Source organism: Chlorocebus sabaeus, chromosome 10 (genome assembly GCF_047675955.1).
Source record: "Chlorocebus sabaeus isolate Y175 chromosome 10, mChlSab1.0.hap1, whole genome shotgun sequence".
NCBI classification, from domain to species: Eukaryota; Metazoa; Chordata; class Mammalia; order Primates; family Cercopithecidae; genus Chlorocebus; species Chlorocebus sabaeus.
In genome coordinates, this window is record NC_132913.1 from 97,733,409 (window position 1) to 97,805,497 (window position 72,089).

A 72,089-nucleotide genomic window follows, 5' to 3' on the forward strand; every position below is an offset into this window, starting at 1 on the left:
GACTGGAGCTGTTCCTATTTGGCCATCTTGCTCCGCCCCCCTTTTTTGTCTTTTCAAGGATAGAAAGAAAAATCTAACCTTCATGCTACTAAAATTCCTCTTGCTAACTACATGATTACTGACTAGGGAATTTGCTATCATTTTTTAAAAGTTGAAAGAGACTGAGTATTTCTGGGCAATTTCAATATCTGTCCTTGAAATGTCTGAACTTTATTCCTTCCCAGAAGGTCCACCTCTACATTTATTAAGCCTTTGTCAAAAGTACAAACAGAGATACACACCATAAATTTAAATATTTGTTATCAAACTGTTAAATAATACTCTTATGTCTTCCCTTGACAAATATAGCTTTATAATAACTTAGATAATCAGGTTAGAACTTCTGACCTCCTTAGTCATCTTCCCCAGAGTACAGTGGCCTGACCTCTTTCAATTCCCATCTTTAGCTCCATCCTGCATTGCAGGGATCTTGTAGGCAACTCATCCTTACTTTAAACAAAACAAAACCAAAACAGCTGGCTTTGGCACATCTTGATCTTAGGATTGAAAACACTAGTGGCAATCTTCCCTTAGGGGGATGGACCTAAGAAGAATCCCACCCATGTCCTGGAAGAAAGCTTAAAGCCAGCCATTCAAGCAAGGTAGTCTGGAATCCTGGAAATTCAAATTGTGGTCTAGAAATGGGGCCACCAGCTCTGGAGCGGCATGCTCTATTTCTGCATAGATTCCTTGGCTTTGTGGGTATGTGGCTGGAGGAGGGCTGGAGTGGCTCCCTCTAAAATATAAGATCCCAGGGTATCAGCCACATTTGCCCTTATCTGAGAATGGTACTGCCTTTTGGTTTTGCATGACCATGGTGGAGGCAGAGTAGCTCTGGGTAATCATATTGCTGGCAGATGAAGGCTAGCGCAAGGTATAGCTAGTATTCTTTCTTACCAATTATTAATAATCAACTAAAAAAAAAATCTATCTTGGTGTGAAATTTCTGAAAAGATTCCCAGCAGGTCTTTGGAACCTCATCACCCTTCCCTTTTGCACTGACTTCTCTTAGCTTGGGGCTCACTCATAGAACTGTAAAGTTAAGATCATTTCTGAATTTATTTCTTCATTTTGTTCTTCATTAGCTTCACTTATCTTGATAATTCAAACGAGCATAATTCTTTGGACTCCAAATAATTGTTGTTTAATCTCCTCTTTCCTTTTGGAATATAGTGGTGGTTTACAGAATATATCTATAGATTCAGGACTTCCTCTAGACTTAGAACTTAAATGAAGATATTTTTTCTCTGTTCTCTTAAATTTCAAGTTATATTTGCCACCACGGGAAAAGAAGTGTAGATAGAATTCAAGAAAGACACATTATGAATTCTTTCCTATATAATGTTTGTCAGGTCTCTGAGCCCAACTGAAGTCATCATATCCCCAGTAACCTGCACATATACATCCAGATGGCCTGAAGCAACTGAAGATCCACAAAAGAAGTGAAAATAGCTTTGACTGATGACATTCCACCATTGTGATTTATTTCTGCCCCAACCTAACTGATCAATGTACTTTGTAATCTCCCCCACCCTTAAGAATGTTCTTTGTAATTCTCCCCACCCTTGAGAATGTACTTTGTGAGATCCACCCCCTGCCTGCAAAACATTGCTCGAAACTCCACCGCCTATCCCAACATGTATAAGAACTAATGATAATCCACCACCCTTTGCTGACTCCTTTTTCGGACTTGGCCTGCCTGCACCCAGGTGAAATAAACAGCCATATTTCTCACAAAAAGCCTGTTTGGGGGTCTCTTCACATGGACACGTGAGACAATGTTTCTTGAATTTTTCCTGTGAAATCTAAAAATTAAATTTTATTTCCCCAATATAATAGTTTATTTTGTCCATAGAGAATAAATTAAGTTCCTGTGCACTCTTTAAGTTTCAAATTTTCAGCAAAAATTTGTGTATAGTATTACATTTTGTCAGAAAGGTAACTTGAAGATAACTAAAAAATAAGCTTGAAAATATTTGCTTATGCTGCATAGGCTTCTCAAAAGTTATTTTTAAAGACTGAGGAATTAGGCACCTGTCATTTTTGCCAGCTGGTGTAGATGTTAAAAATTACTGTCACTCTTCCGCCTGCTACTTTATTTTGCACCTGCTGTTACTTGAGTTACAGGCATTTCACACATGGTAATTTAATAAGGTTAGTTCCCATGACAATGTACTAGATATTATCCCATTGAGGGTTAAAGTGGTTTTATAAGGTCTTGAGGGAGAATCACTAAATATAAAACTTGAGATTAAAAATGTAATACCTTGCAGACATCACATTTTTCTAATTAAAAATTTTTAAAGGAGTATAGAAGAAATGACATTTAGCCACATATCCCAAAAGAAAAATGAGCCTTTTATGATTGAATTATTTGTATCCGTCAACTTCTCTACATAGTGTCATTTGTAATTAAAACAAACAATTTTAATTGCCTGGTATAACACCTGCAGATAAATATATATTGAGAGCTGTGAACAGTGGTTCAATATAGTAGTCAAGAGCCACATGTTACTATTTAAATTCAAATTTAAATTAATTAAAAGAAAGCAATTAAAAATTCAATACCTCCATCACATGGGCCACGTTTCAAATTTTAATTGCTGCATGTGGCTAGTGGTTACCATATAAGACAGAGCAGATATAGATCTTCATTTTCACAGAAAGTTCTACTGGATGATGCTGTGTGATATTTCCAGTTTCTGGTCTTAGGGAAACTTGACCTTTAAAGATCATGAGACTATAGTGCACTTTCTTTAGGAGTGATTGCAGTGTCGCAACATCATCATATTAACTACAAAAGCAGAGGCTGAAATCAAAGTTCTGCCACTGAAATCTGAGTGACTTTTGCTAGACAGAAGGAACACGTTGATCTGAAGCTCCCAATATCAGGAGAAAGTTGTTTCAGCTTCCAAAGATCTATAGGCAAGCAGGTACTTTTCAAATATTTTATAATCCTGTATATTACAATTATCTTTTGAGGGTAGTATGGAGAACTATTGACCACTCATCTCTTCTAAATAGTCAATTTTTTACCCTCAGATTGTGTCCTAAAGAAAAAATGATAGGTGATAACATTCTTAAATAAAGTTTATACTATGAACTTTTCTGCTAATTTGTCTTACCACTTTTGACATCTATTAAAAGATTGAACTGATATTTTGGGACATGGGCATGCAAAGGGGAGGGAATTATAGTCAGAGAGAGAATATTAATAAACAGGATCTTGAGTTCTTAAGCAACAGTCCCATCCCAGAGGGTTTTTTTAAAAGTTACAGCTGAAAGGTCACTCTAAATCTTATCCTTGAAGACATTAAGTGAGAAGGATCAAGGTCTTGCTAGACTTTTCTAATAGGCCAGATTGTCACTAGAAGTGAAATAGATCAAGCCATGAACAAAATAATTTACACAAATCCGAAGAAAACTGTTTTCGCTTTAAATTACCTGCATAGTTTTTAGAAAAATGTCTCTTATCCAGTTTGAATTTCCTCAGATTTCTATTTCACTTTTTCAATAACATCTGATTATCTTTATTATTCAATTTGTTATTGCTATGTAGACTGCAGTGATTTCTTCTTTTAAAAGTTTATAAATTGTCAATATTCTCTACATTTAACAAAATAATTGAAGTTTTTTTTTTTTAATTTTTTTTATTTTTTAATTTTTATTTTTTTTATTTATTATTAAACTTCAAGTTGTAGGGTACATGTGCACAACGTGCAGGTTTGCTACATATGTATACTTGTGCCATGTTGGTGTGCTGCACCCATCAACTCGTCATTTACATCAGGTATAACTCCCAATGCAATCCCTCCCCCCTCCCCCCTCCCCATGATAGGCCCCGGTGTGTGATGTTCCCCTTCCCGAGTCCAAGTGATCTCATTGTTCAGTTCCCACCTACGAGTGAGAACATGCGGTGTTTGGTTTTCTGTTCTTGTGATAGTTTGCTAAGAATGATGGTTTCCAGCTGCATCCATGTCCCTACAAAGGACACAAACTCATCCTTTTTTATGGCTGCATAGTATTCCATGGTGTATATGTGCCACATTTTCTTAAATAATTGAAGTTTTAAAAATTATTTTCATTAAGAAAATTAAAAATGCAATGTGACTTGAACATTCCAGACTGACCAAAATTGTTTATTGATTTATTGTTTTAAGAATGTTTGTTGATTCATAGTAGATAATAAAGAATGGTGCTTGGATTTGAGATTGTCAATATTTTATTCTTCTCGTCTAGAGCAGCAGATACTTTGTGTGGTATGAATACAATTCAGAGAAAAACTGAAGATGTATAAAAATTCAGGGAGTTGCTCAGTCTTGAACAGTCCAGATTGCTTTATTTTTCTGAATGATGGTAAACAGATCTGGAGTTTGTCATGGGTGTGATTAAAATAAGTTTCCAGCCAGTCTTCCTAAACATGCTTGTTCTGTAAAGAAAACTGGAAAACGAATTAGATATTGATTGCATCTTTTCAGGAATAAAACCCCCGAGGAAATAATGTGAAGTGTAAGAGAATAAAAAGCACAAAGCGAACCAGCACTTAAAAGATGAGCCATTTCCTAGTTGTAAGAACTTGGTTGCAAGTGCTTGAATTTGGACTGTTATAACATGGTTTTCTAGAGCAGAAACTGTTAAAAACTACTTTACTTATCCAAAAAACATTTGCCTGTGCTTTTATTAGTGTTCTGTTCCAATTAAATTAATCAACTAGTCTCTGGTAGTCCACTGCAAAATTGTATTACAGTCACAAAGATAGAATTTATGAATGGAAACAAAAACCTCATAAGTTTTGCTTATACACTCATGCAAAAATGCTTTATTTCTAAATAACCCATCTCAAGGTGTTAGTATTTTCTAATTAATATAAACATCTCTTAATTAACTAATATTAATCTACAGCATATAAACTGAAGCTGTCAAGTTTTAAAAAACACAGTATCAAGAAAGCCTTAAATATTAAAGAGGGAACAGGTATATACCTTGAGAGCTCCATTCAGATAGACATGATGTGCTTGACAAAAGCTGTAGGGGCAAAATAGACAAAATAGACAACTTGGAGTTAGGAAACAGTCAAATTTAATAAAAGAAAGGTTTAATGAGTTAGCTCAATCCTATTTTTAGCTGTAACAGTAGTTTATTTTCTTTTGTATTTAAGGTGTATAGCTCATAATTCTTAGTAGGGGATTTATGACCTTTGCCCAGATTTTGCAAATTAATTTTTTGAATAAGTGGTACATTCACATAGATTTTTATTTTTTAACATGGGGTCTTGTGTTGTCAAGGCTTGACTCACACTCCTGGGCTCAAGCGATCCTGCTTTACCTCCCAAGCAGCTGGAACTATAGGCACATGTCACTGTGCCCAGCTAGGGTTAAAATATTTTTTTTAACATATGAAAGGATATATAACAACAAAGTGTTTCCCATCACTGTCTGCCAGGTAACTAGTTCCCCTTTTTATAGCTAAATTGACAGAGCTGTTTATGCACATACAAGAACACGTAAATATGTTTCTAAAAATCTTTTAACACAAAATGTCATACTCTATATACTGTTTTGTATTCCTTTTTTCAATTAATAATTTATCTTATAGATATTATAACCGTACACAACAGTGTCCCTGTTTTTTAGGGCTGCAGAGAATTTCACGTTGATACATGGATGGACATTCGATTGTTTTCACATTGATATGTTGATGAAATTACACATTGATGGACATTAAATTGTTAAAAAAAATTGGCCACTATGAACAGCACAGTAATGAATAACTATCTATATAGGGTCATCTCACTTGAGTGAAAGAATATCTAGAGACTAAGTCTCTCCAGAAGTAGATTTGCTGCTATTAGTAGTAACACATCATCACCTAGGGGTTTTAACAATATGCATTTCCATCAGTAATACATGAAATTGCCTGTTTCCATACCCTCTACTCAGCCCAAAGTGTGCCCAAACATTTAATCTTTGGCAATCAGCTTATTGAAAAATGATGTTGCAGTGTAGTTTTATATTATTATTATTATTATTATTTGAGACTGAGTCTTGCTCTGTTGCCCAGGCTGGAGTGCAGTAATGTGATCTCTGCCTCCCAGTTTCAAGCTATTCTCGTGCCTCAACCTCCTGAGTAGCTGGGACTACAAGCGTGCGCCATCACGCCCAGCTAATTTTTGTATTTTTAGTAGTGTCAGGGTTTCACCACGCTGGCCAGGCTGGTCTGGAACTCCTGACTTCAAGTGATCTGCCTGCCTGGGCCTCCCAAAGTGCTGGGATTACAGGCGTGAGCCACCGCGACCAGCCGTCAGTGTAGTTTTAATGTGCATTTTTAAAAATTATTAATGTAGTTTTTCATTTTTTTCATTTTGTTTCCTATGAATTGTCTGTTCATATACTTGCTAATTTTCTATTGGATATGATATTTGTAGTAGTTCTTTTTTATTAGGAAAATAAGCTCTTTCTGATATTAATTGCAATTTTTATTTTTATTTTTTTTTTGAGACGGAGTCTTGCTCTGTCGCCCAGGCTGGAGTGCAGTGGCCGGATCTCAGCTCACTGCAAGCTCCACCTCCCGGGTTCACGCCATTCTCCTGCCTCAGCCTCCCGAGTAGCTGGGACTACAGGCGCCTGTCACCTCGCCCGGCTAGTTTTTTGTATCTTTTAGTAGAGATGGGGTTTCACCGTGTTAGCCAGGATGGTCTTGATCTCCTGACCTCGTGATCCGCCCGTCTCGGCCTCCCAAAGTGCTGGGATTACAGGCTTGAGCCACCGCGCCCGGCTGCAATTTTTTTTTTTCTTTTTTTCTGGTTTGCTATCCGTCTTTTGACTGCTTTAGTGGCTTTTGCCACAGAGACTTTTAAAAGTATGTGTTTAAATTTGTCAACATTTTCAATGCCTTCTGGTTTTTGTGTCACTGTTAGAAAGAAAAAACTTAATCATTCCAAAGTTATAAAATGAATTCTTCCGCGATTTTTGTGCTCTTTGTTTTTAGCTTTTACATTTCACATGTAAATTATTTGATATTTGTCCTGGCATAAAATTCAGATTTGACTTTATTTTCTAGATGACTGTCCACTTGTTCAAACAATATTTATTGAATGATTCTCTATGGAGTGTATTTATGGTAATAGCCAAATGTGAAGAATTGTCACATTAAGAATTAAGAATTAAGAGTGAAGTTTAATCAAGATTGTCAGTGAAGATAAGCTTGGCTAAACCCTTTCTTTTTGTCCTCTTCTCCCTCCTTTCCTTTCTTCTCCTTTCTTCCCCTCACTCTTGTTCTCTTCTCTTCTATGTTTTTCTCTTTTTGTCTTTATTTATATGTAACTGGGTTCATTCTCTTTGGGGACAGAAACATTTTTACATTTTCTTGTAAGAAAATTTTAAATTTTAAATTTTCTTACAAATTAAAAAAATTAAATTTGTAAATTATATTATGCATCTTTGTTTTGTGTAGTGCATTGCTTTCACACCCTCTGGGTGAAGCTGCTATAGATTGGTGGTAGGAATTAAACAATTGGCAACTGTGGGATGACTTTCATTAAAGCAAGAACACTAGACAAGGAGAAGAAGTAAATTTTAGCACCAGCCTGACCATCAGTTGTTTGACCTTCACCAAGTAACTAAACCTCTTTGGCCCGAAGTTTCATTTTCATAATTGCTTTATACTAGTAAAAGATATTGAGATTTCTTCAAGTTTAATATTCTATTAAATTTGATTCTGACATCAGCCCTGTCTACCTCATAGGGATGTTCTGAAGATCTAACAAAAAATATATGTGAAAACACATTTTAAGCTTAAAAACAATGCACAGTATTGCAAAAACACACTGGAATAAATGTTATTTATATGTTCAGATCCTCACTTATCTTTTTAGAGTTATGCAATTGGTTGTCATATGTATGTCAATTAGGAAGAAAGAGGAAAAGAAGTTCAAAAGGAGTCCATTATCAATCTGATCAGTTAAGAGTTGCTGTAACCACCAGTGAGCATTGATTCTACCTTCATAGTTAATGCAGCCATTGGAGTCTTCTTGACCTGCCATCAGAGCTTCCACTTCTTCCTCTTTCATCTTTTCACCTGATGAAACAAAACTCTCCTTTCAGAAAGAAGTCCTCGTGGTATTTTCAAAATCCACCATAGGTCATCAGCCAAGGGCTTCTGGAGACTAAACCCTTGGCATGTAGGAATTGTGACTTTCCCATTCTTTTGGTACTTAATATATTGTCAACTAATTGGTTTTTGAATGAGTTAATTAAATACACATTATCCCTTGTCATACAAACTGTATCCTATAAGAACTACCATGCTTTCCTTTATTTATTCATTACCAATATTTTAAGTTAACATTTTCACCAAACTCACTGCCACTGAGGCCAATTGAAATGGTCATTAACTTTTGACTATTTTTTCCCCCCATTTTCCCTTTGTAGTATTTCCTCCTATTTTGGTGATGACATGATTCTCCTGTCATGTTCTTTTCTATATATTCTGTCTCACTAAGTCCACTGAAATAAATTCCCTTACCCAGGGTGGCTAGAACATGGCGGAGTTCAGCACCCATGACTGTGCCATTGCCTTCCTTGTCAAAGACACGCAGACCCTCAACAAAGTCTTCGTAGGTGCCCTGGTCCTTGTTGTTGGAAATGGCTTGCATCATAGGCAGAAATTGTTCAAACTCAATTTTCTTGGCATTCAGCTCTGTAAGAAATTGCAATTTTGAGGGTTATTAGCTACCATAATACTAACTCTGAGTCACAATTTAAACTTCAAAAGTTATTCTAGGTTATCTGAAAAACCTTGACACAGCTTAAATTTCAGCTGGTAAATTGCTAAAATATCAAGAATATGGTATTAGTTAATAGCATGTGAGGGTTGGAATTCCAGTACCTGAACTTTTATTCCTAGTCTATCATTTGCAACTCTGACAGTGCACAAGTTAACCTTTTTGTGCCTCAAGTTATCTGTAAAATAGAGATAACTAATAGGGTTATTGTGAGAACTAAATGAGCTAATGAATGCAAAGTTTAATATAATATCTAGGATAAACTGAGTGCTTAATAAGTGGTAGCTTATTTTTAGTATTGTCCATTTAATATTTCCCATAAATACTTGCAAATCATAGAAAAATGCACTGAGATACAACAAATTCACTAGTGGATTAAGACAGTAAAACTTAACTTTAGTACATATTCTACCTTTGTCCCCAGCTTTTGGAGGGCCTTCCCTTTCTTTAAATTTTAAGTAATTTAAGAAGTTTACAAGGAGAGAGTGTGTGTCAAATATTCTGTGATCTCTTGACTTCTTTGTACCTTAGAAGCCTGGAGATGATAGGACTTTATTGTCTTCTGACAAGGTAAATCTTATTCATGGAAAATCTAGACAGTCCATTTTATACTATCCGGATGTATGCAAATGGGTAAAGTTATGTATTCACCAAATCAAATCTTTTTACTACTCTTCTATATTTCTATTACATGTTATTTATATTTTTACATTGAAATTATATTGAGTAATATTTAAAAAATTAAATTTGAATGCTGAATAAATGAGTATTTTACCAAATAATTTTATGAAAGATGGATGTTTGCTAAGTTGGAAAGTGACATTTAAGGGTTTCAGCCAGGTTGCAGTGGCTCACACCTGTAACATCACCACTTTGGGAAGCCGAGACAGATGGACTCCTTGAACTCAGGAGTTTGAGACCAGCCTAGGCAACATGGCAAGACCCCATATCTACAAAAAAAAAAAAGAAAAGAAAAAAAAGAAAAAGAAAGTTAAAAAAAGGCCAGGCATGCTGATACATGCCTGTAGTCTCTAGCTACTTGGGAGGCTGAGGTGGGAGGAATCCTTGAGCCTGGGAGGTGGAGGTTGCTGTGAGCCAAGATCACGCCACTGCACTCTAGCCTGGATGACAGTGTGAGACCCCATCTCAAATAAATAAATAAAAATTAAAATTAGGTTTGGCTGGGTGTGGTGGCTCACACCTGTAATCCCGGCACTTTGGGAGGCTGAGGCAGGATTGCTTGAGCCCGGGAGGTTGAGGCTGCAATGAACTATGATCATGCCACTTATTCCCACCTGGGTGACAGAGTGAGCCCCTGCCTCAGGAAAAGAAAGAAGGAAAGAAAGAAAAATTAAAAATAGGGTTTGCCCTATTGCTTGCTCACTTGATCTCATGCTCTCGGCTTTTCTGCATGGTATAATTGGATATTTCCTTCCAAAGAAAATGAAGTCAGCAGGCTGATTTTGAGTTTTGTTGAAATCAAGTTTTCTTTTTCTAACAAAGGAAGGTCTCCAAAGAATTTTCAGTTGTCAAGGGAAAGAAAAAGATTATTTGTTATTTCACACCCCTCTATCTGTTTCCTAATGGCAAAGATAAACAGCCTGAATATCTATTTGAAAAACTTCAGTTTTGTATCTCTTTCAAAAATTATTTTTTATTGACACATACTTATTGTACGTGTTTATGGGGTAAAGTGTGATATTTGGATACATATGTAAAATGTGTAATGATCAAATCAGGATAATTAGCATACCGATCACCTTAAACACTTATCATTTCTTTGTATTGGGAACATTCAAGATCAACTCTTTTAGCTATCTGAAAATGAATTGCTGCTAGCATAGTCATCCTATAGTGCTTTAGAACACTAGAGCTATTCCTCCAATCTAGTTATAATTTTGTATTCACTAACCGACCTCTGGCTATCTCTTATTCCCTCCTCTCTTCATTAAAGATAGATGTTTGGTAAGTTGGGAAGTGGCATTTTAAAATAAGGTTTCTGTTGGGTGCAGTGACTCACCCTTATAAACCCAGCACTTTGGGAGGCCAAGGAGGGCAGATACCTGAGCTCAGGAGCTTGAGACCAGCCTGGGCAACATGGCGAGACCCTGTCTCTACAAAACAAACTAAGACAAAACAAAAAGTAGCTGGGTGTGGTGGTGCATGTCTGTAGTCTTAGCTACTCGGGAGGGACTAGAGCACTAGAATTTATTCAGAACATTAGAATTTATTCCTCCAATCTAGCTATACTTTGGTATTTATTAACCAACCTCTGGCTGTCTCTTATTCCTTCCACCCTTCCCTGTCTCTAGAAAGCACTACTTTCCACTTCTCTAAAATAAAATTTTTTAGATTCTACACATGAGTGAGAACATGTAGACTTATCTTTCTGTCCCTGGCTCATTTTACTTAACATGATGTCTTCCAAGCTCATCCATATTGCAGCAAATGATAAAATTTCATTTTTTTGTGGTTAAATAGTATTCCATTGTATATATATGTCATATTTTCTTTATCCATTCATCTGTTGATGGACATTTAAGTTGATTCCATATCTTGGGCATCGTGAATAGTGTTGCAATAAGCATGGGAATACAGATTTTTTTTTTGGCATATTGATTTCCTTTTCTTTAGAAATATACCCAGTAGTGGGATTGCTGGATCATATAACAGTTCTATTTTTAGTTTTGTGATAAACCGTACTATTTTCCACAATGGTTGCACTGACATTCTCAGCAACAGTGTATAAAAGCTCCCCTTTCTCTACATCTTCCCCAGCATTTGTTTTTTGTCTTTTTAGCAATGACCATTCTAAGCGGGTGAGGTGGTGTTTCATTGTGGTTTTTAATTCACGTTTCCCTGGTGATTAGTGATGTTGAGCATTTTAAAATATACCTGTTGGCCATTTGTATATCTTCTTTTGAAGGATGTCTATTCAGTTCATTTGCCTATTTTTTGATTGGATTATTTGTGGGTTTTTTTTTTTTTTTTTTTTTTTTTTGGCTGTTGAGTTTCTTATACATTTTGGATATTAATCCCTTGTCAAACAATTTGCAAATGTGTCTTGTCTGTTTTGTTTGTTTTGAGTATCATTTTCTGTTAGACTATTATACTTTTCAATAAAACCATTGGGATTAAAAGTAATTTCCTTGTTCTAGAATAATAACTGGATTTCTGGATTGAGTAAATGACTTCTGCAATTTTGCCACTTAGATTTCTCACTGATTTTTTTCCTAGGATTATCCCTGTGCTCTGTCTTTTGACACCCTGCTTCTGTCCGCTCATAGAAGCAGTGTGTCAAAGGACAGAGCACATGGCAGTCAGCATGTATTTTTCAGTTGCTTGACAAAGTTGCAATTTCATTTCCACAGCTTTTATCAGAGAAGTTCTCTAGAACTGTGCCACTGGAATTTACTCAGAATTGTTTATAAAGTGTTTTAAGTCATATTTAACATCTTTGCCAAAATGTGTTTTTGCCTTTGAAGATATGAAGTCTGAAAAAATGTGCAGATTTGGATATTATTTCATTTCATTAGCCTTTAATTATGAACATTTGAAATGATGATAGCATTAGGTATTATTTCTAATATCTAAAGTTAAACATTGACATTTGACATTAGATATTATTTCTAATACCTAATGTTAAACATTGACATTTTATCATGCTTGCAAATTCTCAAATGAAGTTTAACTTATTTTGTAAAGAAAAAGGCTGAGACTATATGGCTAAGAGGCGCACTTACCACAATCAGGAATAAACTGAGCCCTATTACGTGAAACATTTTAAAATCAATCTCTCTCTCTCTCTCTCTCACACACACACACACACCACACATACCACACACACACACACAGCGCTACACACTTCCCTATACTTCAACACTTCTTGGAAAAATTGATGGGTTACCTTCATTGCTGGGGTTTCCCAGAACTTTCCTGACCTCTGCATTGGTGGGATTTGTGCCCAGAGCTCGAAGGACATCACCAACCTGGCTTAAGGTGATCTTGGAATCACCTGTTCTGTCAAACAGGAGAAATGCCTCCTTGAATTCTGCAAAAAGCAAGAGGCATTACAATGCTGTTTTTCTTCCTCTAACCTATTACTTAAATCTAACTCAATCAAAAATTCAGTTCAAACTCTTCTGTTTTACAACTTTTGCCAACTGTGCAAGTTGTTATCCTGGATTCTCTTTTTGTATCTCCAACTATCATTGGCAAAAACTTAGCATTTCTTTTTGGGATTATTTTAAAGCAGCATTTTCAACTTTAAGTTGCCTGTTGTTGTTAATCAGATATGGAAATTGGGGCTCCTAGTCATATTCATATTTTCTTTACCTGCCTGGAAAGCAGGATTGGGTTAAAAAACATTCTAAGGCCCTGAGAAATTTTAATAATCTCTCATATAATTAACAAGATTAACAAAATTTCAGAAAGAACAAATTTTCAATCAGGCTCATGGTATGTGAGGTTAACTCAAACTTTTCAAATTATATAGAAAAACCTCCTCTTGAGGTACAAATTTCCTAGGTTATCCCTTTAACCAGTTTTCTCCAGGAATACCTTTATTTTTGAGGAAAAATTTAGAAAGGTGAGACAAATCTCTACATTCTATAGTTTATTAACTAATGTGTGACTCTGTTAGTCTCCAGGTGTAATCAATTCAGAAGGAGAAATATTTGTTTTGGTATGATAATACCATTGTTGCTGTGATAATCTCTTTATACTTTACTGTTTTTTCAAATAATACATATGACATATGTTGCTATATCTACTTCAGAATTTCGGTATGCCTTGTAATTACAATTTTATGGAGAAAATTGTAGATTCACATGCAGTTGTAAGAAATGATACAGAAAGATCTCCTGTATGCTCTGCCCAGTATCTTCCAGTAGTAACATTTTGCAAAATTATATTATCACAACCAAGATATTCACATTGGTAGACTCCATCGATTTTAGTCACATTTTCCCAGTTTGCTTGATTCATTTTGTGTGTATGTGTGTATATTAAGTATACACAGCCATTCCCATTCTTTTCTGAATACATATTTTAAAGTGTTCTCTATTCTAATTATAATAATTGCATTGCTTACTTTCTCTAAATTTCATCATTCTCTTTTGATAGAACTGGTTTGACTTTCAAAATTATAGTGACAAAGAGTTTAGAAATGTATATCAAAGACAGAAAGGGGTGCTACTATGAATTTGGGGGCCAGGAAAACCGTTTTAATTAGAACTTATAAACTAGATTACATTTTCTGGGAAACCCAAAAGTACGGACGGTGACTTGGAGTTAATATCAACAATACTCAAAAAATCGTTTTTGAATAAATTGGTAGAAGTGAAAGCATTTTTTAGGCTATCAGTGGTTTCAGATCAAAAGGTGCTGTCTAGATAGATTACTCAGCAAAATATTCCATCTTACTATTCCTCCATATCCTAATCTAACATCGCACTGACATTATATTCACAATTCACTGCAGATCATGTTACCATTATTTGTTAAAACTTCCCCCTCAAATTCTATGCAGTTTGGCTACAGATCAATTCCCTATGCTAAAAAAACTTGCTGCAGGCACTAAGAAGTCATTAGTCAAATATTATTTTTCATCTTTCTAAGGGACATGTGAAACTGAACTATTCTTGTTACTGGCTTCAGGCTTTCATGAACAGACTGCTCAGCAGGTTCACTATTACCCTGGTCAGATGCCGAAGTGGAAATAGGATTTTATGGGCTGTAATAGAATCACTCTGACATTAACACTTTTGGTGATTTAAAGGCAGAGACCAGAAAGACACTATTTTTCTTACTCCAGATTTTTAACCCAAACTTTAGTTATTCTCTTGAAAAATTAATACCAGGGATGGTTATACTATTTTCCAGGGGCTAGTTGCCTGTTTCTTTTTAATAAAATTTGATTTGGATACAGCCATTCCCATTTTATGAATAGTCTATGGCTTTCTTCACACCTCAGTGACAGAGTGGAGTTGCTTTTACAGAGACTATACTGGCAGCAAAGCCTAACTTATTTACTATTTGGCCCTTTTAAGAAAAAGTTTGCTAACTTCTGGTGTATAACAGTATTGTTCTAGAACTTTTTGGTAATAATGGAATTGTTGTCATTCTGGGCTGCCCAAAAAGGTGACTATTAACTGTTGCTCTTGAACACTAAAATGTGACTAGTGCAAGTGAGGAAAATGGATTTAAAATTTTATTTTTAATTAATTAAAGTTTAAATAGCCACATGTGCCTAGTGTCTACTGGACAGCACAAGACTTAGACCTTTAGAATGCTGTAATTTTCCAGTTTTTGCCCCTTTTCCTTCAATTCTGTGATAGATTCCAATAGAGCAGCCATGAACACAATTCTTTAACTGCTAAACAAGGAAACAAACTAAAGAATACTTTCATTTAAGAAACCATAGGTTTTCCACATCATTTAAAATGCTGACATTTGTTTTCCTGCCACAAAGAAAACAGTACGCTACACCCATGTTTACTGAACTTCTGTGTCTGAAATCTATTTCACAGACGGAGTAAAAGGTTTAATGTTCAACATTAAATCCTCGCGTCCTTGCAAGGGTTTTTAAGTCTTCCCTTGCTTGATCCTACAATAGTTTGGTCACAACAACTGTAAATGAGCTATTTGAGAGGACTGGGATGCAGCGGGTGACAATGTAGCAGCATCACTAGTAAAATGCATTAAAAATCAAACAAATTATAGTAGAATCACCAACTGTTTTCAATGAGAAAAAAGTCCTTCATGCTATAATTTCAAATAATCTTGAGTTATGAGTCACTAAATCATTTAATCTGTCTACATGAGGCCATCAACCATGATGCAGATGCATGTGAGTCTGAACTACAGTAAATATCCCTTTTTTCTCAGTTTGTGTTCAAATATGAACTATTTCAGACACAGAAACAGACTTTAAGAATGGGAATCCTTTAGGTAGAGAACTGAGTATTTGAATAGATTCTTATTAATCACCTATAATTATAATTATTTATATTTTGCATATCATAATATATGTAATATAGACATACTACTTATGACTGATATTCTAATTTATACAATATTTTGAAGCTAATTTTTTCTCCTCCTTCCATCTATAAGTTTATGTATGTCTCAGTTCATTGAGATATGTGACTCTTTCACTCTGTAAAACATTCCTCACTGTACTTCCTAGAGAACATCAAGCTCCTGTGGACTAATGGGATCTGTTGGATCCAAAGACCCAAAGGTGAAAAAGTTGACTTGTTAGGGAAACTATTCAGATTCTCTTGAATCTTAAGAGTTTCAAGTCTCTTAGCTAGTAATTATTCTTATAAAATAAATTTTTAATCAACTTAAACTAATGTCAGATTTTGATCCTAGCACTAATTCTTTGAGTCATTGACACAGTCTTGTCACATCTCTGGACTCTGTCTTGCATGTCTCAGGGAGGGGTTAAACCAGGAGACATTTAATGTTCCTTCTATAGTTCTATGATAAATTAATCCTTCTTTGTTTCTGAATTCATTTTTATTCTACAACTCACTATGTTATCCATTGAAATGATAGTTTTAGTAATTGGGCAGTTTTATAATCAATTTTATTTTTCAAATTGACAATTCAGACTTGTCAAATCTCTCTTTAGGGATTATATTAGCAATTTAGCCATCTAAAATCTACTATATATATATATATATATATATATATATATATAATCTCTCTATAGATGGTATTATCTATTGTATCAAATTGGTTTTATTTAGGTATCAGTAAATATAAGGGCCTATTCTGTGGTGCTTATCTTGTTAAACCTTTGATTACTGAGTATCAGCGAGGGTTTCAGGTTGAGCTAATTTATATTTAGAGTGATCGAGAGCAATTTATATTTAGAATGGCAACACCAGTGGGGATAATTAGGAAGAGCTAATCTCATCCCAAGGGAGTTGGTTTTCACACATGCCATCTTTATGAGTGTGCACATTTAACAACCATAGCTTTTAAACTTACCATCCTGCTGTTCCTTAGAGAACTCGATCTGTTAGAAAGAAATTGACCACAAAGAATGTTTTAACCAAACAAAAATGTTCTGATTTTTAGTTGTATCCAGCTCATTCCCTGAGTAATCTTCAAAGTAAGCTCCAAAAGTCAGCCTACTTTTCAGAGTTCAGGCATAGCTTGGACACTAATGGTTGAGCTGCAATGAAACATGCCTTGAAGATAAGTAATATTGCAGAAACTAGGCAGTGCTGTGCCTACATCTGTAGCAGAGAAACTCAATTCACTTACCAGCAATCTGGTCAGCACTGAAGGACTGCAGTGGCGAGGAAGAGAAAGAAAAAACAAGTACTCTTTCAAATGCATTGACAGAAGAATGAGTGCTGGTTGCTCTGAGATTTTTAGGAAGCTATGTAGGTGTCTTGGCATAAGAAGGTTGCCTTAGGACACTTTTGAATCTAGGAACATGAAAAGCTATTGCAAAAGATAATTAGGGAATATCTTTCTGTATCTTAATGATTTAACAAATGCTACATTTAATACTTCTAGGAAAACTGTAGTATATTTAAGATATGTCTAATAAGATACAGTGTTTGAGTACAGATATACCCATTAAAAAGACTACCTTAAGTCTGTCTTCTATTTAGCCAGTGCTTAAAGAAAAGTATACAAAACCCAATGCATCAAAAGCTGTTTACTTAGTTTTAGCTATCAGCATCACTGGATTGTATTTTAAGTATAATATTTTGCTGTAGCTACAGGTTTTTTTCTTCTAAATTTAGGTATAATGAATCTTACGTGATACAGCAAGAGTTGGTGAAGCATAAAGCACAGCTCTTGGAAGTAACCTGTATTTTTCCAGTTGATAAACAGCTCTAATTATTTTCTTCTATCTTTAATGGATCTCAACAAAACCCAAAAGTAGATACTAAAGACTCATATTGAATATGTTCTCTCCTCAGTTCCATTCTTTGCCTATCTTTCTTCTCAGTAAGATCATATCCTCTATCTATTTTCTCCTATAAATGACAAATCATTGTCTCATAGGACCCACCATGATGGAGTGGCTGGGCTGCAACACAGCAGGAAAGCCGAAGAGTAAGTTGAGGGTTGCTCCGGTCCCTGAGTGGGGTCCTCCCTGGCTGAGGCTTCCTTTTATTTCTGGGCAAGCTTTGACCTCACAGCTAGCATCAGGTTTCAGAGATAAGTTGCCACACCCCTTGGAGAGTTCTTTAGCTTTCTTAGGGCAAAGGGAAAGATGGATCTGTACCCTGAGAGCTATTTTTAGGTGACTAGAACCTGGGAGTGGACAGCCATAGTGAGATGGAAGCCTGTCAGTACTTTTATGGTCTTTATTTCCAAGAAGTTCTCTTGGAGCATCTTCTTTTAAGAAGCTTCCTATTTGTTCGATGGCAGAAGAGCTTAGAAGTTCTTTAAGGTCTTGGGCCAGACCCTTCTCTTGATGACCGTGGATTTTGAAAACTTCTAGTCAGCAAGTTTTGGTATTAATGCAAGTTTTTGAATGGGACTGGTTTGGGGTTTCAAATGGCAACTGCTATAATAGAAGGAACATCCTCTGAAGTGCTATCCTTTATGGTAAAGTTCAGAGGACTTGAAAAGGCCATGCACATTCTGCATGTTTCTTAGGGTGCACCCAAGTGACAATCTGGTCAGGTCTTGCAATCTCCAATTAAAGATCACTCTTTTGCAAGCATAATCTAAACCAGGAATAGTTTTGATCTCTGCTTTTCACCATTCTCCTTTAGTCTCCTGACGTTAGGTCTGGTTATTTTCCTCCCTCCTTGTTATCTTTATAATGGCTGAGTAGTCATATTTTTTTTATTTTCAGAAGTTTTTCTGAGCAGAAAAGCTGATAGATCATTTTTACATTCTTTTTCTCTCATCCTATACATTTTTTTTTTTTAAACTACGCATAAGTTCTTACTAGAACATGCTTCTGTTTCTGCTTCTGCCTTGGCAAATACTCTATGGCTCAGCCCCTAGACCAAGAAGGCAAAAGAATGCAAGGCAGAGCTTGTGGAATGCAAAATTGTACTTTATTTTATTATTTTTGAGACAGAGTCTTGCTCTGTCACTCTGGCTGGAGTGCAATGGCACAATCACAGCTCACTGCGGCCTTGAACTCCCAGGCTCAAGTGATCTTTCCACCCCAGACTCCTTAGTAGCTAGGACTACAGGCATGTGCCACTGCACCCGATTAATTTTTATTTTGATTTTTTGTAGAGACAGGGTCTCGTTATGTTGCCCAGACTAGTTTGAACTCCTAGCCTCCAGCCATCATCCTGCCCAAAGTGTGGAGATTACAGGCATGAGTCACCTTGCCTAGCTAAAACTGTATTTTAGAATTTTAAAGGTATCTAGGGGATTGGCCAGCAATGGGTTTTCATGGTAGCTTACCTGAAAATAGCAGGCAACTCCCTTCTGGAAATGGTACTGGGAAAAGTGGTACAGGGAAAGATCCTCCTACGATGTCTGCTAAAGTTCAGACAAAATATTTACCAGTTTTCTACATGTTTAAAGCAGCTCACAGGCATAATGTATATTGGAGATTAATTGTAACTTGAGTACTGCTTCAGCAACTGTTTTTTAAGGGGATGGTCACAAAAAGCATGAAGTCTTCCCTTCTAGAAAGACATATACTTTGTAGCTTCTCCTCAAACTATTTCAGAAAAAATCAGCATTTAATATACACATCTCTTCTGGCTCTAAGTTTATAAGTAGTGAAAAAAATCTCATAGAATCTTGAGTCCCAAAATGAAGATTGAAAATATAATTTTAAAATTATTAGTACCCAGGTAAACATTTTCATAAATAGCTTGACCTTTTGAAAGGTTATTGGGAACTGAAATTTAATAGAAAAATTAAAAATGCTTTGAATCATTAGGGGCAAATGGAAGGGAAAGACAAAGGTGGAAATGTGTAAGCTTTGAATATTACAAGATTTGGAATCTTACAATTTTTGACATAAATGAAAGCATCAGGGCCTACTATGTTATCTTTGTGTTCTTTTTTAGTTTTCTAATTATATTTATGTAATTACATTATTAAATTTGAATTGTGTTATTGAGAACTAGCATATATCATTAGTTGAGCTAATAACTATACATAATACAAAATTAACCATCAAAATTGCCCTACTAAGCATAATTATTTTCATATTTAATAATTTTTTTCAGGTAAAAAAGTGTCCTTGCCTAGATATAAAATATGGTTAATCTGTGTAAAATCTATTGAGTAAACTGGAAAGTAAGTTTAAAATTTGTATTTAGGGCAGGGTGTGGTGGCTCACACCTGTAATCCTAGTACTTTTGGAGACCGAGGCAAGCGGATCATCTGAGGTTGGGAGTTCAAGACCAGCCTGACTAACATGGAGTAAACCCTGTCTCTACTAAAAATACAAAAGTAACCGGGAGTGGTGGCGCATGACTGTAATCTCAGCTACTCGGGAGGCTGAGGAAGGAGAATTGCTTGAACTCCGGAGGCAGAGGTTGCAGTGAGCCGAGATCGTGCCATTGCACTCCAGCCTGGGCAGCAAGAGTGAAACTCCGTCTCAAAATAAATAAATAAAATAAAATAAAATAAAATAAAATAAAATAAAACGTTTTATTTATGCCAGGTGTGGTGGCTCATGCATGTAATCTCAGCATTTTGGGAGGCCTAGGTGGGCAGATTACTTGAGACCAGTAGTTTGAGACCAGCCTGGCCAACATGGTGAAACCCCGCCTCTACTAACAATACGAGAATTATCCGAGCCTGGTGGCATACGCCCGTAGTCACAGCTACTCAGGAGGCTGAGGCAGGAGAAACACTTGAATCCGGGAGGAGGAGGTTGCAGTGAGCTGAGATCGCGACATTGTACCCCAGCCTGGGCTACAGAGTGAGACTTCATCTCAAAAAAAAAAAAAAAAAAAAAAAAAAGTTGTATTTATGTTACGAATAAGCTATTCCTAATGACTTGGATACTATAAAGTTTGTTATTAAAATAGAAGCAGTTAAGTGATATGCAGTTGTTAACTGTTTCACCCTAGTCTTTCTTCATACCTTTGTCACATAGAGAATGCATTTAGATTTTTTGGGTACTTACTGAGAATCAACAAAAATATTTGAGCATTTTATTTGACAACAGTAGGGAAGGCTAGAGTATGGTCTACAGAAAAAAAAAACTGTAGTTTAAAAACTAGAAGACTAGATTCTGTGCTCATAGAATAAACGGGAAATCCAATTTTTTTCTCTGGCACACTTTTTTTTTTTTTTTTTTTTTTTTGAGACGGAGTTTCACTCTTGTTGCCCAGGCTGGAGTGCTATGGCGCGATCTCGGCTCACTGCAACCTCCGCCTCCCAGGCTCAAGCGATTCTTCTGTCTGGTTTACTTTCATAAATGGCACAACTTATCTTCTCTCTCTTCCTTGGGGTTATAACGATGGGGTAATCAGTCCTTTGAACAAAGGCAAATTAATTGTGTAATATGAATACACAATGTCGGCTGGTTTTCGCTTGAGTTCTCTGTCATCAATTAGTTTTAAAAATCAGATTTACCTTTCTTCTCTCTGGAATGTTCTCTCATTGCTTCTTTTTAGAAATTAAATATGCGACAAGCCCTGGTAACATTTGTTTCCCTTGAGAGAAACGTTTCCTCTCTGTTTTCCCCAGTATTCAACATCACCCAGGTCTTCATCCCACTGAAAATTTTTTAACCTTCTTGATTGTAAGCTTCTGGGAAGCTTAGGCCATTCCCGAAGTCATTTGTTCTTGATATAGACCTGGATGTGAGCCTACCCCAACCTGTCTCCAATAGAGCACTTTGCTTGCCTTATTTTTTATTTTATTTTATTTTTTTTACACGTACCAGTCATCTTTTATTTGGAGGTTAATTCCCATTAGGACATGAAAGGATTCAGCAAGATCGAGATTGTGTTCCTCACGGAGGGGCTGGGGCCAAGGTCATGGGGTCAGGGGGTGGTGCAGAGTGTGTCCCCTTCAGTGGTATTTGCGGAGCCGCTCGTGCTTGAGATGTTTGTAGGAAAGGCAGTAGTTGAAGAGCACGTTGCATGCCAGCACCATGGTAATCCCCGAGATGCTCCCCTTCCTCACGTTAATGTACTTGTTGTAGTACCGGTAGTAACCTCTTCGAAATGCTCCGAGAATGCCACTAGGGCTGAAGTCCCGCATCAAGATCCAGCTTGGCAGCTCCCCCAGTTTGACCTCCAGAAGTTTCTTGTCCGTCACTGGTAGGACTGACGCCATCTTGGAGTCCTGGTGTCCGCTGTATGCTTGCCTTATTCTTAGGATTTATCCCTCCATAACTCTCTGTAGAATACCTTGCCTATATTTGAAGCTCAATAGATTTTCATTAAGTTAAAATCATTAGAACATGTATATCCTAAGCTCCCCCTTCAGATATAAACTTCTCCTCTAGAAGGTTGTGTACCATGAGGGAAAAGACTTCACCTGCTCAAAGTTAGCATGCTGATTTTGAATTATTGATATATGTACCTTTATATTTCTAGCACCTTCCTTTGAATTTTATATAAATGTTTTTGACCTGGACTTCTAATTTTCCAATCCCCAATTTTTTTTTTAAGGCTCTTTTAAATTCTAGCCTACATATTTATCTTAGACTCTTAGTAAACTAGTTACATTCCACATTTTTATGATTCATGCTATCATTTGATGTTGGATTTAGGTAATAGTAGTCTACAACATACTGCTACTAAAAAGAATTTTTATTACAATGTTTACAAATTCATTTTTACTTGGAGAAGCATCTTTCTAATAGTAATAATGAGATTAAGTTAACTGATTAAACATCATACAATGTATCTATTTGGTTGGTGCAAAAATAATTGCGGTTTTGCCGTTACTTTTGTACCAACCTAACAGAAAGAATTGAATTATAGAAAAAAAATTAAAATGCTGTTAATCAAACAGGCTCTGGAATTGATGTAGGGTAAGTCTTAGTAAAAGAAGAAGAGCTGTAATTAAAGATAATTGGGGAGACATGTAATATTGAATACTGGGAGAAAATGCCCTGGGAAGGAACATGGACTACATTCTTCAAAGAACTCGATGGTCCTTGCAACATACAATGGGGATTAATGACTGGAAAGGCTAAAGAAGCTAATATAATCAGGGCCAGTTTTCAATCAAAGAAAACACTGCTGTATGCTCTCTGATTTAACGCCTGGCAGAGAGACCAAAGACCTGGATGTATATAAATCCTTAAACTTATTTTACCTAATTTTCACTCCAATCTCACAGAGTTTCTAGAAACCACCATAAAAGGCCAGGAAAAGCACTATTTTGGAACTCTTGGGAGTTTTGTGCTTCAGAATAACTCACTTAAGTCAAAGGAAATAAATATTTTTGCATTTTTGACTTCAACATAGGATATACTTAGGCTAGTATATATCTAGGCTAGTTACTATAATATGGTATAAACAGGGGAAATTAAGAGTATTGAGAATATGGCACCAGCCCAGTTTCTCTAATATAAGAGAGATTAGATGGTTAGATTGCATAAATTGATCTGGTCTGAGATAAAATATTTAATTTTGTGCTATGAAGTCCTAGATTAGTCAACTGAATTCAGTCACATAAGAGCAAAAACTCAATTATTAAAATAAAACAATTCAGACCTACAGGAACTAAGCTAAGTCTAAGTGAATTTTAATAAAAATCTAGAAACACAACCTGTTACACTTTTTCTGTTTTCTCATTAGCTTTCTCATGATTAATAATTGATAAAGAAATTTAAAGTTTCTTGAGAGCTGCCCATACTTTTGTCTCCTTTGTGCATTTGTTTGCATGTAATTTCTTAAAAACCTACATTGTGTTTTTGTTCATTCTTTTATTTTAAAAAATTCTTTGTGTGTTTTAAGACATAAGTATCTGCTTCGTCCTATTTGGAATAAAAGTTCCTTTTGTGACAGCAGGGATAAGAATATTGGCATTGCCATTCTGGAGACTTCGAGAACTTGTGGAAAGAGAACTAGATTGGGAATTTTGTTTTAGCTTTCTTATAAATCATGTGTCTTCTGATTAAATTCTCTCATCTAGGCTATAGTTTCGTCAGTATAAAATATTCTACTGCACGATTTCTAGGATTTCTTATGTTTCTTCAAGGTTGTGAGTTTTCCATCCTTTTGTCAGCAGAATCTACTTCAACTCACTCATTTTAATGGAAAAGGAAAGATGCCTAAAAGTTCAACAGGTAATATTAGTCTGAAGTAATTTAGATAAACAGGAATTAAGCAAAACATAACTTCATAACACCATATTCAAGCCAGTTGGATTTTTTTTCATAAACAGGAGACATACTCCACTGGGCATTTAATAGGTACTTTATCACAGTGAAAGGACAAGCATAAAGTTGAGAAGATGTAGTTACATTTTTAGGGATGCTTTTCTTCTCTGGCTTAACTTCACTGTTATTAATTTGTGACCAGAATAGCCAGAATTTATCATCCATATAATATACCTTTTAACTAGTATAATTGAAGCCATTTCTACTTTTATATTGTAATTTTTGCCCTTCACATTCTGATTTAAGGTAAGAAACAAACTGTAGAAGTTGATATAGAAATAAACCACAGAAGATCTTATTTTTATATGAAAAGTATTTCAGTCTGAAGAGCAGCAGAAGAAAGTGTAGTATCAGCAGACTAAATATAATCCTTTCCACCATGAGTCAGATGGTGCTTAATACTAGGTAATTATGGAATGAGTTCTAAAAACAACTTGCCAGGGGTTCATTTGCAGCACTAAAATGCCGAGAGCTAAATTTGGCACGGTCACTTTATGGTCTCCTTATCCCACAAATATTTAGTTTTACTTAAAAGTGTTATTCACTATTAATTGGTCAACAGATCTCTTATTTTCAAAGCTACATTTTCCTTTCAAAGACATTATCCTTCAAAATATAATTCTAGAGAAAATTACAAAATGCCCTTTAATATTTTCCCACTTCTCCCCACCTGTTCTCTTCTGTTACAGCATAGATATTTGAAAGAGGAAATGTGACACTGATACCTAGTAAGTGTCAAATAATTTCTGATTTGCTCCTGAGGTTATATTCACATCGCAAATGGATTAATATTGTAATTGGCTAACATTATAGTTGTATTAAAAATTAATTTGAACTATTAAAAGGCCAGAGTAAAAGAAAACAAACTTTTAAGATTATGTAAGGAAAAGTTAGAAACAACCTATACATATTTTTACCTATGTTTTTCTAATTAGAAATTGACTACATGTGTTCTTTTACTCAGAGTAGTTAGGGTTAAGATTTTATCATATTATACATGTGGCATTGTATTTCTGCATACCATCCCAAAGAATATAGGTTGGGATTTCCAGTTTAAATAATGCTGTTTATTTGTAAACAAAATAGAAATCTCATACCCTCCTTAGAATATTAGCCTGATGGCAAAAATTGAAGGTCATATTTGATGTGTGTGTATTTAATTGAACAAAAGTACTAAAAAATCTTAATCAGTTTCATTATATCTAATAGCATTTAAAAATATCCATTTTCCATTTACAATATCCTATAGGAAGATGGAACAAAATGAGTAGGAATATTTCTAGGTTCCTGATATTGCACCCTCCTTCTGTAAAACAGAACACCCAAGTTGTCAGGTGCTAAGACAGGGAAATGGAGAACAGAATAGTAGTGAACGGTCAAGGTCAAAGTCTTGGTGAACTTGCTCTGATGTGTCTGTCATCCCCTCTTCTGGTTACACAGGACTGTGCAGGGCAATATAAAAACCACTCTACCTCATACCCTTAAGAGTAAAAAGGGATCCTTTACACATTCTTAGAAACAGTAACTTACTTTTTATAAATGAGGGTGGTAGTTTCGGATATGGTTAACGCAGTTGACTCTGGATTTTGCTTGCTAAGTTAAACCCTATGTCCATCACTTAACTACTTATTTGATCATATGTATAGCACTTACCCTCTTTTAAGCTCAGTTTCTTTACTTGCAAATTGTGGATACCACAACTTCAGTGTAATATTGTGAGGATTAAATAAGATAACATGGCAAAGAGTAAATTCACAATGAATATTGGTTATTGTTACAAAAAGCTTTATAAACTTCAGAGCCTTTCGTGGAGCATGACTTCATTTGATTTTTCTCAGAAATTCTTCTAAAGGAAACTGGATTTATATTAGTTTTGTTAGAAATAAGAAAAAACTTACAGGTGAACAAAAGTAATCCTATACCTGGGCCAAAACAAATTGGGTGCCACAATGCATATACAACTATCTGCCTCCACTGAATCCCCATCAGTAAGTAGATGCATTTGGGAACATTAGATTTCTACCTTATATATTAAATTGAAAGTTTAAATCTTCCCAAGCGTGTGGTCAATTGTTGAAGCAAGATTTCTTATGTGATAGTTTCTGTCAATGCATTCTGTACGTTTACCATGTTTTATAATACCGCTCACAATGTCTAGTCAGGGCTGACCTGATTAAGTGGTGAATGCAATGAGAATTAAAACTCAAACAGCACAGTGAGAGACATAATTCACAATACCATCACCTCACAGCAATACTGCCATACAATGCATGCATCATGCAGAAAATTTACTTACACATTGAAGATCTAGAATCTAGGCACATGGTTATGTCATTACTTTCATTATCTTACTTGGTTGCGATTTTGAGCAATGTGTATTCTTGTTTTTGAACCTACAACCATACTTATGCTGGGTTTTAATTCCTGTGACTGATTCTGTTAGGCTGTGTTCTTTTGGTCTGGCATTGTTACTGGAAGTATTAGCTCTCTGAAGGCAAAGCGTGCTTAGAACCACCAAGGACAATAACTTTAGTGTTCAAATATCAATAGTACTTCGTTGTTGAAAAGGGGTACTCATAGAAAATCCATTAGGATTGGACATCAAGTAAGCATTCCTTCAGAGAGTATCATAAAATTTGTGTCAGAACAATTGAAGAAATGTTGTAAACTAATAACTAACAAACCAGGAAATCAGGTTGGAAAGCACATTTAAGAAGGTGATAAAACTAATTAATTATATTCAAGATTATTCAAGATTTATGGAGGAATCAAATATATGGCTATTAAATATAGTATGTTACAATATGAAACATAGATATTAGCTGGGAATACTATGGAGAAATTAAATTTTACCATGGCTGTGACTATAGTACTACACAAAGGCAGTTATGATTAAACTACAGCATTACTCAAAGTCTAAGGGACAGCTAAGTTTCTAATCTTATATGATTTATGAAAGAAAGTTTATAATCCAATTAAGTTTTGTTCTTTGTTGAATTTTTGGAAAGTTAATGAATGCATATAACAGCTCTATTAATTTCTTTAAAGTTCATTTTCTCCGCTTGAAAAAATTGTATAGCTTTTATGAGGTAATATATCTAGAAACATTATTACGTGATTAAAAGCATCATAATGTAAAATGTTTTAATGTATGTTTTAATTAGGCCTGTTACCTCCTGGGATAAAACTAAAGTTTATAAAATTCTCAAGTTGTATCAATTTCTTTGGCTGTGCTAGAATACATCTAAATATGCACTGGTTTATTTCATATTAATGAACACAAAGCATTGAAGACATTTACATTTCTTTACAAAAGTGTGTTAGTTTCCGTTTGTTTCTCTTTTTTTTTTTTGTCTGTTACAAATGGGCCTTCTGAATGGAAGATAAAGGTTATTTTTTTTTTCTTGTTTCTTCAAGAGTCATTTAACTTCTTTTTGATTTGTGTCCCTTACTGGAATCCATCACATCTCTTGTTCTGCAATGAAATAATAAAGATGGAGCATGCCCCATTCTCACAGAGACACTCCAGGGGTATTTCCTTCTTTTGCTTAGTTGTACAAACTCATATTGTATCCTCACAATATTACACAGTATTGAGCTTGTACAACTCAATTTAACATATTGACAGAAGAATAAATAATTTTTCAAGATTCTGAAAAGTGTTGTTTCTCTGCTGACTATGAATAAGTAATTGGCTTAATTTCTGGATTAGAAAAGAGATGTTTTCTCTTTTCTTGGAGATCTCTCACCTGCCAAACTAAATTTTTATTTATGTACTCATTCTTACACAGTCCTCAGGGAAGAAAATTAATGCCTGTTTTTATTAGACACTTTGTTTGCTTCTTAGGTAAAGAGGTACATCTTCTTTTCTTTCCAGAAGTTTGTAATACCAGATACAAAAAGATGACATTGTTTTATAAATCACAATAAATATAAAAAGGAATAGCTTTGACACTGATTCATATTTCTAATGTTACTATAGAGTGAAGAGTTAAAGATGAGGGACAATCAGAATTACTATCATGGCTATGATCTCACTGTGTAATGTAGTCAGTATGCATATGTAAAGGATACATTAACTAGGATTGCTGGAGATGAAAATTTGGTTTCCTCTTAAAGAACTGTATACATGCAGTCCTCAAGGTAGAAAAACATTTATCAGAAGAGCTGACATGCATTTTTTTGTCCTCCTAAATCGATATCCATTAAGAACAGTTCTTAACCAATATTATATCCTATGACCAATTTTTAAAAAATATTTCAAATACCTACAAGCTAAAGATTAAATATTTGTGATAATTTACTTATATTTTAAACAAAATTTCATGTTTAACTGGAATGTTATACAAATTATGAATATATTTAACTTCATTACATAATGTCTAAGGATGATCTAACTAAATATTTTTGGGACTTAAAAAATTCTTCAGTTATATTAAATAATGAAATGTTTGTTTACGGGTCAGCATCATAGTCACAAGTAAACAATGGTAAATTGGCAAAATTGAGATTTATTACATATACAACTTTTGGTTTAAGTGGAAAGATCACCTCATGGGTACTTTTGCTCATTGGTTTTCCATATAAGGCAGGTTTCCTTAGATAAAAATTTTCAAATTGTGATATGAGCCAATCAGAGCTCAGTGAATGAAGAGAAGGTGCACATTTAATGAGTCACGTCATTGGGAGTTAACAGACGTATCCATTTTCCAAAAGCAGATAATCTTTTGGCAATTGAGAACTTTGATCACAGCAAAGTGTTGACACAGTAATTAATCACATTTTTCTTAGTTCAAGATCAGTATGCAAATACTCTAAGACATAAGCTAAAAGCCATGTAATAACAAGTTTTATAATTATTTTTGTTAGTTTCATTTAGAAGAAACTCACAAATTCTGAATTAAATATTGTGAACAAATAAACAAGATGACAGTTATAGTCACTGAAACACTTGAGTGCATAATTTTCTGCACTGAGATCTCATTTAGTGTTATATCAAATTTTATTAGGCAAAGCTGAAGGGAGAATTAACTTGAATTGCAAAAAATAGAGCAGCTGTCAAATACATACAGGACAACTGGGCCATCAGCTGTTTCTAAACTTCTGGAAATAAGTAGGGGCTAAAACTTTCCTTTTGATGTAGTTGTAAGGTAAGGGATCTGGTTTCCAAAGAGATTTTATTTAAAACCCAAACACTGGTTTAAGTATTCTTAAATGCAACACTGTTAAATATATATACTTTTCTCCTAAATAGTAAAAGTGCAATTTAGGGAAAAATGGAAACTTGAGAATAAAAAATAGAGCAAGCACAGACTTCACATATGATACCATACTCTAATAATCTTTGAAATTATATGCTGGTATTCATTTTTTAAAGCAGAATTCTCTTCTTCAAAATCTACCAGTTCATTAAATAATGCTATTCCTCTCAATGAAAAATACACGCCTTTGCAAGTTCCTAGAGTTCTTTACTATTGAAAGATGTTTCAGTGACCACACAATTCATCCGTTTAGTTACCTTAATGGCAGAGAGGTCAATTTTTTCTTCTTTGGGTTTGGCTGGGGCAGGGGCAGGGGCAGGTGCAGGTGCCGGTGCCGGGGCAGCCGCGGCCGCAGGTTTCTTCACGTCTTTCTTTGGTGCCATTTTTTTTTTTTTTTTTTTGAAGGGTGGGTTAAAAAGAGAAGGAGTTCCTCCAAAAGAACCTGTCAAAATGATTCTTGGAAGAGGAGTGGTGGTTCGGTTGATCCACAGCCCAGTGTCTTGAAGGTGGACCCAGAGTGTTAAACGGTATAAGGGCATGCATATATATTTCACTTAGTGCCTAATAGAATCTTGACACATGCGGCTGGATTGGATAGTTCTCTAGTCAAGGGGGATGGCATTCCGGCTCAGACTATAAATGGAATCTAAAGGGTCAGGGCTTCATCAATTTTTTTTAACTCTCTCTCCTCCCCGCCCCCCCCCCCCCAACACCTGCATATATAAAGGAGAAAGAAATATGACAGAGCCAGCTTCAGATCCTTTGATGACAGTGAGGTAGATTGACTGTACTTTTTCTTGGTAGAATTACAGTTCTGCTGAAGTTGTAAATCTTTTTTTCCCTCCTTGCCTAAGAGACTTTACTGAAGGATTCCATTTCAACTTGGAATTTTGTCAGGGAGTATCACCAACTTTCACACAGCGTCTTTTCTCATGCTCCTCCCTCATTGCCATAATTTGCAAGGAAGTGTTGGTCAGCAAAGAGGTGGTGGTGGTTAAAAATAAAAAAGCAGACGTATAAGGAAAGCCCATCATGTCTTAAAGTGGCTTCCCTTCTAGGGAGCACAGACTCTGGCAGTCTTTCTCTCCTCTAATTGTAGTGAATTCTATGCTAAAAAAACTTCAACATGACTTCCTATAATTTAATTTTCTTTGCATAATTTAATGGAGCATATCAAATGGATGGAAATGACAGCAAGATTTACCTTCTTGCAAAACAAATTTTCTAATAGTAAAGTAGCTTTCAATAAAAGTAGATATTTATTTTCTAAATGGTGCAAAGTCTCATTATTTATCACATAAATCTTTTGTCCATATGAGAGAGACAAAATACATTTTTAGAGACATAAAGAGAGAAAAGAGCTTTAATTATCAACACTGTGCAAGTTGTGGTAACTTGAAAGTTTTTCCTTTTCTGTCCTTGGTTTCCTCCGTTTGCAAGGCTAGACTCATATTAAGAAATATAAAACAACCAATGGGCACTTTATAACTTTGCATGTGGTAAATTCTGCCCAGAGAGGGGATTACAATTAGTAATCAGTTATTGCTCAATCCCACTCTCATTTCTGTTGTTTTAACTTGTGAAATATTTAATTAATGAGTAGTTATTAACTAGTTTAAAAAATAGTTTGGGTTTTAAAAGCACATTTATACATTTTAGATATATAAAGGGCATATATACATCACATATACATTTACTTTATGTGTGTATATATACATCCATACATGTATACAAATGTATTAAAAATACACACATATTCTAATTGTTAAATATAGTTGTGTTTAAAGATGTAGATTCATTAGCCACTTTCTTGGGTCTGATATAAAAGCATTCACCAACTTGGAGAAGGTCACTATTTCTGCCATATATTACAACTAAGCAAGATTAAGACTCTCAGAGCAGAAATAATTCACCTTAGTTACAATTGACTCACAATTAATCAGTCTCCTATTTCACATGGTGGCATGAACTACTGGATTATTTTATCCATGTATGTTACAGGAAAAACATTTTGATGGCTCCTTCCCTTGTTTCCCCATACCAAGGACTCAATCATTACCTAAATTTAGCTGCTGGTGCTCATTTTTTACATACAAGACAGAAGAATCTGAACATATTTTACCTAGAATATTCTCATATTTAAATAATCAGAATAGATTTTAAAAATAATGCTATGTTTATAACAGAAATAACTTCATAAATAGCAGAAATTTGTTCACCAGTTTTCCTTTGGATCATTCAAAGATAGACTGGGATTTTCTGCAATTACTGATAGATAGATATATTTTGCTTTAACACATAGTTTGCATCAATACTTTGTTTCATGTGCACAAACCCCTTAAAATCTATGACAAAGTTAAACAGATAAAGGAGATTTATGTGTTCTGGGCAAAAATATTTTGATCTTCCTTGCATTCAGAAAAGAAATTAAAACAATATAAAATATATTAATCCATATGTTTTATCCATTCACTCCAAATATGCTTTACATTAGTAATGTCACCAATGATCTTGGTCTTAAAAACTCAAATACCCCAAATTTGAAATAGGAGCACTTTATTTCATAATATGAAGGGAAATTGCTTGATTCTACTATATATCTAAATCCCTTTGTGTTATTAACTACATATATTACTGATTTGTGAATGCACAGAGGAATATATGTTGGTGTAGAATTTTTCCCTCAAAGTAGAAATCACAAAGTACCATTCTTATCATATCAAGGGTATCTGCTCTTAGCATAGCATGACATTACTTTGATGTTAACCTTGACCGTGTGGTTGAGGTAGTCTTTGACCCCCAAAAACCCATAGCCCAGTCTAATCATGAGGAAAAGCACCCATAAAATCCAAATTATGGGAATATTCTACAAAATTTCTGACAATAACTTCTTAAAGTTGTCAATGTTACCAAAATAAGGACTGTTTGAGAAGCTTTTACTGCCTTGAAAAGCTTCAGGAAACATCGTAAGTAAGCGTAATGTAGTATCCTAGATGGAATCCTGAAAAGAAAGGGGCATTAGTGGCTGGGCACTGTGGCTCACTCCTGTAATCCCAGGACTTTGGGAGGCCGAGGAGGGCGGATCACAAGGTCAGGAGATGGAGAACATCTTGGCCAACATTGCCAAACTCCGTCTCTACTAAAAATACAAAAATTAGCTGAGTGTGGTGGCATGCCTGTAGTCCCAGCTACTCGGGAGGCTGAGTCAGGAGAGTCGCTTGAACCCGGGAGGCAGAGGTTGCCGTAAGCTGAAATCATGCCACTGCACTCCAGCCTGGGTGACCAGAGTGAAACTCCATCTCAAAAAAGACATAGGTGAAAACTAAGCGTATCTGAATAAAACATAGACTTTTGCTAACAATGATGCATCAGTATTGTCTCATTAGTTATGACAAATGTACCATACACTGTAAGATGTGAACAATAGAGAAAACTTGGTGTGGGATACTTGAGAACTCTCCGAACTCTCCTCTCAACTATTTTGCTAATCTAAAAGTATTCTAAAATAAAAAGTTTATTTTAGAAAAAACAACCAAGAACTAAAACAAACCAATGACAGCAACAACAACAAAACGTAGAAAACCTGAAACTTCAAAGAAAAGAGGTGTAAGATCTCATTCTTAGTCAACATTCTTTGTGTTTTGGGTCTGGTATATTATAGAAGGAAAGTCTAAAAATATTCACAATTTATAGCACTGAGGTCTTTTTGAAATGGTTGATCCTATTGGGCACAATGTATATGTATGTCACATAGGCATTATTAGTTTCATAGAAATTACACGCGGAGAACAAATTTAGAGGTGTTCTGAAACAATGATCATGAGTAACTTAATATGATAATCAGAACAAAATGAAATTTCTCTTGACATGCCCCCTCCTTTTTATAGTGCTGTGTGACAGGACTTACTTCTAAGGAGAAAAAAAGGGCAACAGCTGAGGATTCATGTTCTTGATGACAGCTGACATGCTGTGTGTCCAGATCTTCCAAGTATTCCTCATACTTAACTGTACCATTTGCTTAAGTTTTTTTAGATACCAAAATGCAGGGAATGGCAAAAGGAAAAAAAAAATCATTACTAAAGTTGGTCTATTGTAGTCTATCTTTAATCCATTGTGTTTCTTTTGCCACATAGCCAAGCTTTGCCACGTTATTAATCTATTTCTTGTATGATAGTATAAATTTTTCGGTTCTTTTGGCTAAGATAAAATAATTATTTTCTATTTGGAAATGTTGGGCCTGGGAAGTGAGAGCGACCAGTATTTCTCCTTCATTTCACTGACCAGGCAACCACAGGCATTCACTCATTCCACATATATTTCTCACCTATTATATGATAGGCATTAGTATTACTGGTTGAACAAGATGAATTTGGTTCTTGTTCCTTGGAAAACTGAGATATTTGAAAGAGGATATAAACTGGGAATATGCAAACATGGGAGCTGGGAAAACTGACTTGTAGGCATTGGCAAAGGCCTCCTTAAGGAAGGGATAATTGGGTTGGGAACCACAGGAAGAGAGGAGTTTATAGGTGAAGGGAAGGGAAGAGAACTCCAAGCAAAAGAAGCAGCAGTGTATAAGGCACCTTATAGTATTAAGGAGATATTAAACCAAGTTAGAAAAAAATGTAAAAGAGTACAAACTTACAAAGTAGGTTAAAAGTGGCTTCATCAATTGTCCTTCCTGCTACCCCACAAAAAGATGGATTTCTCTCTAGATATATAAAATTTAAAATTTCATCTTCTGTGTCTGCAAACTATAGTAGAAATTCCATCTATCCAGAGGACTGGAATAGCAAGTAGGTGACAGCAAACTTTAAAAAATATTGAAAGAGCAAAGTGCATAATGAAATTTATCTGCTTTTATAATACTCTTATGAAGGAGGAGTTAGGAAATGTTGCCACTTTGTAATGGAAACACTGAAGGAGGACATTGATCAGAAATTCAATGTGTATTTCTTACTTCCTATCAATCATTTTGCCCAAGTTGAAATTTTTGTGTGCTCCTTGCAGGAATAATTCCTTAAAAATATAGACCTTATTTTATATTTTCTTAAATACTGGAACAATTAAAAGTGTTTAATAAAGCTTGTTGAATTATAGTTGAATTTATTGTCATAATGCCTTTATACACTCCTGAAGAAAAGGGATTGTTGGGTAATTAAGTACTTAGCACAATAATTGTGAAATTTTAAGTGTGTAGTATGAAATGTCTTTTTCATTTTTATGAATATTTTTTGATATAATGAGGTACTATATTAGGTTTAAAAGCTTATGTTAATTCCCTTTGTCATAGAGCAAAATAAGAATTTAAGTGTGTGAATTAACGTGTGTGTCTGTGTGTGCATACTTGTGTTAATAGTTATTTCTGAGTGGTAGCATTATGAGTTAATTTTATTTGCTAATCTATATTTTTATTTTTCTTCTCTGACTACACTTTGCTTATACAATAAATAAACAATAAAATAAAAAATTAAAAAGTCAACAATAAAGATTAAATATAAGCACAACCATATGTAAAAGCCAACTTGTTAAACCTGCAATTAAGACTCAGGACTGTTTCCCCTTACATTTACATAAATCAGTTCATGTGTGTGATAACTACTTGAAAACTTTTCAATAGTAAGCACTTGAAGTAAGTGGCTTTCACATTATTTAATGACACCACAGTTCCTCCTCAAGATTTTGGCCCTAAGTTGACACATCCACTATCTCCAATAATTTGCTTACCAAGGTTCTTCGGTCAACTAAGGTTTATTTCCTCTCCTGAGCTGTCTATAAGTCACAATCCACATTTGGTGGATGAAATCTATACAGAAACCATATCATCTTGTTGACTTTTTCCCCCTTAACAAATTGAGTAAAAAGTAGAGTTCATGGTTCTGAATCTCCCAAGCCCTAATAAGTAGCATTTATTGGACCACAGTTTTTTCCAATTTCAACTTGCCTCATTAAGAATCAGACCGCATTTGTGATTGATTCAGAGAATAATTATGGAGTTCATAAAGCCCAACCTCAAAGCTAAAGCAAATAGTAGGTGGTTGAATTATTTTTCTATTAGAATATTGATTTAGTGAGATCTGGTTTATTTCTAACTAGCTACTAGCTGTGTGACTACTGACAATTATTTTAGCTTCAGAGATGCTTAAATACAAAATTAGAGGAATGGATAGGGTAAAATCCAGTGTCTCATTTTTACTGCAAAGTTCTATGGTTTCTGCTTTTTGAAAAGTGTATTATTAGTGGCCATCTGTTGAGGGTTAACATTTCCATTTCCTTTAATCCCCACAATTCTGAGGTAGGTATTATCATTTTCACTTTATGGATAAAAAGACTCAGAGGTAAAGTTACATGCTAGTTGCCCACAGTAAAAGTGTTAAAAACAAGCCAGCCATGGTGTGCACACCTGTAGTCCCTCCTTGAAGGGAGGCTGAGGCAAGAGGATCGCTTGAGCTCCGGAGTTGGAGGCTGCAGTGAGTCATGATTATGCCACTGCACTCTAGCCTGGGCAACAGAATAAAAACACCCATAAAACAAAAAACAAAGTGTCAAAAACAGAAGTACAACCCAGTTTTAATGAAATCTAAACCCTACCACTTCGTAATGACTAAGGGAGGGATAACGACATGTGAAAAACAGCGAGGATCACACCTCAGCTATTTAGTTGTAGTAGAGTTACATTTTGCCTTGTTTAAAAAAAAAAAAAAAATGATACGGCCGGGCACAGTGGCTCATGCCTGTAATCCCAACACTTTAGGAGGCCAAGGTGGGCGGATCATGAGGTCAGGAGTTTGAGACCAGCCTGGCCAACATGGTGAAACCCCGTCTCTACTGAAATATGAAAAATTAGTTGGGCATGGTGTTGGGTGACTTTGGAGGTTGAGGCAGGGGAATCATTTGAACCCAGGAAGCAGAGGTTGCAGTAAGCCAAGACTGCGCCATTGCACTCCATCTTGGGTGACAGGGCGAGACTCTGTCTCAAAAAAAAAAAAAAAAAGTAAAAAGGATCCAATTGAAGGTTATGTTTTAGAAGAAGAGGGCCTCAAAGAAGCAAAAGAATTACTGGAATGTTAGCAATGCCAATGGCAGGGAGATCTTGGGTGTACACAAATTGGAAGAATGCACAATAACTAAGTAATCATAAGCCTAGCACTTATCTGAGAAAAGTTTATGTATGTCATTATTCATTAATGGTATCATCACATTTGGAACTTATAAGATGAACTCCTAACAATGGCCAACAAGGCTGGATTTGCTCTAGTCCCCACCTGTCTCCCTGAACTTCTCTGAGTTCTTGCCTGCTTGTTGGTTATATTCTGGCCATTCTGACTTTCTCTCCTCAGTGCCTGACATTGCTGTACCATTTTCTCAGAACACTTTTTCTATATACTCTTTCACGGCTACTACCCAAGATCATTTCGATTTTAATCCAAATGTTACTTTCTCTGAAAGACCTAATGGAATCATGCTACTCCTACTCCAGTTATTACTTAGTCCAGCATCTGTTTTTATTATTCTCATGGACTTTATAATTTTTAAATTTTTATTTGTTTTCTAATATATTTAGGAAGCGAGCTTTATCAGATCAGGGACTCATCTTTCTGGTTCTCCAATGAATCTCCAGCTCCCAACTCATAGTAAGCTCAAAATATTTTTTAAAGGAATGGATGAATAACTGAATGAAAGAATGTTATGGGTTTTGGTGTTGCCAGATATACTTAAATGATTCAAGACAGTTTGGAGCCCCAAAATCTGAGCCAGAGAAATAATTTTGAATATTTGAATAATTAGAAGAGAAGAATGAAATGAACAAAATTGACTATTAGAACCCATTCAGAGAAGTTAATGGCTTTGGAGGTATTTAGTTGAAGGAAGAAAATGGTGGCTTAAAAGCAATTTTAATTGATAAAATGTTGCTATTAAGAGAATAGTCATCAGCTGTTCTTTATGTGTGACTATCAGGGATGAGTGAATTAATTTTCAGTTAAAAATAAATAACTTGCTAACTGGGGACTATGAGGTACTCCAAAAATGTTCTAAAATGTAAACTGTTTCCTTTTAAGAATAGATGGGTGTTTAAGTGCAAGCTTGATAAAGGACTGGGACTGAATAATAAAGATGATTTTTTTTTTAATGTTTACACTCCTTTCATCGCTAAGTTTTAAACTAGTATTGTTTCTTTAACACTTAATAAATCCAATCCTTGTGTAAGTGAAGACTGGTATTTTTCTTCTTTTGCTCTCAGAGTTACCTTGTTAGAGGTCATGATGTGTCCAGGGCCAGCCTGGAACCAGTGCTCAGGAATCTTGTTTTATGAAGCAGGTTGTAAGTCATGTAGAAATTGAGTCAGCGTGATTCTTTACATGGTTAACATGCTGCTTCCCCTGGAGGTGGGGGTGTAGGATTTCTCAAGGAAGGACATTTATAGTGATTAAAATTGCTCAGAGATTGCTTCACTGGGTAATTCTGATGCTGTAGTATGTGATTCTGGCAAGAGGCGGGGAGTATGAAAGGGACAGAAAATCCCAGACCATGGCAAGGAAGGGCACACGATGCAGGGACTACCTCAAGAAAAGGGGCTGTGGCAGTAAGAGAACAGTAACCAAATGGTCAGACTAGTGATCAGAAATCCTTCTTGGTTGCCTCCTGAGAAGGAGTTGAGAGCATAAATGTACAAGGGCAATGACTGCTCATTAACTCATCATCATCCTACAATATTTAGCATAATTCCAAGAACAAACTGGCAAAAGACATTTTGGCCACTGATATTTTTCTGGGAAATAAAGTAGAAAGCACCATCCAGGACAAAAAGGTCAAGAATAAATACTAAACATGTGCATATCTTAAAAGTCAACAATTTCACTCATAGTCATATGTCCCACACAGATGTGTATGTATATGCATAAAGATGTACATAGGCTGGGCATGATGGCTCACGCCTGTAATCCCAGCATTTTGGGATGCCAAGGTCGGTGGATCACCTGAGGTCAGGAATTTGAGGTCAGCCTGATCAACATGACAAAACCCTGTCTCTATTAAAAACCAAAAATTTAGCCAGGTATGGTGGTGGGCACCTGTAATCCCAGTTATTTGGGAGGCTGAGGCAGGAGAATTGCTTGAACCTGGGAGGCAGAGGTTGCAGTGAGCTGAGATCACACCATTGCACTCCAACCTGGGTGACAAGAGCAAGACTCTATCTCAAAAAAAACATGTACATAAACATCTTTAGCAATAATATTCATAATTGCACAAAACTGGAAACAACCCAAATGCCCATTAGCAGTAAAATGGATAGAATATCATATATCCTTGTAATGGAACACTACCCAGCAATAAGAATGAACAAACTACAGGTACATGTAGTAAGATGAATCAGTCTCACATAGTGTTATGGCTCCATTTATATAAAGTTCAAGACTAAGAGAAACTACCTGATGGTATTCAAAGACAGGATAGTAGTGGAGAGGAGTGTTGGGTAGTGGAGAGGAGCATCGGGTAGTGAAGGAGCTGTTGGTTACACAAATTTGTTCACTTTGTGATAATTCATCAAGTTGTACACTTAAGATTTCTGCATTTTTCCAAATGTATGTTATGCTTTAATACAAAGTTTGATAAGGAGAAGAAATAATACTGCCTTCCAAGGTAAAATGAATGACATTGGGTGGGATAAAAAACAGAGGGACCCTGTGTCAAGCCTGTCTTAGGGTCTTCAGACAGCATGAGTCTGGCTGTCTCCATTTTGAAGATGGGCAACAACTGCAGGGACAAGAATAGCCCATGGCTGACAGTGCATTTGCTTCTACTTGTCCTGGTCAAGGTTTTCTAATTCGGGCCCAAGAGAGTATGCATGTCTCCAGGAGGCCACCCTATGGCACGTTAGGCATTCTTGAGGGACTGGCAGCCCCGGTCCTTGTGTTTGGAGCAGTTCTGCTAGAGGAGGAAACAGCACAAAGGGCACCCTTATGCTGCTGTAAACCAGGGCCAGGATTTTTAAAATGTGAGACACCTGTTTCCCTGTAATTATTAATTTCCACTTCAGGTCTCTAGCTTTTTAATTTGCTGGATACATTCTTTTATATGAAATGTGATAGGCATTTCTGACATGGAAGAAATTGGGACCAGTAAAGCCGGGAAGAAAGCAAAATGGGGTAGCAGGGGCCCTTTTCTCAGCTTCTAATGAAATATTTGTAGTCAAGATCAAGCACACATATTGATTCTCATCAAGTGTGAAAACATTGGCAGCCTGGAGGTGAGCCCCACGGGACCATTTGTGTCGCACTCTTTCACATGAACAGATTAAATCTCTCGTAAGATGCTGCTTATGACACACTGGTACTGCATATATTAAAATCCTCCCTGGTGCCCTTTTGGCAGTTAGGATTCAGGTAGTTTCAGTGCATCACAGCCTGTGTACCAACTGGAAAGGAGATTTTTTTTTCTTCCCTGGAATGTGTAAAGGAAGAATTATATTGCTGTTTGTTGAAAGAGACTATATATCTCACAAGTCCCATTTCAATAATCTTCTAGAAGCAAGAATGAATTTGGGATTGGAAAGGGCATTACAACATGGCCAAATAAATAGCAAGGGGTCCCTCAACACTTGGCTAGCCTGCAACATTACAATATGACTTCTAGGCCTTACATTTCACAGTCTCTTTCTTCAACAAACAGTCTGAAAGGTCTTACACAAAGACAGAATTTTAAGTCTGAACACTCAAGAAATGTGGTCTTCAAACTCTAAAGCTGTCACATAATTCCTTGAGACGCACCAGAAACTTTCTGACTAAATCTTTTTATGTCTCCAATAATGGTTAAATCCAATATACCTCAGGGTTTCCCTCAGATTTAGTCTTCATATTCTTTAGCTTTTGCTAAATAATTGTAGCAAAATATCTTATTTTGCATTTCTCTGGCTTCATGACTTTTCGTAGGTATATAAGACCATGTACAGGGCTGTGCATTAATATTGCAAGTCTGGAAATTCCAGATATCTCGGCAAAGGGAGAAACACCTAGTTGGAGCATGGAGGATGAGGAAACAACAGGTTCTGAGTCGTCATGTCTTATGCTTAGTCTGATTCCATTTCTTCCCTCAAATTATAAATACTTCTTTAGGTGTAAAGGAGGGGGCCTATCTAAAGCAGACCAGTGTGTGAGTAGAGTTATTTTTATAGTGTGTCCTCTCCCAGTGATTTATGTTTCCTAGAATATTCATGAGAAATGGATGAGCTCCCACAACATCTCGTGTCACTCTGCCCCTCACATATTGGAATACAGTCATTCTGGCCTTCTTCAGTTCATTCTTTGGTATGATATGTTGTTCTTTCTTCCTGAATTGTTCTTCTAATCTTTCTTTCAATGAATGCTTTTATTCCCTGTCTTTCAAGTCTTACCTTAGAAGTGAGTCCTCTCTTCAGAGGGGTCTCACTTTTCACACTATCTGAAGTAGGTTCCACTGCTCTCATCCCATATTGCAATACTTCATTTGGTGGATTCATAGCTTATAATAATTGAATCATTTATTGATTATTGTCCATCTCACTTAGACCATAAATTCCATGAGACAGTGCTCATGGTTATATTGTTTACTGAATTGATTCTAACCTAAGTGTCTATCAACAGACAAATGGATGTTTGGATAGTGCTATTGTGCTATTGCCATTGTGACTAGGACTGAGACAAACATGCAAGTACAGATATTCATGTACTGATTTCTTTTTCCTTTGGATAAATACTCACAAGTAGAATTGCTGGATTGTATGGTAGTTCTATTTTTAGTTTTTAACAAAATCATCATACTATTTTTCATAGTGGTTGTACTAATTTACCTTCCCATCGACAGTGTGTAAGAGTTTCCTTTTGTCTGCATTCTCACCAGCATCTGGTATTTTTCGTCTTTTTAATGACAGCCATTCTAACTGGAATAAGATGATATCTCATTGTGGTTTCCATTTGCATTTCTCTGATGCATAGTGATGTTGGGTATTTTTTCATATACCATTTGTATATGGCCATTTGTATGCCTTATTTTCAGAAATATCTGTTTGTGTCCTTTGCCCACTTTAATATGATTATTTGTGGGGGTTTTTTGGTTGTTGAGTTGTTTGAGTTCCTTATCTATTCTGGATATTAATGCCTTGATGGATGAATAGCTTACAAATATTTTCTCCCATTTAACAGGTTGTCTCTTCACTCTCTTGGTTGTTTCTTTTGATATGCAGAAGCTTTTTAGTTTAATACACTACCATTTGTCTATTTTAATCTTTGTTGCCTGTGATTTTGAGATCTTAGCTGTAAAATCTTTGCCCAGACCAATGTACTGAAGAGTTTTCCCTCTGTTTTCTTCTAGTAGTTTTTTAGTTCTAAATGTTATGTTTAAGTCTATAATCCACCTTGAATTATTATTTGATGTAGTAAAGATAGGGGCTTAGATAGAAGATATCTATATTCTTCTGCATATAGATATCTAAATTTTCCATCGCCATTAATTGAAGATACTGTCATTTCCCTAATGTGTGTTCTTGGCACCTTTGTCAAAAATCAGTTGGCTGTAAATACATGGATTTATTTCTGGATTCTCTCTCTCTCTTTTTTTTTTTTTTTTCCTGAGACAGAGTCTTGCTCTGTTGCCCAGGCTGGAGAGCAGAGGCAAATCTCGGCTCACTGCAACATTTACCTCCTAGATTTAAGTGATTCTCCTGCCTTATCCCCCTGAGTAGCTGGGATTACAGGTACATACCACCATGCCTGGCTAATTTTTTGTATTCTTATTAGAGATGGGTTTTTGCCATGTTGGCCAGACTGAGCTCAAACTCTTGGCCTTAAGTGATCTGCCTGCCTCAAGCTCCCAAAATGCTGCGATTACAGGCATTAGCCACTGCACCTGGCCTGGATTCTCCATTCTATTCCATTAGTCTATGTAACTGTTTTTTTTTGTTTTTTTGTTTTTTTTTTTTTTTTACTAATACTATGCTGTTTTAGTTATAGCCTTGTAATATATACTGAAATCAGGTAATGTGATACCTCTAGCTTTGCCGCTTTTGCTTATGTTGCTTTGACTTTTTGGGCTCTTATTTGGTTCCATGAAAATTTTAGGATTGTTTTTTCTAATTCTGTGAAAAATGACATCGGTATTTTGATAGGGATTCCATTGAAACTGTTGATTGCTTTGGGCAGCATGGCCATTTTAACAATATTAATTCTTCTGATCTATGAGCATGAAATGTATTTCTATTTTTTGTGTCCTCTTCAATTTCTTTCACCAGCACTTTTTAGTTTTCCTTGTTCAGGTCTTTTATCTCAGTTAAATTTATTCCTAGATATTTCATTATCTTCTTGTAGCTATTATAAGTGGTATTGCATTCTTAATTTCTTTCTCAGCGACTTCATTATTGTGTATACAAATGCTACTGATTTTTGTAATTGATTTTTGTATCCTGAAACTTTATTGAATTTATCATGTCTAAAACATTTTTGGTTAGGTCTTTAGGTTTTCCTAGACATAAAATTATATCATTGGCAAAGAGAGACAATTTGACTCCCTCTTTTCCAATTTGGCTGCCATTTATTTCTTTCTCTTGCCTGATTGTTCTGGCTAGGATTTCTAGCACTATGTTGAATAGGAGTGGTGAAAGTGGGCATTCTTGTTTTAGTCCTTGGAGGGAAGGATTTCAGCTTTTCTTCATTCAGTATGATCTTAGTTATGGGTTTGTCATATGTGCCTTCCATTATGTTGAGGTACATCCCTTCTATGCCTACTTTGTTGAGGTTTTTATCATGAAGGGATGTTGAAATTTATCAAATACTTTCTCTGCATTCATTGAAATAATTGTATGGTTTTTATTCTTCATTCTGTTGATGTGAGGTGTCACATTCAATGATTTGCATATATTGAACTATCCATGAATCACTGGGATAAATACCAGGGATCATGGTGTATTATTTTTTTGATGTGCTATTGGATTTACCTTGCTAGTATTTTGTTGAGGATTTTTGCATTTTGCATCTATGTTCATCAGGGCTATTAGTCTACAGTATTTTTAGTGGTGGTTTTGCTTTCTTATCTGATTTTAGGCTGAGGGTAATTCTGGCCTTGTAGAATGAATTAGAAAGAATTCTTTCCTCTCCAATGTCTGAAATAGTTTGAGGAGAACTGGTGTTAGTTTTTCTTTGAATTTGGTAGAATTCAGCAGTGAAGCCATCTGGTCCTGGACTTTTCTTTGTTAGAAGACTTTTTATTACTGCTTTGATCTCATTACTTATTGGTCTGTTTGGGTTTTCTAATTTTTTTTATTCAGTCTTGGTAGGTTGTATGTGTCTAGGAATTTATCCATTTCTTTTAGGTTTTCCAGTTTTATATATATATTTGTTCAAATAGTCTCTGATCTATTGTATTTCTGTGGTACCAGGTGTAATATGTTTTTTATTTCCATTTTGTTTATTTGTCTTTTCACTTTTTTTCTTGATTAGTATAGAAAGTACTTAATTTTTTATTTGTTTGAAAAAAACAACTTTTTGTTCCATTAATTCTTTGGGTTTTTTTCTGTATTTTATTTATTTCTTCTCTGATCTTTATTTTTCTTCTAATTTTGGTTTGGTTTGGTCTTGTTTTTCTAGTTACCTGAGGTGCATCATTAGATTGTTTATTTTAAATCTTTCTATTTTTTGATGTAGGTATTTATGGCTATAAGCTTTCCTCATAGCACTGCTTTTGCTGTATCTCATAGGTTTTGGCATTTTGTATTTTGATTTCATTCATTTTATTTTTGATTTCCTCCATTTATTTTTTGACCCAATAATGGTCATTCAGGAGCATATTGTTATTGTTTGATTTCCATTTATTTGCACAGTTTCCAAAGTTTCTCTTATCATTTTTAAAAATTTTAGATTCATGGGGTAAATGTGCAGGTTTATTACATGGCATAATGATGAGGTTTGGGCTTCTATTGATCCTGTTACCCAAATAGTAAATATAATACCCAACAGAGAGTTTTTCAACCTTCCATCCCCCCAACTTCCCTTTGGAGTCCTCATTGTATTATTTCTATCTTTATATCTGTGTGTATCCAGTGTTTAGTTCCCACTTATAAGTGAGAATGTGGTATTTCCTTTTTTGTTTCTGCATTAATTTGCTAAGGATAATGGCCACCAGCTGCCTTCATGTTGCTGCAAAGGAAATTTCATTCTATTTTATAACTATGTAGTATTTCATTGTGTATGTGTACCACATTTTCTTTATCCAATTCACCATTGATGGGCCCCTACATTGATTTCATGTCTTTGTTATTGTGAATATTACTGTGATAAATATGAGTGCAGGTTTTTTTTGTTTTTTTTTTTTAAGCAGAATGATTTAAAATCCCCAAACTCCTTTCCACAGGGGCTATTGGTGATAGAAGTGCTACTGATTTTTATACATTGATTTTGTATCCTGAAACTTTACTGAAGTTGTTTATTAGGCCTAGGCGTCTTTTGGCAGGATCTTTTGTTTTTTTTAGATATAGGATTATATCATCAGTGAAGAGGTAATCTGACTTCTTCTCTTTCTATTTGGGTGCCATTTATTTCTTTATCTTGCCTGATTGCTCTGGCTAGGACTTCCAGTACTATGTTGAATAAGAGAAGTGAGAGTAGACATCCTTGTCTTGTTTCAGTTCTTACAGGGAATGCCTCCAACTTTGTCCATTCAGTACGATATTGGCTGTGGGTCTGTCATAGATGGCTCTTATTATTTTGAGGCACGTTCCTATAATGCCTAGTTTTTTGAGAGTTTTTATCATGAAGAGATGTTAGATCTTATCGAAAGTTGTTTCTGCATTTATTGAGATGGTTTAAATTCTGTTTATATGGTGAATCACATTAAAATTTTTTTATAATTTCAACTTTTTTAGTTTTGGGGGTATGTGTGCAAGTTGCTACATGGGTATATTGCATGATGATGAGGTTTGGGTTACAAATGATCCCATCACCCAGATAGTGAGCACAGTACCCAACAGTTAAGTTTTTCAACCCTTACCCTCTTCCTCACTCCCCACAGTAGTCCCCAGTGTCTATTGTTCCCATATCTATGTCCAGAGTACCCAGTGTTTGGCTCTCACTTATAAATGAGAATATGCAGTATTGGTTTTCTTTTCCTGCATTAATTTGCTTAGGATAATGGCTTTCATGTTGCTGCAAAGGACATGATTTTGTTCTTTTTTATGACTACCTAGTATTCTACGGTGTATATGTATCACATTTTCATTTTATAATTGACCAGTTATGGGAAACTAGGTTGATTCCATGTCTTTGCTACGGTGAGTAGGAATCATATTTATTGATTTGCATATGTTGAACCATTCTTGCATCTCCAAAATAAAGCTCACTTGATCACAGTGAATTAACTTTTTAATGTACAGCTGAACGCAGTTTACTAATATTTTGTTTAGACTTTTTGAATCTATGTTCTTCAGGAGTATAGGCCTATGGGTTTCTTTTGTGTTGTGTCTTTGCCAGATTTTTTATCAGGATAATACTGGTTTCATAGAACGAGTATGAGAAGAATCCTTCCTCAAGTTTTGGGAATAGTTTCAGTAGAATTGGTACCATTTCCTCTTTGCCTGTCCTGTGGAATTTAGCTGTGAATCCATCTGATCAGGGGCTTTTCTTGATTGGTAGGTTTTTGAAATTACTGGTTCAACTTTGGAACAAATTATTGGTCTGCTCATGGTTTCCATTTCTTACTAATTAAATCTTGGGAAATTATGTGTTTCCCAGGATTGATGTATTTCCTCTAGGTTTTCTAATTTGTGTATATATGTAGGGGTCCATAATAGTCTCTGAAAATCTCTTGTATTTCTGTGGGATTGGTTGTAATATCACCTTTGTCATTCCTGATTGTGCTTATTTAGATCTCTTCTTTCTTTTCTTCTTTATTAATCTAGCTAGAGGTCCATCAATTTGTTTATCTTTTCACCAACTTTTCATTTCATTGACCTTTTGTGGTTTTTTTTTTTTTTTTTGGTCTCCAATTTAATTAAGTTCTGCAATGATTGTAATTATTTCTTTTCTTCTGCTAGCTTTAAGTTTTGATTGTCTTTGATTTTCTAGTTCCTCTGGGTGTGATATTTGATTTTTAACTTGAGATTTTTCTATATTATTGATGTAGGTGGTTAGTGCTATAAATATTCCTCTTAACACTACTTTTGCTGCATCCAGAGGTTTTGGTATGTTGTGTCTTATTTTCATTTGTTGAAATGAATTTTTAAATTTCTGCCTTAGTTTTATCGTTTACCAAAGAGTTATTCAGAAGTAAGTTTTTTAGTTTCCATATATTTGTGTGGTTTTGAGAGTTCCACTTGGTACTGATTTCTGGTTTATTCCACTGTGGTCCAAGAAGATGCTTGATATGATTTCAATTTTGTTGAATTGATTGAGATTTACTTTTAGACTCAGGATGTGGTCAATCTTAGTTTATGTTCCATGCGCAGATTAGAAGAATGTATATTCTGTGGTTGTTGGATGGAGTATTTTGTAGATGTCGATTAACTCTCATACGTCAAGGGTTAAATTTAAGTTCAGGATTTCATTGTTTTCTGCATCAATGATCTGTCTAATGCTATCAGTGAAGTATTAAAGTCTTCCACGATTATCATGTGGCTATTTAAGCCTTTTCTTGGGTCTAGAAGTAATTGTTTTATAGATCTGGTGCTCCAGTTGGGTACATATATATTTAGGATAGTTAAATCTGCTTGTTGAGTTGAATGCTTTATCATTACACAATGCCCTTCATTGTCCTTTTTTACTGTTGTTGGTTTAAAGTCTGTTTTATCTGACATAGGAATAGTGACTCCTGTCATTGGTTCTGTTTATGTGATGGATTGCATTTATTGGTTTGTGTATGTTGTACCAGCCTTGCATCCCAGGGATGAAGCTGACTTGCTCATGGTGGATAAGCTTTTTGATTTGCTGCTGGATTCAGTTTGCCGGTATTTTATTGAGGATTTTTGCATCAATATTCATTAGGGATATTGGCCTGAAATTTTTTTTGTCGTGTTATCTGCCAGGTTTTGGTATCAGGATGATGCTGGTCTCCATAAAATGAGTTAGAGAGGAGCTCCTCTTTTTCTATTGTTTGGAATAGTTTCAGAAGGAATGGTACCAGCTCCTCTTTGTAGCTCTGGTAGAAATTGGCTGTGAATCCATCTGGTCCTGGGCTTTTTTTGGTGGTAGGCTAACAATTACTGCCTCAATTTCAGAACTTGTTATTGGTCTATTCAGGAATTCAACTTCTTTCTGGTTTAGCCTTGGGAGGGTGTATGTGTCCAGGAATGTATCCATTTCTTCTAGATTTTTTAATTTATTTGCATAGAGGTGTTTTTAGTATTCTCTGATGGTAGTTTGTATTTCTTTGGGATCAGTTATGATTATCTCAGTACAGGCAGAAAATGCCTTTAATAAAATTCAACACCGCTTCATGCTAAAAACTCTCAATAAACTTGATATTGATGGAACCTATTTCAAAATAATAAGAACGATTTATGACAAACTCACAGTATATCATACTAAATGGGAGAAAGCTGGAAGCATGCCCTTTGAAAACCAGCACAGGACAAGGATACCCTCTCTCACCACTCCCAGTCAACATAATATTGGAAGTTCTGGCCAGGGGAATCATACAAGAAAAATAAATAAAGTGTATTCAAATAGGAAGAGAGGAAGTCAAATTGATTCTGTTTACAGATGACATGATTGTATATTTAGAAAACCCCATTGTTTCAGCCCCAAATCTGCTTAAGCTGATAAGCAACTTCAGCAAAGTCTCAGGAGACAAAATTAAGCGCAAAAATCACAAGGATTTCTATACACCCATAATAGACAGAGAGCCAAATCATGAGTGAACTCTCATTCACAATTGCTACAAAGAGGATAAAATACCTAGGAATAAAAATTACAAGGGATGTGAAGGACCTCTTCAAGGAGGACTACAAACCACTGCTCAAGGAAATCAGAGAGGACCCAAACCATGGAAAACCAATCCATGGTCATGGATAGGAAGAATCAATATAGTGAAAATGGCCATACTGCCTAAAGTAATTTATAGATTCAATGCTATCCCCATCAAACTACCATTGACTTTCTTCACAGAATTAGAAAAAACTACTTTAAATTTCATATGGAACCAAAAAAGAGCCTGTATAGCTAGGATAATGCTAAGCAAAGAGAACAAAGCTGGAGGCATCACGCTGCCTGACTTCAAACTATACTGCAAGGCTACAGTAACCAAAACAGCATGGTACTGGTACCAAAACAGATATATAGACCAATGTAATAGAACAGAGGCCTCAGAAATAAAGTCACACATCTACAAAAATCTGATTTTTGACAAACCTGACAAAAACAGGCAATGGAGAAAGGATTGCCTATTTAATAATAGTGTTGGGAAAACTGGGTAGCCATATGTAGAAAACTGAAACTGGACCCCCTCCTTACACCTTATACAAAAATTAACTCAAGATAGATTAAAGACTTAAAGGTAAGACCTGAAACCATAAAAACCCTAGAAGAATATCTAGGTAATACCATTTAGGACATAGGCATGGGCAAAGACTTCATGACTAAAACACCGAAAGCAATGGCAACAAAAGCCAAAATTGACAAATGGGATCTAATTAATCTAAAGAGCTTCTGCACAGTAAAAGAAACTATCATCAGATTGAACAGGCAACTATAGAATGGGAGAAAATTTTTGCTATCTATCCATTTGACAAAGGGCTAACATCCAGAATCTACAAAGAACTTAAACAAATTTACAAGAAGAAACCCCATCAAAAAGTGGGCAAAGGATATGAACAGACACTTCTCAAAAGACATTTATGCAGCCAACAAACATGACAAAAAGCTCGTCATCACTGGTCATTAGAGCAATGCAAATCAAAACCACAATGAGATACTATCTTATGCCAGTCAGAATGGCGATCATTAAAATATCAGGAAACAACAAATGCCGGAGAGGATGTGGAGAAATAGGAACACTTTTACAGTGTTGGTGAGAGTGTAAATTAGTCGTTGTGGAAGACAGTGTAGCGATTCCTCAAAGATCTAGAACCAGAAATACCATTTGACCCAGCAATTCCATTACTGCGTGTGTACCCAAAGGATTAGAAATCATTCTGCTATAAAGACACATACACACATATGTTTACTGCAAGACTGTTCACAATAGCAAAATCTTGGAACCAATGCAAATGCCCATCAATGATAGACTAGATAAAGAAAATGTGGCACATATATACCATGGAGTACCATGCAGTTATTAAAAAGGACAAGTTCATGTCCTTTGCAGGGACATGGATGAAGCTAAAAATAATTCTCTGCAAACTAACACAGGAAAAGAAAACCAAACACCATGTCTTCTCACTCATAAGTGGGAGTGGAACAATGAGAACACATGGACACAGTGAGGGGAACATCACAGACCAAGGTCTTTCAGCAGGTGGGGGGTTAGGGGAGGGATAGCATTAGGAGAAATACCTAATGTATATGATGGGTTGATGGGTGCAGTAAACCACCATGGCACGTGTATACCTATGTAACAAACCTGCACATTCTGCACATGTATCCCAGAACTTAAAGTATAATAATAAAAAAGATTTCTATTATTTTTGTTTTTCATTTACATGATAGAACTTTCTTCATTCCTTTACTTTGAGCCTATAAGTGTCACTAAATGTGAGATGGGTCTCTTGAAGACAGCAGAAGGATGGGTGGTTTTTAAATCCAATTTGCCACTCTGTCTTTTAAGTGGAGTGTTTAGGCCATTCACATTTAAGCTTAGTATTGATATGTGAGGTTTTGTTCCTATCATAGTGTTGTTAGTTGCTTTGTAGTCTTGATTTTATAGTTGCTTTATAGTATCTGTGGGCTATGTTTTTACATCTGCTTTTCTGGTAGTGAATATCATTCTTTCACTTCCATGGTTAAAACTCCCTTAAGCATCTATTATAGGGTCATCTGGTGGTAAAAATTTCTGGTAGCAATTGCTTGTGTGGAAAGACTCTAGTTCTTCTTCATTTATGAAGCTTAGATTGCCAGGATATAAAATGGTTGGCTGATATTTCTTTTCATTAAGAATGTTAAAAATTAGAAACCTGTCTCTTAGTCTGATGGGTTTTCTTTTATAGGTAATATGGTCCTTTTCTCTCACTGCTTTTAAGATTTTTTCTCTTGTGTTGACTTTGGATAGTCTGATGATTAAGTGCCTTCAGGATGGTCATCATCTATAGTGTTTCACTGGAGTTCCTTGGTGATATGGTTTGGCTGTGACCCCACCCAAATCACAACTTGAATTGTATTTCCCAGAATTCCCACATGTTGTGAAAGGGACCCAAGGGGAGGTAATTGAATATCGTGGGCCAGTCTTTCCCATGCTATTCTCATGAGAGTGAATAAGTCTCGTGAGATCTGATGGATATCATGGGGGTTTATGCTTTTGCTTTTCCTCATTTTTCTCTTGCAGCCACCATGTAAGAAGTGCCTTTTGCCTCCCACCATGATTCTGAGTCCTCCCCAGCCATGTGGAACTGTAGGTCCAATTAAACCTTTTTTGTTCCCAGTTTTGGGTATGTCTTTATCAACAGCATGAAAGTTAACTAATACACTTGGATTTCTTGTATCTGCATGTTGACCTCTCTAGCAAGATTGGGGAAATTTTTTTGAATTATATCCTCAAATATATTTTCCAAGTTGCTTACTTTCTCTTATTCTCTCTCAGAAATGCCAACAAGTTGTAGATTTGGTCACTTGACATAATTCTGTATTCTCAAAGACTTTGCTCATGTTTAAAAAATTCTTTTTTCTTTATTTTTGTCTGACTTAACTGATTTGAAGGACTGGTCTTTGAGCTCTGAAATTCTTTCTTCCGCTTGGTCTGGTCTATTGTTAAGGCTTTCAGTTGTATTTTGAAGTTCCTTAAGTGAATTTTGCCATTCGAGAAGTTCTGTTTGGTTCTTTCTTATATAGCTATGTTGTCTTTCAGATCCTGGATCATTTTCCTGTTTTCTTTGTGTTGGATTCTGAATTCAGCACCTCTCATTTCAGACATTTCATTCTGGTTAAGATTCACTGCTAGGGGGCCCCGCGCGTTGGCTCACACCTATAATCCCAGCACTTTGGGAGGCCGAGGTGGGCGGATCACAAGGTCAGGAGATCAAGACCATCCTGGCTAACACGGTGAAACCCCGTCTCTACTAAAAAATACAAAAGACTAGCCGGGCGAGGTGGTGGGCGCCTGTAGTCCCAGCTACTCGGGAGGCGGAGGCAGGAGAATGGCACGAACCTGGGAGGCGGAGCTTGCAGTGAGCCAAGATCGCGCCACTGCACCCCAGCCTGGGTGACAGAGCGAGACTCCGTCTGAAAAAAAAAAAAAAAAAAAAGATTCATTACTAGGGAGCTAGTACAGTCTTTTGGAGGTGACAAACTCTCTGGGTTTTTGTATTGCCAGAGTTCATGTGCTGATTGCCTCTGAACGCAGGGAGCTGACACTTCTTTTTGGAAGCTGCTATCATTTGGATTGGGATTTTTGACTTTTTATTCTTTTTCCCTCGAGGGTGTGACTCTGGTGTATGTGTGTATAATCACTTGGTTTTGTTTCTGGGTGCTTTTAGAGGACCAAATATCTGTATGGGTCTTTTGGCTGCAGTTAGGTTTGTGCAGTGACTTTCTTGTGGTGAGAGAGAGAGATATATATAAAATATATATCATATGCTATATATTATATATACTATATATCATATATGACATGTATTATATATACTATATAATATACACTATATAATATGTATATACTATATAATATGTATACACTATTTAATGTATATATACTATATATTAGGTGTACTATATATTCTATATACTATATATAATATACTATAAATAATACTATATATAGTATATATATTATATGCTATTATATATAGTATATATAGTGGTGTAATTCAGGCTGCAGTACAGTAGATGGCACTTGAGAAAGACTACGAGCCAACAGGTTGACTCTTACTCTGCATGTGCTTGCCATTGGCCTGGGCAATGGTGACAGAGAAGTGAGGAAAAACACCCTCCCTCAGTGTATACTTCCGTTTGGCAGAGGTGAAGCTGCTGGAGAAGCTGGAAAAGTGGCCTCTTTCAGCCTATCACCTCTAGGACCCAATAGGAGGTGCCCTGCCACATTCACAGCAGTGAATGGGGAGAGGAGCGAGGGTTGAGTGATGGATGACCCTCTTCCCAGATTCATTCACAGGCATTAATGGTGCCCCATGCAGTGACTGGCATCACACTTGTGCTTCCTTTGACCCAAGGCATGCCTTGTTGGGTGGTTCTCCTCTCTTAGTGGTTGTCTGCACTGAGGTTTAGATATCTGGGGAAGTGGGGACTGCCCCCCTCTTACTCTTCAGAGCTGGTGAGGCACTCTCCCCTATCTGGTCAATGAAGCAGGCTGGGGCACACAGCAATGACACAGGCAGACAGGTCGCAAAAGCTGTTTGTGGCTGCAAGTCTACCACCAAGGAGAAACTTCAACTTGGGCAACCCTCCCCCTGCGGTGGGCCTGTAATGGGAGAGAGTCTAATTCCAGCACCTACTGGTAGAGTGTATGTGACATGTGCCACTCAATTCTGGCTCCCACTCCAAAGCAGACACTCCAGTCTCTGGACTGAGACCACAGTGCCTGCAATGGCTACTGCTGCCAGGTAGCCAAACAATGACTCTTTGTATAAGCCTGGATTATAAATGGAGTCCTCCTCTCATTCTCAGATCTAGGAAAATGCCTACAGCTTTTCCTGGTCTCTCTCTCTTTGTCTCTCAGACTGTACCCAAGTTAGTTCCAGGGTTTGAGAGAAAAATTGTGCTCTCTCATGGCCTTGATTACACAGGTCGCCAGTGGAAGGTGAGTCACAGAGGGAGACTGACTGCCCCTCTCCTGTACTGGGGCTTCACTCACTTTTATAAACTGATTGCTATCACTGGGTCTGATTGCCTACCTTCTTCCCGGACTTGGAGTGTCCTCTAGTATTCTGGTGAGTTCCCATTTTCCTTCTTGAATTAAATATCAAAAAACTGATTTTTATGCACTATTTTGCTACTTCCAGGTGACTGAGGTATGCTAAGAGCCTCTAATCCACAATCTTGGAAACAGCAACAACAGAAATTCCTCTTGTTAATGGAGTCTACATTTATTTCATTGTGGTCTGAGAATATACGTAATACAATTTTGATTTTTGAAAAATTTGTGGAGGGTGGTTTTCTGTCCTGGAGAATGATGTATCCTGGAAAGTGTTCCACGGGCTGATGAGCAGAATGTGTATTCTGTAGCTATTAGATGAAATGCTCTGCAAATGTCTATTAGGTCCATTTGGTCTAATGCAGAATTCAAAGTTTCTTTGTTAATTTGTTAATTTTCTGTCTAGATAATCTGTCGAATGCTGAGAGTGCAGTATTGAAATCCTCAATGTATTGGAAACTATCTCTCCCTCTAAATCTAATATTTGATTTATATATATGGATGTTCTGGTGTTGGGTGCACCTGTGTTTAGAAGTGTTATATGCCCTTGCTGAATTGATCCCTTTATCATTGTATAATGAACTTGTCTGTGTCTTTTTACAGTTTTTGACTTAAAATATGTTTTTTTCTCTGATATAAGTACAGCTACTCCTGCTCGCTTTTGGTTTTCCTTTTCATGCACTATCTCTTTTCATCCCTTTACTTTCAATTTATATGTTTCTTTAAAGGTAGCTAGCATAGAGTTGGGCCACATTTTAAAAATCCATTCAGCCAGTGTATATCTTTTATGTGAAAAGTTTTAATCCATTTACATTGAGGATTATTGATATGTGAGGCTTTATTCCCATCATTTTATTCAGTGTTTTCTGGTTGTTTTGTATATCCTTTGTTTGTTTCTTTCTCTTTTTCTGCTTATCATCGTGGCTTGCTGGTTTTCTGTAATGGTAATATTTGAGTCTTTTTTTTTTGTTTGTGTTTGCTCTACCAGTGGTTTTTATATTTTCATATGTTTTTATGGATAGTAGATAATTTTCTTTCACTTTCAGGTGTATCACTCCCTTAAGCATTTCTGTTTTCTGGATATTTTTGTTTGTTTGTTTCTGACTTTTATTTTAGATGCAGGGGTTTTATGTGCAGGTTTATTACCTGGGAATGTTATGTGATGCTGAAGTTTGGGGTGCAAACGTTCCTGTCAACCAGGTACTAAGCATAGTACCCAATAGGTAGTTTTTCAACCCTTTCCCCCTGTCCTCCCTTCCCTGTCTACGAGTCACCAGTGTCTATTGCTTGTATTTATGTCAATGAGTACCCAATGGTTAGCTCTTACTTAAAAGTGAGAACTTACAGTACTTGATTTTTCTGATCCTGTGTTAATTAACTTAGGATAATAGCATCCAGTTGCAAAGGACAGCTTTATTCTTTGTTATGGCTGCATAGTATTCCATGGTGTATTAGTCCATTCTCACACTGCTAATAAAGACATACCCAAGTCTGGGTAATTTATAAAGGAAAGAGGTTTAATGTACTTAGAGGTCAGCATGGCTGGAGAGGCCTCAGGAAACTTACAATGATGGTGGAAGGGGAAGCAAATATGGCAGCAGGAAGAAGGAGTGCCCAGCAAAGGGGGAAGTCCCTTATAAAACAGCAGATCTTGTGAGAACTAACTCACTATCATGAGAACACGATGGGGGAAACCACCCACATGATTCAATTATCTACCATCAGATCCCTCTCATGACACGTGGGGAATATGGGAACAACAATTCAAGATGAGATTTGGGTGGGGACACAACCAAGTTATATTACATGGTGTATATGTACCACATTTTCTTTACTCAACCCACTGTTGATGGGAACTTAGCTTAATTCCATGTCTTTGTTGTTGTGCATTGTCCTGCAATGAACATGTGAGTGCATATGTCTTTTTATGAGAATAATTTGTTTTCTTTTCACTATATACCAGGTATTGAGGTTGTTGTATCAAATGGTAGTTCCGTTTTAAGTTCTGTGAGTAATCTCCAAACTGCTTTCTATAGTGGCTGAATTAATTTACATTCCCACCAACAGTGTTTAAGCACTCCCTTTTCTCCATAGCCTCTCCAATATGTGTGTGTTTGTGTGTGTGTATTTTACTTTTAAGTAATAGTCAGTCTGACAGATGTAAGATGGTATCTCACTGTGATTTCGATTTGCATTTTTCTATGATTAGTAATTTAGAGCACTTTTTCCAATGTTTGTTGGTTGCTTGTATGTTTCCTTTTGAGAAATGTCTGTTCACGTCTTTTGACCATTTTTTGAGTGAGGGGGGTTATTTGATTTTTGCTTGTTGAATTGTTTAAGTTCCTTACAGACTCTGGATATTGATTCTTCCAGTCCATAAGCATGGGTTGTTTTTCTACTTGTTTCTGTCCTCTATGATGTTTTTACAGTGTTTTATAATTCTCATTGGTAAAGAACTTCCACCTCTTTGGTTAAATGTATTCCTAGGAATTTTTTTGTGTTGATATTGTAAATGGAATTACATTCTTGATTTGAATCTCAGCTTGAATGATATTGGTGTGTAGAAATGCAACTGAATTTTCTACATTGATATTGTATTGTGAGACTTTACTGAAGTTGTTTATCAGTTCCAGGAGACTTTTAGGGTTTTCTAGGTATAAAACTGTATTGTCCATGAGGAGACATACTTTGAGTTCTTTACTTGTTTGGATGCCTTTTATCTTTGTCTTGCCTGATTGCTCTAGCTAAGATTTCCAGTATACTATGTGGAATAGGAATGGTGAAAGTAGGCATCCTTGTGTTCTTCCAGTTCTCAAAGGAAAGGCTTTCAGTTTTTGCTGGTTCAGCAGGATGTTGGTTCCGGGTTTGTCATAGATGACTCTTACTATTTTGAGATATGTTTCTTCAACGCCTAATTTCTGAAGTTTTTTTTTTTTTTTTATCATGAAGGGATGTTGAATTTTATCGGAAGCTTTTTCTGTATCTATTGAGAAGATTATATGTTTTTTGTTTTTAATTTTGTTTATGTGATAAATCACATTTATTAATTGGCCTATGTTGAACCAACCTTGCATCCCAGGAATGAAGCCTACTCGATCATAGTGAATTAACTTTTTGATGTCCTATTGAATTTTGTTTACTCATTTTGTTAAAGATTTTTGTGTCTATGTTCATTAGAGATATTTGCCTGTAGTTTTCTTTTGTGTGTGTGTCTTTGCCAAGTTTTGGTATCAGAGTAATGCTGGCTTCATAAAATGTGTTAGAGAAGAGTTCTTGCTCCTTGATATTTGGGAACAGTTTCAGTAGATGGTACCAGCTCTTTTTCATATGTTTGGTAGAATTCTGCTGTGAATCCATCTGGTCAGGGGCTTTTTAAGGTTTTTTATTACTGATTCCATTTAGGAACTCCTTATGGGTCTTTTCGGGGTTTCAATTTCTTTCTGATTCAATTTTTTTAAATTTTATTTTTCTGTAGGTTGAGATACAGGCAGTGTTTGGTTACATGAGTAAATTCTTTAGTGGTAATTTTGTGAGGTTTTGGTGCACCCATCACCTGAGCAGTCAGTATACACTGTACCCTATTTGTAGTCTTTTATGCCTCACCCTCCTCCCACCCTTCCCCCTTAGTTTCCAAAGTCCATTGTATCATTCTTATGCTTTTGCATCCTCATAAATTAGCTCCTACATATCAGTGAGATCATGCAATGTTTGGTTTTCCATTCTTCAGGTACCTCACATAGGATAATAGTTTCCAATCTCATCCAGATGGCTGTGAATGCTCTTCGTTTATTCCTTTTTATGACAGAGTAGTATTCCATTGCATATATATACCACAGTTTCTTTATCCACTCATTGATTGATAGGCATTTGGGTTGGTTCCACGATTTTGTAATTGCGAATTGTCCTTCTGTAAACATGCATGTGCAAGTATCTTTTTCGTATAATGACTTATTTTCCTCTGGGTAGATACCCAGTAGTAGGATTGCTGGATCAAATGGTAGTTCTACTTTTAGTTCTCTAAGGAATCTCCACACTGTTTTCCGTAGTGGTTGTATTAGTTTACATTCTCACTAGCAGTGTAGAAGTGCTCCCTGATGCCCCCCATCCATGCCAGTATCTACTATTTTTTGATTTTTAAATTATGGCCATTCTTGCAGGAGTAAGGTGGTATCACATTGTGGTTTTGATTTGCATTTCCTTAATAGCGATGTTGAGAATTTTTTATATGTTTGTTGGCCATTCCATTCATATGTCCTCTTTTAAGAATTGTCTATTCATGTCCTTAGCCCACTTTTTGATGGGGTTGTTTGTTTGTTTGTTTGTTTTTTGATGATTTGTTTGAGTTTGTCATAGATTCTGGATATTAGTGCTTTGTCAGACGTATAGATTGTGAAGATTTTCTTCCACTCTGTGGGTTGTCTGTTTATTTTGCTGCCTTCTTTTTGCCATATAAAAGCTCTTTAGTTGAAGTCCCAGCTATTTATCTTTGTTTTTATTGGATTTGCCTTTGGGTTCTTGGTCATAAAATCCTTGCTTAAGCCAATGTCTAGAAGGGTTTTTCCAATGTTATCTTCTAGAATGTTTGTAGTTTCAAGTTTTAGATTTAAGTCCTTAATCCATCTTTGGTTGATTTTTGTATAAGGTGAGAGATGAGGATTCAGTTTCATTATCCTACATGTGGCTAGCCAATTATCCCAGCATCATTTGTTGAAAAGAGTGTTCTTTCCCCACTTTATATTTTTGTTTGCTTTGTCGAAGATCAGTTGGGTGTAAGTATTTGGGTTTATTTCTGGGTTCTCTATTCTGTTCCGTTGGTATATGTGCCTATTTTTATACCAGTACTACGCTGTTTTGGTGACTATGGCCTTATAGTACAGTTTAAAATCAAAATCAGGCAGTGTGATGCTTCCAGATTTGTTTTTTGCTTAGTCTTGCATTGGCTATGTGGGCTCTTTTTTGGTTCCATATAAATTCTATAATTGCTTTTTTCTAATTCTCTGAAGAATGATGATGGTATTTTGATGAGGATTGTATTAAATTTGTAGATTGCTTTTGGCATTATGGTAATTTTCACAATATTGATTCTACCCATCCATGAACATGGGATGTGTTTCCATTTGTTGGTGTTGTCTATGATTTTTTCCAGCGGCATTTTATAGTTTTCCTTGTAGAGGTCTTTTGACTCCTTGGTTATGGATATTCCTAAGTACTTTATTTATTTATTTTTTGCACTTATTGGAAAAGGGGTTGAGTTCTTGATTTGATTGTCAACTTGGTCACTGTTGGTGTATAGAAGAGCTACTGATTTGTGTACATTAATATTGTATATAGAATCTTTGCTGAATGCTTTTATCAGTACTAGGAGCTTTCTGGAGGAGTCTTTAGGGTTTTCAAGGTAAACAATCATCAGCAACAAACAGTGACAGTTTGATTCCTCTTTACTGATTTGGATGCCCTTTATTTTTTTCTCTTATCTGATTGTTCTGGCTAGGACTTCCAGTACTATGTTGAAAAGGAGTGGTGAGAGTGGGCATCCTTGTCTTGTTCCCATTCCCAGAGGGAATGCTTTTAATTTTTCCCCATTCAGTATTATGTTGGGTGTGGGTTTGTCTTAGATGGCTTTTATTACATTGACTCATGTCCCTTGTATGCCAATTTTGCTGAGTTTTAATGAAAGGAATGCTGGATTTTGTCAAATGCTTTTTCTGTATCTATTGAGATGATCAGGTGATTTTTGCTTTTAATTCTGTTTATGTGTTATATCACATTTATTGACTTGCATATGTTAAACCATCCCTAATCGCTGGTATGAAACCCATTTGGTTATAGTGGATTATCTTTTTGATATGTTGTTGGATTCAGTTAGCTAGTATTTTGTTAAGGATTTTAGCATCTACGTTCATCAGGGATATTGGTCTATGGTTTTCCATTTTGATTATGTCCTTTCCTGGTTTTGGTATTAGGGTGATGCTGGCTTCATAGAATGAATTAAGGAGGGTTCCCTATTTCTCTATCTTATGGAATAGTGTCAATAAGATTGGTACCAATTATTACTTGAATGCCTGGTAGAATTTTGCTGTGAATCTATCTGGTCTTGGACTTTTATTTGTTGGTAATTTTTTAATTGCCATTTCAATCTTGCTGCTTGTTATTGGTCTGTTCAGGGTATCTAATTTTTCCATATTTAAGTTAGGAGGGTTGTATTTTTCAGGAATCCATCCATCTCTTCTAGGTTTTCTAGTTTATGCATATAAAGGTATTCACAGTAGCCTTGAATTGTCTTTTGTATTTGAGTGGTGTCGGTTTTAATATCTCCTGTTTTGTTTCTTACTGAGGTTATTTGGATATTGTGTCTTCTTTTCTTGTTTAGTTTTGTTAATGATCTATCAATTTTATTTATCTTTTCAAAGAACAAGACTTTTGTTTTATTTATCTTTTGTATGTTTTTTGCTTCAATTTCGTTTAGTTTTTCCCTGATCTTGGTTATTTCCTTTCTTCTGCTGGGTTTGGGTTTGGTTTGGTCTTGTTTCTCTGGTTCCTTGAGGTGTAACCTTAGAATGTCAGTTTGTGCTTTTTCAGTCTCTTTGATGTAGGCATTTAGGCGTATGAACTTTCCTCTTAGCACCACGTTTGCTGTATCCCAGAGGTTTTGATAGGTTTTGTCACTATTGTTGAGTTTGAAGAATTTTTTAATTTCCATGTTGATTTTGCTTTTGACCCAATGAGCATTCAGGAGCAGGTTATTTAATTTCTATGTATTCGCATGGTTTTGAAGGTTCCCTTGGGAGTTGATTTCCAGTTTTAATTTTTTTTTACATTTTACTTTGTTTTGGGTACATGTGCAGAATATGCAGGTTTGTTACATAGGTATACCTGTGCCATGGTGGTTTGCTGCACCTATCAACCTGTCATCTCGGTTTTAAGCCCCACATGCATTGGGCATTTGTCCTAATGCTCTCCCTCCTTTTGTCCCCCACCCCCCAACAGGCCCTGGTGTATGATGTTCCCCTCCCTGTGTCCGTGTGTTCTCATTATTCAGCTCCCTCTTATGAGTGAGAACATGCTGTTTGGTTTTCTATCCCTGTGTTTGTTTGCTGAGAATGATGGTTTCTAGCTTCATCCATGTCCCTGCAAAGGACATGAACTCATCCTTTTTTATGGCTACATAGTGTTCCATGGTGTATATGTGCCACATTTTCCATATACAGTCTATCATTGATGGGCATTTGGGTTAGTTCCATGTCTTTGCTATTGTAAATAGTGCGGCAGTAGACATATGTGTGCATGTGTTTTTATAGTAAAATGATTTATAATCCTTTGGATATATACCCAGTAATGAGATTGCTGGGTCAAATGGTATTTCTGGTTTGAGGTCCTTGAGGAATTGCCACACTGTCTTCCACAATGTTTGTACTAATTTACACTCCTATCAACAGTGTAAACCATTCCTATTTCCCCACAGCCTTGCCAGCATCCTTTGTTTCCTGACTTTTTAATGATCATCATTCTAACTGGCATGAGATGATATCTCATTGTGGTTTTGATTTGCACTTCTCTAATGACCAGTGATGAGCTTTTTTTCATATGTTTGTTGGTCACATAAATGTCTTCTTTTGAAAAGTGTCTGTTCATATCCTTTGCCCACTTTTTGATGGAGTTATGTTTTCTTTGTTAATTTTCTGCATCAATGATTTGTCTAATGCTACTTAAACAAATACATAAATAAAAAATCAAGTGAGATAACATTGAGCTTCATTAGGTTCTCAATAAATTATGGATATTTTCATTTAAAAAAAGTTCTAATTGATTTCTTTTCAAGATCTTATGTCTTCCCTCTTCATTTCCTTTTTTTTTTTTTTTTGAGATGGAGTCTTGCTGTGTCACCAGACTGCAGTGCAGTGGCGTGATTGTAACTCATTGCAACCTCCACTTCCCCATCCTGGGTTCAAGCAATTCTCCTGCCTCAACCTCCCAAGTAGCTGGGACTATAGGCATGTGCTACCACGCCTAGCTAATTTTTGTATTTTTAGTAGAGATGGGGTTTTCATCCTGTTGGCCAGGATGATCTTGATCTCTTGACCTCGTGATCTGCCTGCCTCAGTCTTCCAAAGTGCTGGGATTACAGGTGTGAGCCACCGTGCCAGGCCATCTCCTCCTTCATTTCCTAGATTGCTTTAGAAGTTTCTTCATGTTGACTTTCAATCTTGTCTTAGATCTCATTGAGCTTCCTTGCCATTCATGCTTTTGAATTCTTTGTCATTTCTAGGTTTCCATTTTTGGTTATGGACCATTGCTGGGTTGCTAGTGTGATCCTTTGGGGGGTGTTACTACATTCAGATTTTTCATGGTGTCAGAATTCTTGCACTGGTTTCTTCTCATCTGGAGACCGGCACTTCTAATTTTCATAATTATTTTCGTGTGGGTAGGAATTTTCTTTTTCCTTCTTTCCCTATAGTATTATTCTTGTTGTATTCTTTTACTTTCCCTTTTTGCTCCTCTCTTGAGAGTATGATTGTAGAGAATTATAGGTAAGGTCCTTTTGCTTTGCTTCTATAGCCCCATGAACTTCTCCTGGCAGATTTTACACTGGGCTGTGCAGTTCAATCTACAAACCAGTAGATGGTGTTTATAAGTAAGAGCTGGCTGCAGCCAACATGGTAGGTATATACTTGATGCTTTATTTACTGGCTGAAGCTATCTATCGCCTCAGGCAATGGGCTGATTCAGGACATGCACATTGTTCTGAACTTTCTGTTCTGCCCTGGGGGATCAAGGGCCATGAAAGGTGGAGCTGGACCAGTGCTAAAGAAGAATCCAGTTGGCAACTACCAAGTGCCCATAGGTGTGCCTAGGTGTGGAGCTAGGAAATCTCTTCAGCCCCATGTTTTCTGCATGGAATCGGGGTGGCCTAAACTCCTAATCCAGGACAGTGGGTGCTCCAGATGCCTGGAGATCTGCCTGGGCTGGCTTCTACACCATGATCTCTGCATAGCAGGAATGGGGTGACTCAAGCTGCTGAACTAGGCAAGCAGATGCTCTGAAGGCCTTGTTATTTGTCTGGGTGTGTAGCAGACAGGGCCTCTCTGCAGCAAGACCTCAGCCCAGGAAGCTTGGGGCAGCTCAGGCTACTGATCTAGGTAGGTAAGCTGGTGTTCCAAATGCCTGGAGATCTGCTTGGGTGTGAAACAGAAAGGGCCTCTATGCACCAGGATCTCTATTCAGGAAGGATAGGGTAGTTCAGGCTGCCAATCTAGGTGAGCTGGTTGGTGCTCCAAATGCCTGGAGATCTGCCTGGCTGTGGAACAGTGAGGGCCTTGTTGCACTATGACCTATGCCCAGGAAGAATGGGATTGCTCAGGCTGCTGAAGCAAATGAATGAGTGCTCCATATGACTGGAGGTCTGCCTGGGCATGGAGTGGAAAGAGCCCTTCTGTATATGACCTCAGGGGATCAAGCTAGGGTACCCAGCAGTGGTACACACAGATTAGTTCTAGTTCACCAAGCTGGCCCTAGCTGTCTCACTGCCCAGGAGAAACTGCAGCTGTAGCAGCTCTCCTCTTGTCCTAGGCTTGCAATGGGAGAAAGCACATATTCAGAACCTACTGCTGAGGTGCTTTCTACAATTCTGGCTATAGAACTGTAGAAAGGCTACTCCACTTCAGAGCAAGCTCTAATCTCTGGCCCGAGATGAAAATGCCCACAGAATCACGCTTCTGGATTATCAAAGAATGGCTGACTTTTTATGCCCCTAGATTAAAAATGGCATCCTGCTCCTGGTCCCAGGTCTGAGAAAACGTCTGCAGCTTTTCGCGGTGTCTTTCCCTCACAGTGTCTCCAAGCCTCTCCCCAAGTTAGCTCCAGGGGTTGGGAGAAACCATTGCTCTTCCTCAACCCAGGTTAGTGGGAACCCCAGTGGAAAGGTGAATCACAGAGGAAGGCTGACTGCCCCTCTAATATACTAGGGCTTCACTCACTTTTATCATCTGGATGCCATAATGTGGACAATTTGCTGCCATTCTCTCTGGGATCTGGGTGTCTTCATGATTCCAGTGGTTCCCATTTTCCTTCTTGAATTAAATCTCACAGAGTTGATCTTTATGTACTGTCTTGCTATTTCCAAGTGGCTGAGGCATGCTGAAAGCCTCTAATCCACCATCTTGGAAAAAAGAAATAAAACTCTAAGCATTTCTTGTAGGGTCCAGTCAAGTGGTGATGGATTCCCTCAGCTTTTACTCATTTGGGAAATACTATATTTCTACTTCATTCATGAAAGATAATTTTGATCATGTGAAAGGAAAATATTTTGCGTCCCCCACATCACTGAGCAAAAGGGAAAATTCAAGCTGGGAACTGCGCAGGGCAAATCTGCCTCCGATTCTATTCAAAATCATCCTTTTGCTCACTGAGATAGATGCATATTCTGATTGCCTCCTTTGGAAAGGCTTATCAGAAACTCAAAAGAATGCAATCATTTGTCTCTCACCTACCTTGACCTGGAAGCCCCCGCCCTGTGTTAGAAATAAATGCGTGTTCCTCGGTGCTGCAAAGAAATAGCACTCAAACATAAATTTAATTTTCTCAGCAAGGCAATTTTTACTTCTATAGAAGAGTGCAATTCATGGATGGAGTAATGGCGAGAACACACTTGGACAAGGGAGGGGAAGGGTTTCTTATTCCTGACACAGGTTGCCCCTACTGCTGTGTTATTCCCCTATTGGCTAGGGTTGGACCACACAGTCTAAGTTAATTTTGATTGGCTATTTTAAAGAGAGCAAGGGTACAAGCCAGAGTAGTTTGATGGGAAGGGTGGTTACAGAACAGGTGACCCAGGATAATTCAGGTAAGAGCAGGTGACCAGGGGTGACTCAGGACGGAGCAGGCAACCAGGGGTGACTCAAGACAGAGCAGGTAGCCAGGGTTAACTCAGGTCAAAGCAGGTGACCAGGGAAACTAGTGATTAGAACTGGCAGAAAAGTTGTTTACTGAAACTAGAGGCAAGGGGGTGAAGAGAACTGGAGAATCAAAGAATAAGAGAGCTGAACATAATGACATACTGATTCTTTGAAGAGAAACTTGGAGTTCACTATATCTAACAATCCCCAATCTTGAATATTTACAGTTTTTCTCTTCAACCTTCCTTAACATGTCTTGGCTTAGTTGTTCTGCTTGATTCTCTAAAAGAAAAAGCTTCTCTGAATAAAGTGGAGGAGAATTAAGGAAGGTTTTAGTAAGTGCTGCTTTTATCAGTCTTTACACTAGCCCACAGATGCATGGTATGACACAACATCTAACAAGAATGAGTACACCTATTACAGCTAAAAGGCAAGTAAGAACTGAGGCTATGATTTCTTTCCATTTACTGAACCACCTTTCTAGCCACCCTGAGAAAGGGTTATCAACTCCACAATTGTAGCTAATTCATTGGATAAAGTGGTAAGTTTTTGTAAGGCCCTTGTTATGCTCCTAGTAGGGGCAGTGTTGTTTGGGATAAAGGTACAACACTGAGTTTTAATCATAACACAAACACTGCCTTTTGCAGCTAATATTATATCTAGGGCCATTCTGTTTTTCTAGGCCATCTGGCTAGTGGCCCCCAATTGTTCTGCTATCCCTTTGACAGCATCCCTGGTATAATTAATAAACTACTGCTGATCATAATAGATAAAATTTATCTAATTTACACTTTTATTAATTGTCACCCATGAAATTATTGACTTAAATCCTGCAGCTATTTGATCTCGGGCTTTAAATTCATTTGGTACTCCTCATGGAACTCCAACAGTGTTTATATAAACATGGGGGTCAAAGGACCCATGTGAGGTTCTCCTTGCTTTTTAGTATTTTATAGAGCATTGGACCAACTTTGGCAGAGAAGCTCTGCTCTAGGAGGACAAGATTTCCAGTTTATACTGGAATATTTGTCCAACTCTTCTCAAACTAACTTATCCCAGTTAACAGATTTTTAGTCTGAGGAAACTAGGAAGGATAAAGATACTTTTCTGAAATGGAGAGTTGCCTCTGACTTGTCAAGTCTCCACAGGGTATAACCAGGTGAGCATCAAATGTAATAGTTTGAGGCAAAATTGGCTTGGTTACATTAATAACTAGGTGGTCAGCAATAGAGCAAGGAAAGAAGGAGTAATAGTATAGGTGAAAGAGAGTTAAATTTTTCTTAGCTTTAGTTTGGTAGGGTTTTCCCCTGGGACTATGACCCACGACTCTGGAGGGGGTGGCACTTTCTCGACTCAGGTGTGATGGGTCCATCCTTTTTCTGCTGTCTGGACTGCGATTTCAGTAGTTAGGAGCACTAGGCAAGGTCCTTCCCAGGCCGGTTCGAGTTTTTCCTTCTCTCCAACTTTTGACAAGGACATGGTCCCCAGGCTGATGTTTGTGTGCTGGAAACTCTAGGTGTGGCACCTGTGCTAAAAGAACTTTAGTTCTGAGGGAGGGGAAAGTGGGAGATAAACCAAGTATATAATTTCTTAGAAACTGACCTTTTGTTTCAAATGTAGGAGATCAGCAGTAGAATGTAGATAAGGCAATCCATAAAGCATCCCATAAAGGGACACGTGTATATCTTTTCAGGGAGCAGTTCGGACTTTCAACAGGGTAATATGTCTTCCTACTTTCCCTGATGAAGGTAGGTACCAGGGAGTATGATATTCCCATGCTATCTCTAGTATCTGGGCTAATTTCTTAATGACATGTGCAGTGAAATGAGTCCTATTATCTGAATCAATGTTTTCTATTAATCTAAACTTGGATATAATATTTTCAACTAATGCCTTGACTACATTATTAGCAGTTGTACTTGAAAGGGAAATAGCTTCTACCCAATGAGTAAGGTGATCTACTATCACTAGTAAATACTTTAGATGACCAATTGGAGGCATCTGTGTATAATCACTCTGGATACTTTGAAATGGCCTTAAGCCTAGACTCCTTCCCCTAAGGGATAATCTTTTAGTAAGCAACTGTCTGTAACCTGTTTGGCTAGGGTATAAATTTCTATGCACCCATCAACTCCGAGGACTGCGTCACACACGGCTTGGGGCCCCCAGTGGGTCCCTTGATGCAGTTGGAACAAGATTTCCCTCGTAAGGGGTTTGGATAACATTTCTCCATTTTCCTTCTGAATTTTCTTTAGCACTTATTTTTATTAGTTTTTAGACCAAATAAAGCCAAACACCATTTTATATTTGACAATGCTTCCTGTGTGATTTTATACCAGATAAGCTAAATTTTACCTTTATATTAGTGTGCTATTAATGTTCAACTCAATTTTAATAAAACCTTATAGACATTATCCAGTTTTAATGTCTGACCATAAGGTAAGATTTTTATAGACTCTGTTTAACCCTTTATAATTTTTCTTAAAGAGTAGGTTAGTGCTTTAAAAAAACCTGTCATGCTTTTATTTTATGTCCAGTTCATAGAAAAACTGGATACCTTTTTAACTTTAGTCAATATGCTTACACACAACATTTCCTTTACAATTAATGTTTCAAAACTTGCTTACACCTTCAAAACAGTACATATATATTAACCTTTTAATGTAGATAAAAATCTATATTCTTATGCCTCATAATTCTTTTACCAAAAGTATATTTTACTTTCCTTACACAGCTTGCACATAAACTGTTTCTTCAGTAGTTTTACATTCAGGAGGCCCAATTACTTTTAAATTATACAACATTTTTTGCACACATTCCCTTTTATAACACTTTTTACAACTTTCACAATCTTCAACTTGCCTCAACTTTCTGACTTGTAAACATCCCTTTCTTTAAACAATCAGTTAATTTATTTTAAGACAAGAATTTACCAGTGGTAACAGCAGTGGGTTAATTGGACCCTTCATTGGTCCCCAGGGTAGGGTATGCTGGCACCAGTGTCAGTGGGTCCAGGTAGGCCAACTTTTGGGCCTCCAGATGGCTTACTTGAATGACAATAGTAACTGCAGTGGTCTGGGGAGGCGGGTGTGTTCTCTGTCCACTGGTTAGCTGGCATGGCATGCATGATGGCAATAGCTGGCATGGTGTGCATGATGGTACCACTCTGGATCCCAAGTGCTATGTGCTGTTGTTAATGGGGGCTGAAATGGTTTGGGCAGACCAGTCTCCATGCCCGTAGATGGCATGTGCAGGCAGGTGCCAGCTGTGGTGGTAGTGACAGAGTGGGTAGGTTCAACCTCAAGGCTATGGGAGAAGTACTCAGGTGCCAATGTTGGTGGACTGAGCTTGTTAATCTCCAGGCCTCCGGACTGCATGCTTTGGCATGCTGGGGGTTCAAGCTTAGCTCAGCGGGCTTGACTTAGGGCCCCACAGTGGTGCGTGCGGGTACTTGCTATGGTAAGTAGGGGTGAGGAGATTCCCAGGCCTCCAGGAGAATGCTCAAGCAGGGGGTGGCAGCAGCCTACTACATTCCTGTCACTGAGGAGGATAGGGCCACCTTCAGTGATGGCAACCTAGGCTGGTGGCTAGGGAACACATGCCCTGCTCTTGCCTCAGCCCCACTGGCAGCAGCCGTCGCCTTCACTGCATTTTAATCCCAGCAGCAGCAGCAGCCTGCACTTTGCTCATGACTTAGCCCTACTACTGCTGGGCCCAGGATAGTTCACAGCCTGTTGTGTGCTGTGCTCTTAAAATGGCACCTTGCTGTCGATGCTTAGGAGTTGGGGGAAGTGGGGGACCTAGTAAAAACTCATTCCCTGGAGCAGTTTCATTGTGTAATCTCCAGGCAGCTCCATGTATTAGTTTCAGGGTTTGCATAGGTGTTGGGGATCTCCCATGCCTGGGACTGCAGGAGTCCACAGTTGGAATGTGGCCCACTGCAGGTCTATTACTTACTCTTTCCCCACACTGGGGAGTCATTCCCATTTCCCAGCTGATCTTGGCTGAGCAGACTGCTTCGCTTCCCTCTCCTTTCTTGCTTTAGGCATTTTCTGTCACTTTTCTGTTGAATTCCAGTGTCTTCTTTTTAATGATCTATTCAAAGTGCAATTATCTACTCATTATTTTGGTGGTTCTTAGTGCTCAACACATATTTCTGAATGAGGTAAAGAATCAGTGATCCATTTGCTTTTTACTGTATGTTATGGGTTGGATGTTCCCTCCAAAACTCATGTTGAAACTTAATCCGCAATGTGGCAGTATTGAGAGTTGGGATATTTAAGAGATGATTGGATCATGAGGGCTCTGCCTGCATGAATGGATTAACCCATTCATGGAGTAATGGACAAGTGGTTTAATGGATTAATGGGTTATCATGGGAGGGGAACTGGTGGATTAATAAGAAAAGGAAGAGAGATCTGAACTAACATATTAGCACACTCAGGTTTGTTGCCACGTGATGCCTTGCTCCTCCTTGATATACTGCAAAAAGCCCACCAAAAAGAAGGCCCTCACTAGATATACCCCCTTGACCTGAAACTTCTCAGTTTCTGTAACTATACAAGAAAGAGTTTTCTTTTCTTTATAAATGACTCAGTTTCAGGTATTCTATTATAAGGAACATTAAACAAACTAATGAACTAAGATACTATATTAAGTTTATTTTTAGGCAAGTGACATAGATACTTACATGCTTTCCCTTCTAGGAGACCATTATAATTCTTTTTTATTCTTTTTATTCTAGAGACAGAGTTGCTTTGTCTTTGTTGCTCAGACTGGAGTACAGTGCTGCAATCATAGCTCATGGCAGCCTCAAGCTTCTATTCCATTTCAACTTGGGATGTACACACAATATAATGCTAGATATTTTCAGTCAAAAGCATTTTCAGATCTTGTCACCAGAGAAGTCTTCTCTTCTATGTGTCAAGTTTTCTGTAGCAAACTATAGTAAATTTAAACTGCTATTTGTTTTCAACTTTATAGGCTTTAAACATTTTCTTAAAACTATGATACTATAATATCTTGGTATTATCACTTTATAATTATCCCATTGATAGAAAGGTTAATTTTGAAGGCAATTTAGTGACCTGTATAAAGGCATGAGGTGATTTAGCTAAAATTTGGGCAAAATGATCAAATACCTGCACAAAATGGGCTATTACATCGTTAAGTGTAATATAATTTTTTAGAGATAGGATCTTGCTCTGTCATTTAGGCTGTGGTGTGATCATAGCTTACTGCAACTGCAAATTCCTGGGCACAAGCAATCCTCCGGCCTCAGCCTCTCAAGTAGCTGAAAACATAATTGCATGCCACCACACCCAGCAAATTTCAAATTTTTTATTTTATTAGAGATGGGGTCTTGCCACGTAGCCCAGGCTGGTCTCAAACTCCTTGCCTAAAGTGATCCTCCCACCTTAGCTTCCTAAGTAACTGGAATTATAGCATCAGACACCACACCAAGCTGTTATAATTCCTTATATAGAAAAAGTAAAGAGAAACATTCATTATAGCTTTAGAGAAAGGGAGAGAGTTGTTCTTATTTTGACTTTCCAATCCTATTTTAGTTATCTATTGCTGCATAGTGAATTACCTCACATCTTAGCAGCCTAAAACAATAATAAACACTTTTTATCTTAGTTTCTATGTATCAGGAATTCAGGACCAGCTCACATGAGTTGTTCTGACTCAGAGACTCTTATGAAATTGTAATCAAGATGCCAGGCCTTCACTCATCTGCAGACTTGATTGGGGCTGGAGGACCCACTTTCAAGGTGGTCCACTCAGTAGACTAGAAAGTTGGGGTTGGATATTGACAGGAGGGCTCAGTTCCTTGCCATATGGGTCTCTTCATATGGCTGCTTACCCGTCTTCACAAAATGGTAGTTGGCTTCCTCCAGAGCAGGTTATCTAAGAAAGCATGCTGAAGCTACAAAGTTGTTTTTCGACCTTGCTTCAGGAGTCAACCCACATTTGCTTCTTGATATATTATTTGTTATGCATGTCCGTCCTAGTCAACGTGGGAGGAAACTACAAAAGGGTATGAATGCCAGGAGGCATTTTGGTGGATGCCTTCCACAAATCCCTAAATGGTTGTGTCCGTTGATTTCTGGAGCTTTTCATCCTGTTTCTGTCAGTCAGTCAGTCAATAGCAATATCAAAGCTCAAATAAAGAGACACTTGACAACACAGAGACAATGTAGTAGAGATCTGCATGCAAGAAAACAATATAATTTGTACTTGTCAATATCAGTTTCTGCATGCATGGAGATCTCCTTGGGCTTATCATTGTGCCTAGCATAAATACCAAATACATAGAAGTTTCTCTGCAAATGTAATTTTTTTGAATGAGAGAATGAAGGAATAAATAAAGGGATTGGTCTTTTTGCCTCATGGAACTGAGTGTTGGCTTTTTGCTGTGACTTACATAAACAATTTTCAGCCTTCAGAAATGCACATTAATTTTAATAGCAAAGAATTAAACATGCTATTAACTTTTACCTTTCATAGTCTGGGTAGATGCTTATTGGATTTGAAATTCACTCAACATAAATCAGACAATTATTTCCTTTTCACTCATGGATAGCTTTATCCCTTTATTCTCCTCTGGTTAAAAAATATGTATTTGCATTTGGTGTGATTTATTCCAATCATTAGCTTTAATGCCTAAGATGCAGAATGGGTATTTTTGATCTGATCTTCTACCTGCTCGCCTTAGTCATAATCCATCACCAAACTATTCTATAAGGGGATTCCTATGGATACCATTACTGTTATTAAATTTATATTCCACCTATTTGTAAAGTACTTTTGAAATTTTCAAATTATCCACAATCCAATAATGCCTATCTAAGTTGTCATTCCTTAGAAGGCTCAAAAACTCTAAGATCCAACTTTAGCAATAAAGCACAAAAAACGTTTTATATCATAAGGATGTTATTCAATATGATTCTTATTTAAGTGATTTATGGCTATGTTTTGCTAAAAAGAATTTCTAGAGCACTGCCAGAAAATTAAAATTAGGAACGCTCTCATCTAGTGTTTGTGGAAGTATATATTTTTGGGATAAGTACTTTGTAGATCAATTTGACAATATCGAGTGGAGTTGAAATTGTATATATCCTATGGCCCATTAATTCCAGTCCTGAGTATATACATTAGGGATACTCAAACACAAAAACTATGCATTGCAGCATTGTTATCGTGAAAAAATTTCAAAAGTATAGATGGTAAAAACACAAATGGATAAAAACAAAAACTATTCTCCTTGAAGAGGTCCTTTACATCCCTTGTAAGTTGGATTCCTAGGTATTTTATTCTCTTTGAAGCAATTGTGAATGGAAGTTCATTCCTGATTTGGCTCTCTGTTTGTCTGTTACTGGTGTATAAGAATGCTTGTGATTTTTGCACATTAATTTTGTATCCTGAGACTTTGCTGAAGTTACTTATCAGCTTAAGGAGATTTTGGGCTGAGACAATGGGGTTTTCTAAATATACAATCATGTCATCTGCAAACAGGGACAATTTGACTTCTTCTTTTCCTAACTGAATACCCTTGATTTCTTTCTCTTGCCTAATTGCCCTAGCCAGAACTTCCAACACTATGTTGAATAGGAGTGGTGAGAGAGGGCATCCCTGTCTTGTGCCAGTTTTCAAAGGGAATTTTTCCAGTTTTTGCCCATTCAGTATGATGTTGGCTGTGGGTTTGTCATAAATAGCTCTTATTATTTTGAGGTACGTTCCATCAATACCGAATTTCTTGAGCGTTTTTA

The 72,089-nt window shown here is 36.6% G+C and overlaps 2 protein-coding genes across 4 annotated transcripts; both read right to left on the reverse strand.

Moving 5' to 3' along the window:
- Nucleotides 1-4,157: 4,157 nt before the first annotated feature.
- On the reverse strand, nt 4,158-29,917 carry MYL1 (myosin light chain 1). 2 transcript variants are annotated; one of them, XM_007966133.3, is made up of 7 exons: nt 29,653-29,917; nt 16,823-16,850; nt 12,729-12,872; nt 8,563-8,736; nt 8,038-8,115; nt 5,022-5,064; nt 4,158-4,468 (listed from the first exon to the last, which is right to left on the reverse strand). In XM_007966133.3, exons 1-6 carry the CDS (start codon nt 29,776-29,778, stop codon nt 5,036-5,038), a joined length of 579 nt encoding a protein of 192 aa, XP_007964324.1. In that variant the 5' UTR covers nt 29,779-29,917; the 3' UTR covers nt 4,158-4,468; nt 5,022-5,035. The 2 variants fall into 2 exon arrangements, with proteins under 2 accessions (XP_007964324.1, XP_007964325.1); XM_007966134.3 differs by lacking the exons at nt 16,823-16,850; nt 29,653-29,917 and adding exons at nt 17,102-17,126; nt 17,865-17,938.
- Nucleotides 21,789-22,075, reverse strand: LOC119625299 (ATP synthase subunit f, mitochondrial-like). Of its 2 annotated transcripts, XM_073020277.1 has the most exons (2): nt 21,955-22,075; nt 21,809-21,837 (listed from the first exon to the last, which is right to left on the reverse strand). In XM_073020277.1, the coding sequence occupies exons 1-2, from the start codon at nt 22,073-22,075 to the stop codon at nt 21,809-21,811; spliced, it is 150 nt and encodes a 49-aa protein (XP_072876378.1). The 2 variants fall into 2 exon arrangements, with proteins under 2 accessions (XP_037857515.1, XP_072876378.1); XM_038001587.2 differs by having other exon boundaries at nt 21,789-22,075.
- Nucleotides 29,918-72,089: the final 42,172 nt, after the last annotated feature.

Excerpts from the sequence above, each read along its gene's own strand:
- LOC119625299 (XM_038001587.2), bottom strand. The coding sequence starts at position 22,075 with ATGGCGTCAGTCCTACCAGTGACGGACAAGAAACTTCTGGAGGTCAAA.
- MYL1 (XM_007966133.3), bottom strand. The coding sequence starts at position 29,778 with ATGGCACCAAAGAAAGACGTGAAGAAACCTGCGGCCGCGGCTGCCCCG. Across the intron at positions 12,873-16,822 it reads CTCTAAGGAACAGCAGGATG|AATTCAAGGAGGCATTTCTC; the intron begins GTAAGTTTAAAA and ends TGCTTTTTGCAG. Across the intron at positions 8,116-8,562 it reads CCATGTTCTAGCCACCCTGG|GTGAAAAGATGAAAGAGGAA; the intron begins GTAAGGGAATTT and ends TTGTTTCATCAG.